The 72,089-nt window shown below is 40.9% G+C and overlaps 2 non-coding genes across 2 annotated transcripts; one reads left to right on the forward strand and one right to left on the reverse strand.

Moving 5' to 3' along the window:
• Window positions 1-16,438: 16,438 nt before the first annotated feature.
• On the forward strand, window positions 16,439-16,545 carry LOC141593505 (small nucleolar RNA R71). The gene has a single exon (XR_012521584.1). It is a non-coding gene; the product is annotated as a small nucleolar RNA R71 (small nucleolar RNA).
• A 6,079-nt stretch (window positions 16,546-22,624) lies between these two features.
• LOC141593346 (small nucleolar RNA R71) lies at window positions 22,625-22,731 on the reverse strand. Its single transcript, XR_012521436.1, has one exon. It is a non-coding gene; the product is annotated as a small nucleolar RNA R71 (small nucleolar RNA).
• Window positions 22,732-72,089: the final 49,358 nt, after the last annotated feature.

Below are 72,089 nucleotides of genomic sequence, written 5' to 3' on the forward strand. Positions count from 1 at the left end.
ACAGCATGAATAATCATATCCATTACCCAATTTCCTGGCAGCAAGGTCTGCAACGCGCCTTGGTTACTTGCAACCAATCAGTTTCTACAACGACCTCACTAATGATGCACATGTTGTAATTAGAAAACACGGAACAGCAAAGAGTGGACAAAAACTGAAGTTTAAAAAACGTTGTATTGTCAGTTAGAACTTACTCCTTATTCTTCCCATTTTTCCAAATATAATTGATCAAGTGTGCATCTGTATATGATAAATTATCGTGTAGCGCTTGATTACTGAGAAAAGGGGAAAATAAAAGCTCCTTGATTAACGGGGAAAAACGGAAAAACGGAAAATAAAGCTACTTAAGATTTCGCATTACTGAATCTGACCGCCATTCTTGTAAGCCTTTGTTGCAGCCGTCACTTGAAGTTTGTAAGAGTTGTATCGCCAAGTTAGAATTTCATCGTAAACCCTCACAACATAACATTTAACATCAACTCTATGAACAATAACAAGAAAATAAATCAACATCAGTGCCTTCATATTTAATGCACATACAAGGAAAAGTTGAATTAAATAATACAGACTTACTCCCTTTAGACCCACCTTTGAACTTAAGCATCCCTTAACCCCGTTGTACATCTCCATATGACGCACGAGGTAGATTCCAGTATCATGCTCGACATCTACGGCAACGTGCGGAATATACAACTTAGGAATCAAAAGCCATGAAGACACCAGCTTTGGAATCTTACTTGAAAGCGTACTCAACAAGTTCTTCTGATAAAGGAAAAACAATGACAAGTAAATAATCTCTCACAAAAATTAGACGAAAATCAGGCACTTTATTGCCAAAAGATCTGAAGACATGGCGAGAATAGTCAGTTGACGGAGGCATCAAGTGCATCACTTCTAACATCTTCTTACTAACATGGTAACATAAGACAAATGACAAGGGTGTAACAATTGGAATGAAAACTTGTACGACATTAAAAACAAAGACAACAATGAAAAGAAAGACGAAACTGAAAAGAAAGACGCTTAACTGAGAACAACCATGGTAATGTAAAAATCTTGAAAGACTTACCAACTCCACGTCTGCAAAGTTGACATATAATGAGTCAATCTGTTCATTTAATTAGGTGACCCATATTAGAGAATAAAAACGTGTATTAATTGGACACTTATTTCGTGCATGTTCAGTGTTGTTTAATTCACCTAGATTGGTGTTTCATGCATCTACAAGGTTACTTCATGCATTCAAAAGTCTATTGCAGCCCAAGGTTGAGAACAGCCATGGAAAACTTACGTTAGTTGTCTCTGTGATGACATCTGTATGAACTCGACAATCAAGAAGAAAACTCTTCATATGACTTCGTGTGAGAGTCTTGCCCGCATAGCTAAACAAAACCTCCCTATACTGTTATGATAACATGAAACCTTAGTGTTATAGAAAGAAAATATAATATATATATGCCGAATGAGATTAAAAAAAATATAGAAGAGTGATACGTACTCTTCATCTAAAACCTATGAAAATGCATAGTCTCCTACCAGTTTTTCCGATCGACTCAAGTCACGAACCATGTCCACGATTCTGATAAAGAAAGTTGATCGGTAAATATTCGCTACCTCAACACACCTCTTAGGGAGCACCCTTCTACCAGCCACCTGCCTCTTAAGTTGCCGACTCTCAATGGCATAATATGAGGGGGCAGTTAGAAAAGAGGGCACAATTTCCGATTCATCCAACGATACTTGAGAGGAGATAACTACATGCGATGGTTGGGACGAGATCATAATTGGCAATATTGGCGATAAAGGACGAACTACTGGAACAAACGGCATAGTTGTTGTGCTTGCATGAGGAACACTTGAAGCAGCCTACAACCTGGACTCAAGGAACTCTTGAGAGTTATATGGTGCATCATCACCACTAAAAAAGCTGAAAGACGTCCTTCCAGAAGCGCCTTATCCCTCTTTTCTTTTTCCTTTTTTTCCTGCAACAGATTTTCATGATGTGAATCAAACACCTTGCCAACATGAGTGTATTCTTTATTAAGGATCCCTTCTAATTCAGTCATGACAGCGGGATTGTCTAGAAACGCATCATCTGCACAACTCGTGTTAACCTCCTTTTTCTTCAACTCCTCCTCCACTTTACCCTCATCCTTCTTCAACTGCTCCTCCACTTCCCCCTCCTCCTTTCTCTCCTTCAATTCATTGTGATCTTTCTCCTCGTCCTCCTCCACTTCATCCTCCTCTATCTTCTCCTTGGTAGCACCCTCCCTTTCACATTCAGCACCTTCCCTTTTCACTTTCTTCTGTACTCTCCTGTGAAAGAGAAAATCCTTCAAATAAACAATCTCCCAACTTTGACATTTGCGTGACAGCCGGGAAAGTGAGAGCCTTACACTTAGCATTTATAACTGCTTTGGTAAAGTCACCATAAATGTCTGCAAGTCGAATGGTTGTGCCCGCCAAAACCTTGATGGATTATTTCCTCTCATCAACCGGTTCAGCTTCAAGTTCAGGTTCAGGTTCAGGTTCAGGTTCAGGTTCAGGTTCATGTTCACGTTCAGGTTTAGGTTCAAGTTCACGTTGAAATGCAACATAAGCAAATATGGGTTCAACAGAGTCCTTGCCAAAGCCGCTCCCCTTATACTTCTGCAACTTAACCCTTTCTCTAATTTTCTCATCCGTCCAATTCGCTTATAAGGGAAATGATCGACGCACCGTTCTCGTCATGAAAACACATCTATCCAAGTAGATAATCTGGAAAATCAGGATCGGTCCCTTAAAATAAGTTTTAGGGAATTAGCTAAAGTCGTCGTCCACGACATGATGTTGCTGATCATATGGGACCGTGCAAATTTGCACCAATTCATGTTAGGGACATCGGAGAGATTTGAAAAAGAGCTTAATATCCGAGGTCTAGGATGATCACCTACTACCCCCCATCAAGAGAACATTGATGATATAGATGAGAAAATTCCTCTTGAAATTATCTCCACCATCCCGTTGCTCCATCATCTTATCTAAGAGAACCTTTTTCGTAATATCTGAGGTGGTAAACTAAGCCTTATACCTCTTGACAGCCTCTGTGTACTACTTTTCTTTACAGAACATTCTAGCTGCAACAATGTCAACCGGTCCCATAGGAAGTCCAGTTGAAACGTGGACATCCTCATCCGAGATAACCAGATCACGGTTCAGCAATGAACAGTTTAACGGATTAAATGTCTCAAAAATCCATCTGGACAAATGGCCATTGATTTCTTCTGACTTAAGCTGTAACAAACCTCCAAACCCCATACTTTGGATGGCTTCAATTTGCTTTTTGGATGGGCCCAACTTAATGAAATTAGTGATCAAGGAAGGACTCATCCGAGTGAGGAGAGGCTTATACTTGTCAGAACGCTTTCTTCTTTTTGTAGTTTGCGTTGGCCCTTTGCTTGTTTCTGGAGCCTTCCTCTTGTTCTTGTTGGGAGGCAAATCTGGTGGGACTTCCTCGTGAACCTTGGGTTTAATACGCGGACTCCGTCGACGCGGTGAAATTTGTTCAGCCTCTGGTGCTGTAGTATTTGGTTTGGGAGGATTATCTGTCAATGTAGTTAGCATCAGTAAGGCAGCTTATTTCATGTATATACAAAGTTTACTAATGCATATAGATAGTTATTTGATGCATATACAAGGTTGCTCCATGAATTCATAAGACTATTGCACCCCATACCGAACAGTGATTAGCTTCAGGAAGACAGCTTATTTCATGTGTATACAGGGTTGTTTAATGCACATAGAGTATTTTTTTATGCATCTACAAGATTACGCCATGCATTCATAAGTCAATTGCATCCCAAACTCACCGGTAATGAGAATCAGAAAGGGAGTTTATTTCATGCATATACAGGCTTGGTTAATGCACATATATTGCTTTTTGATGCATCTACAAGTCATGCATTCTTAAGTCTATTGGACCCCAAACCCTGGCCATTATTAAGTCTATTGGACCGGGTATCCTAAAGCGGTACGGAAAAGGGTTTAGGGTTGGATTAGGTAATCCAACCCTAAACCCTTTCCCTTGCTATTGTCATTCGAACGAGAGGAAAGCCTAAATACACCCTAGAGGGGCAGAGTGAACCCCTTTTGGGGACGGGATTAAAAATAGGGGCCCAGGTATCCTAAAATGGGACGGGAAAGGATTTAGAGTTGGATTAGGCGGACCGCTACCGCGGGTCCGCCTAATCCAACCCTAAAACCTTTCCCTTGATATTGTCATTCGAACAGGAGGAAAACCTAAAGACACCCTAGAGAGGCAGAGTGAACCCCTTTTTGGGGACGTGATTAAAAATAGGGGTTCGGGTATCCTAAAACGGGATGGAAAAGGGTTTAGGGTTGGATTAGGCGGACCGCCTAATCCAACCCTAAACCCTTTTCCATTCTATTGTCATTCGAAAGGGACGAAAACCTAAAAATACCCTAGAGGGGCAGAGTGAACCCCTTTTTGGGGACGGGATTAAAAATAGGGGTTTGGGTATCCTAAAACGGGACGGGAAAGGATTTAGGGTTGGATTAGGCGGACCGCTAATCCAACCCTAAACCCTTTCTCTTGTTATTGTCATTTGAACGGGAGGAAAACCTAAAGACACCCTAGAGGGGCAGAGTAAACCCCTTTTGGGGACGAGATTAAAAATAGGGGCCCGGGTATCCTAAAACGGGACGGGTTTAGGGTTTAGGTTTGGTTTAGGCGGACCGCTACCGCGGATCCGCCCAATCCAACCCTAAACTCTTTCCCTTGCTATTGTCATTCGAACGGGAGAAAAACCTAAAGACACTCTAGAGGGGCAGAGTGAACCCCTTTTTGGGGACAGGATTAAAAATAGGGGCCCGGGTATCCTAAAACGGGACGGGAAAGGGTTTAGGGTTGGATTAAGCGGACCGCTACTGCAGGTCCGCCTAATCTAACCCTAAACCTTTTCCCTTGCTATTGTCATTCGAATGGGAGGGAAACCACAAGGCAGGGTTGATTAATGTATATGGATTGCTTTTTGATGCATCTACAGAGCTACTTGATGCATTCATAAGGGTATTGCACTCTAAGCCATCACCATTAATATTAGAACAAACGACATGGACTAGAAATCTTTAAAAGGCACAGGAAAGGGTAAACCCTCACCATTGTTGTTACCAGAAAGCATATCTGGTGTTACTTGCTCAGTAACTTTTGGTTGGATACGCGGACTCCGTCGACTCGGAGGAATTTGTTCAGGTTCTCCAGCTGTAGTACTTGGTTTGGGAGGATTATCTGTCAAATTAAGTAGCGTCAAGAAGACAACTTATTTCATGCATATACAGGGTTATTTAATGCACATAGATTGTTTTTTTATGCATCTACAAGGCTGTCCCATGAATTCAGAAGTCTATTGCACCCCAAACCCTCTACGTTTATAATTATACATGTAATTATCAAATAATGTAAGCTCGACGATTGACAAATTAAGGAAAAGAAACTTCATTAATAAAACATATCATCCATACATGACAAAGTTTTACAACATCCAAAATGAAAGAAAGCCGACTACATAATTATACAAGGGTGGCTTAATACATTGAATTATACAAGAGTACTACAAAAGACTGAAAATAGGGAAACTTTAACACCTGAACGGTTATAGGCCTAAATACAAAGACATCAAAACGCAAAAAAGTGGTACAAACTTGAGCAGTTGAGTTATATATCGAGGAAAAATCGAAAAAAGGTAAAGTTGCCCGAGTTCTTAACTCTGTTGAAATGGCAACTGCTATGTCACGTACTAGAGATGGCGTAGCTAAAGCATGAAGCAACGCATTCACATTTGCGCATTTTCTTTGAAAAGAATCTTCCTCTTGTTGATGATGCAGGAGCAGTTTAGCTGCCAAATCTTCAGTCATAAAGCATTTGCATCTTTTATAAATTATTCTGTGACCCCTACGAATAATTCTTACACCATTGATATCATTGGTCCGTAGAGAAAGGCCATATACATGTTCAATGCGAGGTGCACTTGGGTGTATGAAGAAAAGCTGAGATCAATTCCTACAGACCAACGCCATGTTCGCCTTATCTTCGTAATAATTGACTCGGTTAAATATGTTAGTCACTAGATCTTGATTATTGAAAACATCATCAAGTTGGGCTTGATAACGGTTGTCATTGAGCCGAACTTTGACTAAGGGATCAAATGACAAACTCATAGCCTCTTTTTTTTCTCTTACGTAATTCTCGGCAAAAAGTGCTTTATCTTCTGCAACAATATTGACTACCCACCCTTTGCACCAATTGACCATACTTGGCTATATATAAGTAATTGACCAGTAAGAGAATGACCTACAAGCATCATAAATTGAACTCTCGAATGAAAAAAGCAGAAATAGAAACTAGTAAGGAAAAAAGTACAAGCATTCCGTCATTTGAAATATCACATTAAGCATTCAGAAAAGCACTAAGATAAATTCAGGAAATATCAAATTAAGCATGCAGTACAAGTATTGCATCCAAGTTTAGAGAGATCATTAAAATGTAGTCTATCATTATTTTGGGGTAAGGGATGAAACACAAAAAACAGACGAAGCTATGCAGATTTTCTTAACGTACTTTGGTCAACAGCATCCTTTTATTGGTGTTTTTTTTACTGGTGTTTTTTTCTTCCTTGCAACAGTCTTTTGCCTCATATCCGTGAATGCGTTTACTAATGTTAACACGGGTGAAAATAGAAATTTTGGCCAATGCACAATCGAGAGCATTAAAATGTAAACAAAATATGCAGATTTTCCGAGTCAAGGGCCAACTACTAATTAAGCATTGGCACCTTATTGACAATGAACCAACTGCTAATTTTAAAGTGACACCTTATTTGATGCAGATAAAACCTTATTTGATGCACATTGAACCCTATTTCATGCACACTGGACCTTATTTCATGCATGTACAGAGGATGGGTATCCTAAAACCTAAGCCTAATTGGCTAAAAAAAAAGCTGAAAACATCAAGCAACTACCAGCTGGACTACTGTTTCAGATCCGAGCAATACAGATCATTAAAACCAAAAGATCATCACAAATCCGCAAATTCAATTATAAAAAATTACTTGAACATGCAATCAGAACAAAAATGCAGAACTCACTAAACTATAAGCAACATATAAACTATGAATTTTTATGCAAATGAGTTCAATGCATAGTCTTGACTTTTGACACAGTCTGATGTTGCTGCAGAAAGACTTGAAAAATGTACAAATTTGATTCAAAATAAATTCAATGCGAATTGGTGACACAATCATATTATCATGTTAGACACTCGGAAATTGTAATCCGCAGAACCTAAACCTATGGCGAACATCCAAAATCATCAAGCAAATTGACAGATTTTTTTTTTTTTTTGGTTAAATGTGAGCTTTATATTAATAGAAAAAAAAATAATACATGAGAAAGCATTCATGTGTTAGACTTAGGGAAGCCTACACCATTACATGGGATGAATATCTAACTTGACTAACCAATCTCTATTCTTTAACACCTCTATTCTATCAATCTTGTGAAGAGTTCTTTGACGGACTTGAGCTATGATCTCAGTTACAACATACTCAGGTTTCTTCAATTTCTGATCCAATCTGCAAATATTCCTGACATACCAAACATTATACCAAACTGCCATCTTAGCCAGACGACATATCTTTCTCTGAAGCTTAGTATAGCCAGCACTACCAGTAATAGTAATGTGAAACCAATCCTCAACTCCAGCAATCACCTTTGAAGTATAAACACAATCTGTGAACAGATGCTCATGAGATTCAGCAGCTGCTTCACACAAAATACAGCTATCAGAGCTGCACAGGCCCAATCTTGCTAACTTAACACGAGTATTTAATGCCTTCCTCTGAACCAACCATCCAATAAAAGCTTGTTTAGGTATATTCCATGGACTCCAAACATCAGTGTACCATTGGACAGGGGGGTATGTGCCCTATAACCAACAGTAACCAGAACTGACAGTGTAACCAGTAACAGCAGGTTGCCCTCTCCAGTGATGACCCTGATATCCACCAGACAAAAGCTCTCTAGTTTTACAAATATTCCTCCAGTTCCAATTAGAATCTGGAGGTGGATGATAGTTAGACCAGTCAGCTCCTTTGAGGTAAACATGATCAATCCACAAGACCCATAACCTATCAGCTTTGGTATATAACCAGTGCACCAACTTCCCCACACTAGCCACATTCCACACCCCAGCATTTTTAATCCCTAGGCCACCCTCCTTCTTAGTAAGACAAATATCAGTCCAAGCAACTGATCGGAGCCATTTGGTGTTCACAATTAAGCATATGTGGTCGTTGGTCAATGGTCGATACAAAACACAATTTATACTTCACAAACAACTCTACAATTAGTAAAGAGGCAAGTAAAGGTCGGATCCCAAGGGACGGGTATTGAAATGAAGATTCTATTGTAACTAGTGGTGTCTAGGGGTGTCACAAATTGGGTTGATGTAGAAGGTTACTAAACTAAAATAGCAATGAAAATAAACTAACAAGATAAATGAAATAAGGGTGTAAACAATTGATTAAAAGCACTAGGGTGTCATGGGTTCATAGGGGAATCATGGGATATGATCATACAAACATGTTCTCAAATTATAAGCAAGCAATTATTGTTGTGATGGATTGAGTTGGGTTATATCTTACAATCCTAGGAAAGTTTGGGTCCTGGAGCCGAATCTCTTGGATTGTACAACACCTACAAGTCGACTTAATCTTCCCTACTTAACACATGCATGGTCTAACAAGACTCGAGTTGGGTTATGTCTTACAAGTCAAGTTGAAAGGATAGAAGATGATAGTAAATGCAAGGATTCATAGGCTTAGCATTTCATCAAATATAACATGTGCATGCATTAAGATCAAAACAAGCAAGCAAATAAGATATGAAAGCATATTAATTTAAGCATGAATCATTCCCCATGTTGGTTTCCCTAATCACCCATTAAACCCTAGCTAAGAGACTACTCACTCATTATCATATTGATCATGCTAGAAAGGTTGTCAATCATACTAACATAATGAAACATGATGAATAAATGAAAGTAATTAGCAATAATTAAAAAGGGATTAAGAGATTATACCTACTAATGATTCCAATAATAAAGCAAGAATAATAGAAGTACTTGAATCCTAGATTGAGAGGTTGTCAATCTCCCAATAATAACCCAAATAATCTTCAATTACCCAAAATAAAGTAAGAACAAGAGAGAGATTAAGGAACTAAAACTTGGATTAAAACTTGATTAATATTTGATTACAATATTGAAGAGAGATTTGATTGATATTAACTACACTAATTATTGATAAGAAGAACATGCTCCTCTAATTAGACTAATGGGGTATTTATAGTGAAAATTAGGGAGGATGCATTAGGGTTAACTAAGGGCTAAACTAGTAATTACACTTTTTAAGTTGAGCAAGGAGCCTCCGGGATTGTCCGAGAGAAGGGCTTCTTCATTTCGTAGCTTGAAGAACGAAACTGTCTTTGTCTTTGTGATCCGTGCGGCCGGGAGTCGGGACGGCCGGATTTGGGATGGACGATCCGAGCGGATCAAGGAACAAGACGCACGGACTGGGCATGGGCAATCCGAGCGGATTCCTGGTGAGGACGCTCGGATCGGGCGAGGACGGACGGATTCTCTACAATCCGTTCGGATTGTAGCTCAGCAGCTTTCCTTCTTCTTTTTCTTCCCTTTTCTTCATGAATTCCTTGGGGATTTCCTTGGGGACTCAAGGATCCTTTTCTCAACAATGCTCTTCTACTATGCTATTTACAAAGGCCTTCTAGTCTTGTCTCTCCTTGATGCTTGGTCATTGAATATGATCAATTTAGCCTTGTTTTGCCATGAAAATGCAAGATTCTTACTCCTTTCCTACCAAGGGATCAAAATCTCAAAGAATATGCAAAACAAAGAACTAAAGATAAGAAATGACCCAAATAGGCACTAAAAAGCATAGAAACAATGGTAATTGGTCGGGGGGGCTAAATATGCGCCAATTATGGTCGCATCAAATATCCCCAAACCGAACCTTTGCTCGTCCCGAGTAAAGAGGTGACAAAGACTAGGACCAAAACTAACCTAACCTAATAATAATAGCCGATATGAGACAATTAGCGGGTCTCACTCCGCCCCTTCAACTCACAACAAGACAACCATGAGGTAGGATGCCTTCTTGCAAGGCAAGGTGGGTCTTGCCAAAATGGCGACACATCCAAACATTAAGCACACAAAATCAAGTAATGGATGCATCTACAAAAAGAATAGCCACTTTCCTCATCTAAGTGGCGGAAATTATCTACAAGGGAAGCAATTCAAGGGTACACAATCCTTCATAGATGCAATTTGTTCAAACTACTAAGCCTAGAAGGATACCAATAAATCACCTCCAAAATGTGTCAAGCTAGGGTACCTTTGTCCTCAATCGTTAAATGCTTTTGTCAAGAATAGACTCCCTATGGTGTTAGAAACACTGGAGGATCGCGGAATTCCCCCTCTTGCCTAGACAAGAAGAAGGGTCGTCCCCTCTCTACCATGCACAAAAATGGATACGATGGATAAAGGGATCGATAGATGTTTGAGTTTCACTTTGGGAGTTTGCTTTTGTTTTTGTTTTCCCCCCAAATTTCTTTGGCATTTGACTTTTTGAGAACACTTTCTTGCCATTTCTTTTTGATTTTTGGCATTTCAATACTTGACAACTTTTTGCATTTTCTTTTTGAACATTTCCAAAGTCACCCCAATTAGTAACGAGGGTGCCTTATTTTTGAAGCTTTAGGAGTTCTATTTTTGCTCCTCTTTTCTTTTGATGCATTTTTGCAAACTTTCTTTCACTTTTCATTTCATTGAACTCAAATTGATTTCTTTTTGTTTTGTGCCCATTCCCTTTGATGACAAAAATGTATGGTAGAATATGGATGAATGATAGAAGTATGCATGGTTTCAAGGGTCACCTTGGAATAAACGGTAGCCAAGGAGTTATCACACCACAAGGTACTCTTGACTAGGCCTTAATCCATGGGTCAAAGGATACTAGCATGACACATCCTAGGGTGTTTTACAAGCATTCTAACAAGCAAAGTCTTAAGAATAAAAAGCATCTACTAGGGCCTATATACACTTGTCAAGCTTCCCAAGTAGACGGTTTCACAAAATTTTTCTAATATGCAAACTACATGCCATGATGCAACTAGCATATATACATCCTAATGCAAATGATTCTACCAACTAATATGCCAAATAAACTAAATGCAATCCTAAGTTCACATTCTTTTACCGCATCAATCAAAATAAAGCCACATAGTCATTAACATAAAGAGGAGAAAGGAGATTGGAAAGATCATACCATGCGGTCTTCAATATCCTCATGTCTCGGATGTGGCGTAGTCAATCAATGTGAAAAAGGATGAACAAACACAATATATACAAAACAATATATACAAGTCTACACTACAAAGGAAATGAACTTGTTTTTGGTTTTTTCAATTTTTCAAATTTTTATGATTTTTGAATAAAAGTTAAGAGTTAGAATTCCCATCCCCACACTAATATGGGCATTGTCCTCAATGGCCAAAATGATGGAAATTATGCAAAGAATGATGCATGATTTCTATACTAAATGCAATTTTACACTAAGCTATACTACATGATGCATGGTTTTTGTTATGACAGAGAGGATAATTTAAATTACCTCCCGTTGCGTATGCATTAACTTCCCCAAACCAAGCAAGACACTATTGCTAATGTCAAAGCATGGGGGAGTTCATGCACATGCTATGCTATGCATGAGACTAGATTGTCATTTTGGATTTTACAAAAGTGGGAACAATAAAGAACACCTCAAAGGAACCGAGGTGTGAGTCCTTTGATGGTGCTAGGACTAAACCAACAATGATCAAAATGAAAATAAAATACAAAGAGATATAGACAAACCGTGGGAGAGTAGGAATCTCCAAGGCTAGTCTTCCATCATGCTACTATCATCACCACTTCCCTCATGAGAAGTTGCCACTTTCCTTGGCACTTTCTTCTTTGCTTTCTTCATCATCATCTTCCTCATCATTATCTTCACCATCTTCACCATCTCTTTCTTCATCTCCACTTGCTTCTTCCTCAATATTATCATCAATCTCCTCATCATTTCCAACAACCTCATTGTCTTCCACCACTTCCCTAGATGCACCTAAACAAGGCTTCTCTATCCGCCCAACTAGGCAAAGGACAAGATGGATCAAGGAGTCCTTGCCTAGCTAGATGTAGGAGGGGAGGATATTGAGCCAAATAAGCATTCTTCCGATCTTCATAAGCTTGCTTGTGCATGGCTTGCATTAGAAGAGTGACATAATCTTTCCCAATTTCAACTCCTTGTGGTTTGAACTCTTCATAATCATAGGGGTAAGGTGGTATAACAATGGAAGAGGAGGGGTTTCATGATCACCCTTTTGTTGTTGAATGATGTACTCGGCTTCTTCGGATAGGGAAGTAAATAGTTGGTCCGGTGGACACTAAGACGGCAAATCTTTGCGGGTAAAGTGAATGATCGAGCCTCACTTGTAAGCCACCCATACTTGGTATCAAGGGAATTGTGAACAACCCACTTAAACTTGTTAATCAAGGTGGACATATCAATGAGATGGCCACCATCCTTAGCCTTGTACTTGCTATCCTTATTGAAATTAGGATCAAAGTGCTTGGCTAGGACCGTGACAAGGCCGCCATTAACAATTACGGTTTGACCCTTCTTCCCACTATCTATATGGAGCCATCTATCAACCAATAGCCTCAAAGAATTGAAAGGCTTGGTGTGAATTCTTCCAATATTCAAAGTTGATTCAAGGAGAATAAAATCGAGTCCCGTGAAATGATTGGTGTCTTTCCTAGCAATTATGGTATTTCCCACAACTTTGTGCCATATTCTTATGCCCGGATGATGGACCAAAAGAGCACGACAAGCTTTAAAATCTTCAAATTTCTTCCCGGAGATTGCCTCCCAAAGAGGCTCGGGATCATACTTCCCATATTGCTTATAGAATTTATGTTCATCGCTAAGACCCAAAACTGCACCCAATTCCGGAAAGGAAATGCGTCTACTAGTGTTAGCTAGACGAAACTCAATATTTTCCCTATTCTCAACTTTTGTCACTTTTAAAGAACTTAAGAATTCCAAGACAAGGGAAGGGTATGTTACTTCCTCCATTTCAAACAATTTCTTTAAACCCATGGCATTGAAAAAGATTCTTGTTTGTTCAAGAATACCCAACTTCTCTAAAGCATCTTGGCATATGAATTTGGTGGATTGAATTTGTCTCATAGCAAACTTGACAAATGTATTTCTATGGGAGTCGGAAATGAATGTTACCTCCGGATAATGCAAGAGTTGATTAATTACCGGAGTAGAGGGCGATGCTTCCATAGGAATTTGTTGAGGGTTTTTGTTTTTGAGATGGAGAGGATGAGGGTTTTGATGTTATGGGTAGTGTTTATGAGTGAATGAATGAATGAATGAAGGTGGGGTGGGTATTTAAAGAACTCGACAATATTAGGACGCAGGGACAATCCGTGCGGATTAGGCGCAATCCGCTCGGATTCTTCAGCTTCAAATTTTCAAAAATCCCGCCTAGAGACGGGCGGATTCTGGGGAATCCGTTCGGATTCTGCTGAGACGAGACGGGCGGATTTCTCTTGAGACGGACGGATTCTTGTCCAGAGATTTTTCTTTGTTTTTCTTCAGCTGAAAGACGGGCGGATTGTTTACAAGACGGACGGATTCTGTGAGACGGGCGTCTTTCCAGGAATCCGCTCGGATTCTTCAACAGTCAAGAATTTTGCAGTTTCAGCTCAGCCCAAGACGGGCGTCTTCTCAGCAGGACGCTCGGATCCTCTGTAGACGGGCGGATTCTCAGGAATCCGCTCGGATTGGTCCTTGTGTACACGGATTCAGGTCCATCCGTGCACCAACGTATTCCCTTATCATTCTTTCTTTCTTTCTTTCAAATCTTGTGTTCTTCATTGCGGGGGCACTACTAAGGCATGAATAGCCTAGGCAATTGCCATCCCCACACTAAGGTAAAGCACTACACATCAATTAAATCATTAGTCCCTCCCTCACTTCTCTCTTTTCATGACAATTATTTTGATCAAAGTAAAAATAAATCCAAAAATGACAAAAATGCAATGCAAAAATTAAATGTAAGTTAGGGAGTTAGAAATATTTACAAGTGGTGGTTTAGGGAGGACTCCACCAAACTCTCATTCTTGATGAGATGTCAAGGAGGCATGTTCAAGGTGTTGTTGATGTTGCTTAACACCTTGAAGAAGTAATCAAAAGCTTGTTCATTGTTATGGTAGAGGTCCTCAATAGACCGTGGTTCTTGTTGTTGATCATGATCGATGGCATGCCCAATGCAGGGATTAGAGATCCCTTCAAATTCGTCGTCCCAAAGACCACAAACTTCATTGAGTTGATCATTGAAAATCTCTTGCTTGGATGGAGACAACTCTCCCAATTTCTTCTCTTGGCCAATGAGGCCATCATCTTCTTCCTTGGTTGATTTTGATGAGCTTTGCAAGCTCTCCTTGTCACAATTCACTTGCTCTTTGAATGGAGCATCTTCAACTTTCTTCCTCCATTGGAGTTCCGATTTCTTCTTCTCATCTTTTCGGCTATAATGATCAATCATGAAACATGGTTCATGCAAACGAGGAGCTCTCATGGTCTTGTCAAGATTAAAAGTTATGCTTTCATCTCCCACTTCTAGAGTGAGCTCTCCATGCTTCACATCAATCACCGCACCCGCGGTGTGTAGGAAAGGTCTTCCTAAGATGATTGGAATGTTGGAATCTTCCTCCATATCAACAATGACAAAGTCCACCAGGATAAAAAACTTCCCAATTCGCACGGGGACATCTTCCCATATCCCTAGCGGTGTCTTCGTCGATCTATCGGCCATTTGAAGAGTGATATTGGTACATTTAAGCTCTCCCATTCCCAACCTTTTACTTACCGAATACGGCATGACACTCACACTAGCCCCTAGATCACATAAGGCTTTGTTGATCGTTGTGTCGCCAATGGTACACGGTATTGAGAAGCTTCCCGGATCCTTTAACTTTGGAGGTGAACTCCCTTGAAGTATGGCACTACTCACCTTAGTGAAGGCGATAGTCTCAAGTTTCCGGATCGACTTCTTCTTTGTGAGGATATCTTTCATGTACTTTGCATAGGCCGGAACGTGATTGATTAATTCCGTGAAAGGAATTGAGACTTCTAAGTTCTTCACAATTTCCATGAACTTTCCAAGTTGATCATCAAATTTAGGCTTGGCTTGACGACTTGGAAAAGGAAGTCTAATCACAATGGGCTCCTTTTCTTTGGCTTTGTCTTCATTTTTCTTTGAACTTTCTTCTTTTGATGATTCCCCTTCTTTGGGACCTTGTACCACAACTTCATTCTCACTAGCTCTCACAACTTCATCCTCAACTTGCTCCTTCGGTGCTTCATACCTTGTACCACTTCTCAAGTGAATGGCACTAACCGTTTCATGTCTAGGGGGATTACCTTGAGGTGGTAATTGCCCCTTTTGTCTTTGCGAGCTCGAAGATGCTAGTTGGTTCAATTGTGTTTCCAACATCTTGGTGTGAGCTAGAATGTTGTTGATGGTGGTGTCTTTTGCTTGGCTATCTTTTTGCATTTGGGTGAAAAATTCTTGTTGATTCTTTTGCATTTGAAGGACCGCTTTTTGGACATCAAAACTTTGGTCATTGTGGTGATTGTATGGATTTTGATTTTGGTAACCTTGGTTTTGATTGAAAAAGGGTCTTTGGTTTTGATTTCTCATGGGTGGTGGAGTGTATGTTGTTTGAGGGTTTTGGACATTTTGGCTTTTGTATGAGAGATTTGGATGGAACTTGGTGTTTTCATTGTAAAAATTTGAATAAGGGGTACCGCTTTTGTAAGCTTGGAAAGCATTGACTTGCTCGGTTGTTCCCCTACATTCGCTTGAGTCATGACCTAAGGTTCCACAATTCTCACATATCCCGCTTGGGATTGATGAGGATGCCGTCATGGCATTGACATGATGCTTTGATGATTTTGAGCTTTCCTCAAGTCTAGCCATAGCTTGTTCAAACTTCAAGTTGATTGTGTCAATGTGAGCACTAAGTTGAGCACCCAATTGAGTAACGGTGTCCACTTCATACTTTCCTCTAGTAGCCTTGCGAGGCCTACTATATTGCGAATTATGGACCGCCATTTCCTCAATCTTGTTCCATGTTTGATTGTCATCAACTTCGGTGAACATTCCATTTGATCCCATATTGAGAATGTTCCTTGAATCTTCATATAAACCATTCCAAAATTGTTGCACTAAAAACCATTCGCTAAGTCCATGGTGAGGACATGAGCGACAAATACCTTTGAACCGCTCCCAAGCTTCATACAAAGATTCTTCATCCCTTTGCTTAAAACCCGTAATTTGAGCTCTTAGCATATTGGTCTTTTCCGGTGGGTAGAATTTTTGGTAGAAAGCTGGAGCTAGCTTCTTCCAAGAATCTATTCCAAGGGTGGCCTTATCAAGGCCCTTCAACCATTGTTTTGCGGTGCCGATTAACGAAAAAGGAAATAAGACCCATCTTATTTGGTCTTGAGTCACGCCCGTTTGAGAGATAGCTTCACAATAATCACAAAATGTTTCCATATGAGAATGAGGGTCCTCACTAGGCATTCCCACGAATTGGCTCCTCTCAACTAGTTGGATGAAGGCGGACTTGGCAATAAAGTTTCCGGTAAGATGTTGTGGGGTAGGAGTACCATTTGGTAGATCCTCCTCGGTGGGTATAGAGTGTGACGAGAATTTAGGCATTGTAGGTGGATTTTGTGCGGTATTGTTTAATGGGTTCTCTTCTCCTTCTATTGCGAAAGGATTGACAAACTCACTAGTGGGTTGAACAACTTCACCAACACCTCCCAAATTCCTCATAACAAGTCTCCTATTATTCGTCAAGGTTCTTTCGATTTCACGGTCAAAAGGTAACAAATCTCTTTGTAACCTTCTAGACATGCAAAATATCAAACAACTCAAAAACAATTAGAACAATCCTTGAGGAGTTTTACTTCCCCAAGGTGAAAAAGACACAACTAAAAACAATAAAAGAAATCTTAAATCAATTAAACACCGTCCCCGGCAACGGCGCCATTTTTGATCGGAGCCATTTGGTGTTCACAATTAAGCATATGTGGTCGTTGGTCAATGGTCGATACAAAACACAATTTATACTTCACAAACAACTCTACAATTAGTAAAGAGGCAAGTAAAGGTCGGATCCCAAGGGACGGGTATTGAAATGAAGATTCTATTGTAACTAGTGGTGTCTAGGGGTGTCACAAATTGGGTTGATGTAGAAGGTTACTAAACTAAAATAGCAATGAAAATAAACTAACAAGATAAATGAAATAAGGGTGTAAACAATTGATTAAAAGCACTAGGGTGTCATGGGTTCATAGGGGAATCATGGGATATGATCATACAAACATGTTCTCAAATTATAAGCAAGCAATTATTGTTGTGATGGATTGAGTTGGGTTATATCTTACAATCCTAGGAAAGTATGGGTCCTAGAGCCGAATCGATTAGAATGTACAACACCTACAAGTCGACTTAATCTTCCCTACTTAACACATGCATGGTCTAACAAGACTCGAGTTGGGTTATGTCTTACAAGTCAAGTTGAAAGGATAGAAGATGATAGTAAATGCAAGGATTCATAGGCTTAGCATTTCATCAAATATAACATGTGCATGCATTAAGATCAAAACAAGCAAGCAAATAAGATATGAAAGCATATTAATTTAAGCATGAATCATTCCCATGTTGGTTTCCCCTAATCACCCATTAAACCCTAGCTAAGAGACTACTCACTCATTATCATATTGATCATGCTAGAAAGGTTGTCAATCATACTAACATAATGAAACATGATGAATAAATGAAAGTAATTAGCAATAATTAAAAAGGGATTAAGAGATTATACCTACTAATGATTCCAATAATAAAGCAAGAATAATAGAAGTACTTGAATCCTAGATTGAGAGGTTGTCAATCTCCCAATAATAACCCAAATAATCTTCAATTACCCAAAATAAAGTAAGAACAAGAGAGAGATTAAGGAACTAAAACTTGGATTAAAACTTGATTAATATTTGATTACAATATTGAAGAGAGATTTGATTGATATTAACTACACTAATTATTGATAAGAAGAACATGCTCCTCTAATTAGACTAATGGGGTATTTATAGTGAAAATTAGGGAGGATGCATTAGGGTTAACTAAGGGCTAAACTAGTAATTACACTTTTTAAGTTGAGCAAGGAGCCTCCGGGATTGTCCGAGAGAAGGGCTTCTTCATTTCGTAGCTTGAAGAACGAAACTGTGCTGTGCTGTGATCCGTGCGGCTGGGAGTCGGGACGGCCGGATTTGGGATGGACGATCCGAGCGGATCAAGGAACAAGACGCACGGACCGGGCATGGGCAATCCGAGCGGATTCCTGGTGAGGACGCTCTGATCGGGCGAGGACGGACGGATTCTCTACAATCCGTTCGGATTGTAGCTCAGCAGCTTTCCTTCTTCTTTTTCTTCCCTTTTCTTCATGAATTCCTTGGGGATTTCCTTGGGGACTCAAGGATCCTTTTCTCAACAATGCTCTTCTACTATGCTATGTACAAAGGCCTTCTAGTCTTGTCTCTCCTTGATGCTTGGTCATTGAATATGATCAATTTAGCCTTGTTTTGCCATGAAAATGCAAGATTCTTACTCCTTTCCTACCAAGGGATCAAAATCTCAAAGAATATGCAAAACAAAGAACTAAAGATAAGAAATGACCCAAATAGGCACTAAAAAGCATAGAAACAATGGTAATTCGGAGGCTAAATATGCGCCAATTATGGTCGCATCAGCAACCAAAGGAGCCCTATTGTATTCAATGCTATTTTCCCATAAGGAATTCATACAAATAGCTTCAATTTGATGGATTACACACTTGGGTATTAGAAAGATAGATGCCCAGTAGTTATGCAAGGTGTTAAGCACAGAATTAATAAGGACTAGTCTTCCTGTATAGCTGAGTTTCCTTGCCCCAATACCTCTAATTTTTCTGACAATTTTATCAGTGAGAACTTTGCAATCCTTCCTTAATAGCCTGCCAGATTGAATTGGGACTCCCAAGTATTTAAAAGGCAGTGCACCTTCCTGGAATCCTGAGACCTGAATGATATCAGCTTTCAAACTATCAGTCACTCCATTGAAAACAACCTCAGACTTGGCAGCATCGACTTTTAAACCAGAAGCTGCAGAGAAGGTAGCCATTACTCTCAGAAGCAACATGATAGACTGACTGTCCCCTTTGCAAAACATCAGTAAATCATCAGCAAATAGGAGATGACTCAATTTAAGACTCTTGCATAAGGGATGATATCTGAAATGCCAAGTATTAGCAGCATAATGCATATCTTGAGAGATACTTCATATAAATGCAAAATAAGAGAGGAGAAATAGGGTCCCCTTGCCTTAAACCTCTCTTTCCAGGGAAATAGCCAAAATGAGCACCATTCAAATTTAAAGTGTAGGTAGGAGAAGTAAGACAAGCCATTATCAACTGATGGAATTTAGTAGGAAACTTAAGAGCTGACAGCATTTGATCCACAAAATTCCACTCTATAGTATCATAAGCCTTCTGCAAATCCAATTTAAACATACACCTAGGAGAAGCCATACCCCTATTGTAGAGTCTGACCAAATCTTGACATATAAGAATGTTTTCAAGAATGCTTCTCTCTTTAACAAAGGCTCATTGATTCCTGCTGATGATATCAGGCAGGATTACAGCAAACCTAGCACACAACAGCTTTGAGATGGTTTTGTAAATCACATTACAACAAGAAATAGGTCTATAGTGCTTAATAGTCTCTGGTCTTTCCACCTTAGGGATGAGAGTAATAATGGTAGAATTATTCTGTGTTAATATTTTGCCAGTATCAAAGAAATTTTGTACTGCAGCACAAATCTCATCACCAATAATCTCCCAAGCATCTCTAAAGAATTGACTCCCATAACCATCAGGTCCAGGGGATTTCTGATGTGACCATAATTAGCGCATATTTAGTCCCCGAATTAGCCTTGTTCCCATGATTTTTAGTGCATATTTGGGTCATTCATTGTCTTTAGTTCTTTGTTTTGCATATTCTTTGAGGTTTTGTGCCCTTGGTAGGAAAGGAGTGCAAACCTTGCATTTTCATGGCAAAATGAGAATAAATTGATTGAATTCAATGACCAAGCATCAAGGAGAGACAAGATTAGAAGGCCTTTGTACATACTATAGTAGACGGGCAATGATGAGGAAAGATGCTTGCATCCCCGAGGAAATCCCCAAGGATTTTATGAAAAAAAGGGAAGAAAAGAAGAAGGAATAAGTCTGAGCAGCAATCCGTGCGGATTGTCAAGAAGACGCCCGTCCCCAGCACCACAATCCGTGCGTCTTCCATCAAAGACGCCCGGGCAGCAGCACCCAGAAGATGCCCGTCTTCTCCCAAAGACGCCCGGGCAGAGACACAGGAATCCGGCCGTCCCGAGCCTAAGACGCACGGATTCCAAGGCAGCGCAAATTCGTTTCTTCAAGCTTCAAGAAAGATACCCATCTTTCAGAAAATACCGGCGTTTCCTTAAGTAGGGACTTAATCGTTATTTAAGCCCTTAGTTAACCCTAATGCATCCACCTAATTTCCACTATAAATACCCCATTAGTCTAATTGGAAGAGTATGTTCTTCTTATCAAATCTTAGAGTAGTTAATATCAATCAAATCTCTCTTTAGTTTTGTAATCAATAATTAATCAAGTTTTAATACAAGTTTTATTTCCTTAATCTCTCTTTTGTTCATCCTTTATTTTGGGTAATTGAAGATTATTTGGGTTATTATTGGGAGATTGACAACCTCTCAATCAAGCATCAAGTACTTCTTTTATTCTTTGCTTTATTGGAATCATTAGTAGGTATAATCCTCTTAATCCCTTTTTAATTATTGTTAATTACTTTCATTTATTCATCATGTTTTACTTTGTTGGTATGATTGACAACCTTGCTAGCATGATCAACATGATAATGAGTGAGTAGTCACCTAGCTAGGGTTAATGGGTAATTAGGGGAAACCAGCATGGGGAATGATTCATGATTAAATTAATATGCTTTCATGGTTTATTTGCTCGCTTGTTTTGATCTCAACTCATGCACATATTATGTTTGATGAATTGCGAGCCTATGAATCCTTGCATTTTTTACCCATCACCTACCTTTTCAATGAGACTTGTAAGACATAAACCAACTCGAGTCTCATTAGACCATGCATGTTGTTGAGTAGGGAAGACTAAGTCGACTTGTAGGTGTTGTACAATCTATTCGATTCGGCTCCGGGACCCAAACTTTCCTAGGATTGTAAGATATAACCCAATTCAATCCATCACAACAATAATTGCTCGCTTATAATTTGAGAACATATTTGTATGATCAATTCCCACGAATCCCCTATGACCCCATGACACCCTAGTGCTTTTATCAATTGTTTACAACCTTTTTAATTCATCTTGCTTGTGTACTTTCATTAGTGACCTTCTACATCAACCCAAATTGTGACACCCCTAAGACACCACTAGTCTCAATAGAAATCTCATCTCAATTCCCGTCCCTTGGGATCCGACCTTTACTTGCCTCTTTACTAATTGTAGAGTTGTTTGTGAAGCAATAAATTGTGTTTTGGTCTAGGTGCTCCTAACGACAAGTTACCGAAAAGATTTAGTCCGACCAAAAATGGCGCCGTTGCCGGGGACGGTGTTATCTTGATTTAGATTTTCTTATATTGTTATTAGTTGTGTCTTTCTTTGCCTTGAGGAAGTAAAACTCCTCAAGGGTTGTTCTAATTGTTTTCGAGTTGTTTGATATTTTGCATGTCTAGAAGGTCACAAGGTGATTTGTTACCTTTTGATCGTGAAATTGAAAGAACTTTGACAACCAATAGAAAACTTGCTAGGAGAAATTTGAGAGGTATTAGTGAGGTTGTAGATATTCAACCAACTATTGAGTTCATTAACCCTTTTGCAAGAGAAGGTGAGGAGAACCCAACACAAAATACAACACAAAATCTACCCACAATGCCTAAGTTTTCATCACATTCCGTACCCACCGAGGAGAACCTACCCAATGGTACTCCCACACCACAACATTTAACCGGAAATTTTATTGCCAAATCCGCATTTATCCAATTAGTCGAAAGGAGCCAATTTTGGGGGGTGCCTATTGAAGACCCTCATTCTCATATGGAGACCTTTTGTGACTATTGTGATGCGATTTCTCAAACCGGTGTAACTCAAGACCAAATTCGATGGGTCTTATTTCCTTTTTCTCTAACTGGCACCGCGAAATAATGGTTGAAGGGCCTTGATAAGGCCACTCTCGGTATTGATTCTTGGAAGAAGTTGGCTCTAGCTTTCTACAAAAAATTCTACCCACCGGAAAAGACTAACATGCTAAGAGCTCAAATTACGGGTTTTAAGCAAAGGGATGAAGAATCTTTGTATGAAGCTTGGGAGCGATTCAAGGGAATTTGTCGCTCATGTCCTCATCATGGACTTAGCGAGTGGTTCTTCGTACAACAATTTTGGAACGGTCTATATAAAGATTCAAGGTACATTATCAACATGGGATCAAATGGAATGTTCATCGAAGTTGATGACAATCAAACTTGGAACAAAATTGAGGAAATGGCCGTCCATAACTCACAATATAGTAGACCTCGCAAGGCTACTAGAGGAGGAAAGCATGAAGTGGACTCCGTTACTCAATTGGGTGCTCAACTTAGTGCTCACATTGATACAATCAATTTGAAATTTGAAAAAGCTATGGCTAGATTTGAAGAAGCCTCAAAATCACCAAAGCATCATGTTAATGCCATGACGGCATCTTCATCAATACCAAGTGGGATATGTGAGAATTGTGGAACTTTGGGACATGACCAAAGTGAATGTAGGGGAACAAATGAACAAGTGAATGCTTTCCAAGCATACAAGAGTGGTACCCCTTATTCCAACTATTACAATGAAAACACCAAATTACATCCAAATCTCTCATACAAAAGCCAAAATGTTCAAAACCCTCAAACAACATACACCCCACCTCCCTTGAGAAACCAAAATCTAAGACCCTTTTACAACCAAAACCAAGGTTACCAAAATCAATCTCCATACAATCAACAAAATGACCAAGGTTTTGATGTTCAAAAAGCGGTCCTCCAAATGCAAAAGAATCAACAAGAATTTTTCACTCAAATGCAAAAAGATAGTCAAGCAAAGAAAACCACCATCAACAACATTCTAGCTCACACCAAAATGTTGGAAACCCAATTGACTCAACTAGCATCTTCGAGCTCACAAAGACAAAAGGGGTAATTACCACCTCAAAGTAATCCCCCAAGACATGAAACGGTTAGTGCCATTCACTTGAGAAGTGGTACAAGGTATGAAGCACCGAAGAAGCAAGTTGAGGATGAAGTTATGGAAGCTAGTGATAAGGAAGAAATTGTGCAAAACTCCAAGGATGGAGAATCATCAAAAGAAGAAATTTTAAAGAAAAATGAAGCCAAGGTCAAGGAGAAGGAGCCCATTGTGATTAGACTTCCTTTTCCAAGTCGTCAAGCCAAGCCCAAATTTGATGACCAACTTGGAAAGTTTATGGAAATTGTGAAGAGTTTGGAAGTCTCAATTCCTTTCACGAAATTAATCAATCACGTGCCGGCCTATGCGAAATACATGAAAGACATCCTCACAAAGAAGAAGTCGATCTGGAAGCTTGAGACTATCGCCTTCACTAAGGTGAGTAGTGCAATACTTCAAGGGAGTTCACCTCCAAAACTAAAGGATCCGGGAAGCTTCTCAATACCGTGTACCATTGGCGACACCACGATCAACAAAGCCTTATGTGATCTAGGGCCTAGTGTGAGTGTTATGCCGTACTCGGTGAGTAAAAGGTTGGGGATGGGAGAGCTTAAATGCACTAATATTACACTCCAAATGGCCGATAGATCGACGAAGACACCATTAGGGATATGGGAAGATGTTCCGCATTTAATTGGGAAGTTTTTCATCCCGGTGGACTTTGTCATTGTTGATATGGAAGAAGATTCCAACATTCCAATCATTCTAGGAAGACCTTTCTTACACACCGCAGGTGCGGTGATTGATGTAAAACATGGAGAGCTCACTCTAGAAGTGGGAGATGAGAGTATAACTTTCAATCTTGACAAGACTGTGAGAGCTCCCCGTTTCCATGAACCATGTTTTATGATCGATCATTATAGCCGGAAGGATGATAGGAAGAAGTCGGAACTCCAATGGAAGAAGAAAATTGAAGATGCTCCATTCAAAGAGCAAGTGAATTGTAACAAAGAGAGCTTGCAAAGCTCACCAAAGTCAAGCAATGAAGAGGATGGCCTTATTGGCCAAGAAAAGAAAATGGGAGAGTTGTCTCCATCAAATCAAGAGATTTTTAATGATCAACTTAATGAAGTTTGTTGTCTTTGGGACGACGAATTTGAAGGGATTTTCAATCCCTACATTGGTAATGCTATCGATCAAGACCGACAATAAGGGCAAAGGTCTATTGAAGAACTTTATCATGACAATGAACAAGCTTTTGATTACTTTTTCAAGGTGTTGAGCAACATCAACAACACCTTGGATATGCCCCCTTGACATCTCATCAAGAATGAGAGTTTGGTGGAGTCCTCCCTAAACCACCATTTGTAAATATTTCTAACTCCCTAACTCGCATTTCAATTCTTGTATTGCATTCTTGTTATTTTTGGATTTTTATGCTTTGATCAAGATAATTATCATTTTTGAGAGAAGTGAGGGAGGGGCTAATGATTTCAATTGATGTGTAGTGTTTTAGCTTAGTGTGGGGATAGCAATTGCCTAGGCTATTCATGCCTTAGTAGTGCCCCCACAATGAAGAACACGAGATATGAAGAAGAATAAAAAATGACAAGGGATATGCAAGGTACACGGATGGAACTGAATCCGGGTAAAAGGGGTCGAATCCGAGCGGTTTCAGGAGAATCCGCCCGTCTTCAGGCAATCCGGGCATATTGGGCAGAAGACGCCCGTCCTTCTAAACTGAATTTCTGAAATTTCTAGACTGTTAGCAAATCCGGGCGTCCTGGAAAGGAATCCGCCCGTCTTCAGAAAGACGCCCGTCCTAAAGGGAAGACGCCCGTCTTTTTGGCTGAGAAAAACAAGAAAAATCCCTTGAAAGGAATCCGCCTGTCTTCTCTGAAAGACGCCCGTCCCGCACTTTCAAATCCGCCCGTCTTTGTTCAAATCCGCCCGTCTTTAGGCGAGAATTCCTGAAGCCCATCCAGACAGAATCCGGGCGTCCCGAAGGAAAGCCGCCCGTCTTCCCCCTGCATTTCAAATATTTCGGGTTCATTATAAACCCCCTTCCACATTCATTTCTTCATTTCTTCATTCAAAATACTACCCATAAACCCCATAACTCCAAAACCCTCATCCTCTCCATCACAAAAACAAGATTCCTCAACAACATTCACCAAAATCAAATCAAAGCATCCTTTTAACAACAAATCAATCACTCCTCTTTTAACAAAAATCAAAACCAAGCACAAAATCTTCAACCTTTGAGTCGATTTTTGAATTCATAAAGGCAAAGCCTTTCATCTTTAAATCGATTTGGGTACACTAGAAAATTGAAGATTTTCACTCTTTTCTTGGTTTATTCATCAATGGCAAGGACAAAGGGAGCAACAAAAGCAACAAAGGCAAAGGCACCAATGGCAAAGGCACTCTCATCAAGACAAAAGAGTCTTCAAGCAAAGAAAGCATTGGCTATGGTGGTAGCTAGCCCAAACTTGGAAATGCAACAACAACAACCTCCCATGGAAGCAACAACATCTACTACTCCGGAAATTGCTCAACTTTCGAATTCTCCGGAGGTAATTTTCATTTCCAAATCCCATAGGGACACTTTTGCCAAGTTTGCTAGAAAATCATTTCTATCCACTAAGTTTATTTGTGAAGATGCCTTAGATAAGTTGGGTGTCCTTGAGCAAACTAGAGCCTTCTTTAAAGCCATGGGGTTGGAAAAATTGTTTGAATCAAAAGAATTGACATACCCCTCCCTTACCTTAGAATTTTTGAGTTCTTTGAAAGTTAAAAAGGTTGAGACTATAGAGACCATCGAGTTCCGCCTAGCTAATGTTAGTAGGCGCATCTCCTTTGAGGAAATGGGTAAAGCTTTGGGTCTTAGCGATTCACCGAGTTATTTTAAGAATGTTGGCAAGTATGACCCCGACCCTCTTTGGGAGGCGATTTCCGGAAGGAAATTTGAGAACTTTCATGCTAGTCGCGCTATATTAGTCCACCATCCGGGCATTAGAGTGTGGCACAAGGTTGTAGGAAACACCATCATTGCAAGAAAAGACACCAACCGTTTCACCAAACTCGATTTTGTTCTTCTTGAGTCGGCCTTGAACATTGGAACGGAATTCACCAAGCCTTTAAACTCTCTAAGGCTTTTGGTGGATAGGTGGCTAAATGTTGATTGTAGGAAGCAAGGCACGACCGTCATTGTGAATGGAGGTCTAGTCACTATTTTAGCTAAATACTTTGATCCGAACTTCAACAAGGATAACAAGTATGTGGCGAAAAAGGGTGGTAATCTCATTGATATTAAAACTATGATAAACAAGTACAAGTGGGTCTCTCATAACCCTCTTGACACCAAATATGGATGGCTCACTAGTGAGGCTAGATCTTTTACTTTGCCTTCGAAGATTTGTCGTTTAAGTGTCCACCGGACCAACTATCTCCTTCCCCTTTCAAAAGAGGCCGAATACATTATCCGACAACAAAAGGGCGAAATTGAAATGCCCTCCTCTTCCATTGTCACACCACCCTATCCTTTCGAGTACCAAGAGTTCAAACCCGAAGGTGTTGAAGCGAGAAATGATTATATGACTCTTCTTATGCAAGAGATGCACAAGCAAGCCTTCAAGGATCGGAAAGATGCTTACTTAGCCCAATATCCACCCCTCCTTCACTTCGATAGGCAAGGACTACTTGACCCTTCATGTCCCTTGCCTAGTTTGGCGGATAGGGAAGTCTTCTTTCCGAGTGCATCTAGGGTTGAGATTTCGGGTGACAATGAGGTTGTCGGTGATGAAGAGTTTGATGATAACATTGATGAAGAAGCTAGTGAAGAAGGAGAAGAGGATGATGAGCAAGGTGAACAAGAAAGTGAAGAGGGAGGTGGTGATGAGTCCACTTCTAGTGAGGAAGATGATGATAGTGATGATATGATGGAAGATTAGCAAGCTTTGGAGGCTCCTACCCTCTTAAGGTTTGTCTATTTCTCTCTTTGTTTTATTTATTTATCTTGATCATTGTTGGAGTAGTCCTAGCACCATAGAGGACTAACACCTCGGCCCCATTGAGGTGTTCTCATTTTATTGTTCCCATCTTTTGAAAATCCAAAATGACAAAATTAGTTTCATGCATTGCATCGTGTGTGCATGAACTACACCCCACCTTAGGACATTAGCAATAATGTCTAACTCGGTTTGGGGAAGTACATGCATACACAACGGGAGGTAATCTAAATTATCCTCTCCGTCATAAACAAAAAAACATGCGTCATGTAGTGTAGATTAGTGTAGTTTGCATCTAGTGTAGAAATCATGCATCATGTTTGCATAATTTCCCATCATTTTGGCCATTGAGGACAATGCTCATATTAGTGTGGGGATGGGGAATTCTAATCTAACTTTTATTCAAAAATCCAAAAAATTGAAAAGTTTCAAAAAATCATAAAAATTTGAAAATTGAAAAACCAAAAACAAGTTAATTTCCTTTGTAGTATAGTCGTGTATATATTATTGTATATATTGTGTTTGTTCTATCCTTGTTCACATTGATCGACTACGCCACATCCGAGACATGAGGATCATGAAGACCGCATGGTATGATCTTTCCAATCTCCTTTTTCCTCTTTATGTTAATGACTATGTGGCTTTATTTTGATTGATGCGGTATAACAATGTGAACTTAGGACTTGCATTTAGTTGATATGTCATATTAGTTGGTGGAATCACTTGCATTAGGACGTATATAATAGTTGCATCATGGCATATAGTTGCATTTAGATTAAATATTTTGAAAAGTGCCTAATTGGGAACTTTGACAAGAACAACTAAGACATTACAAATACTTTTTCAACTTAAGACTTCGCCTACTAGAATGGATGTAAAACACCCTAGATTGTGTCATACTAGTGTCTTTCGACCCATGACCCAAAGCCTAGTCAAGGGTTTGCATGTGAGTCACCTATCCAACCTCGTGATGCGATGTGGACTTGGTTAACTTGTCTAGGTGACCTTGATTAACCTTGTGGTATGGCAACCCAAAAATACTTTCTATCGATAAGTTTGAAATGCTCATTTCAAAGATTTTGTTATGTGGAAACGTTTTATTGCCAAGGAAACCTCAAATGCTATGAAATGTTGAAATATTGAGAATTTTAGTTGTTTTGATGGAGGCGTACCACTTCGATGTGCTTTGGAGAGGGATCCATTGAATTGGGCCCCCACACGGTTGTGAATTCAACCGCCCAGAGACAGAGTGACTATCACCCCGAAAAGCTATTGTCTAGAGGTTAACCGGTTGCCTAATAAGCGATTGGCGAAAGCAAAGGACATTAGCACGGAAGGGACAAACCCCATCTCTAATTTTTGAAATGTGAAAGATTGAATGAGGTCAATTTTTGAATGCTAGTCATATCCACCCTTGTTTACAACGATTTGAGCATTTTATTCCCAAAAAGCCTTTTTGTCATGCCACTTTGTCGAGCTTGGGACGATCCATGACCTTTACTTTTGTAGAGAACTCGAGACTTGTCATGTCATATGCTACTAGCATCATGGGGATCCTCATTCCACGCCATCCGATCGCTCTTGACGAAAGTATTTAGAAATTGAGGATGAAAGTAGTCTAGTTTAACACCATTTGGAGGTGATTTAGTGCCATCCTCTTAGCCTTAGTGATTTGTTGAACTAGTATTTGTGACGGAATATATGCTCTTAAATTTGTTCTCTTTTAGTTAACTTCGCCACTTGATGAGGAAGTGGCTATTCCTTTTTGTAGATGCATCCATTATTTGATTTTGTGTGCTTAATGTTTGGATGTGTCGCCATTTTGGCAAGACCCACCTTGCCTTGCAAGAAGGCATCCTACCTCATGGTTGTCTTGTTGTGAGTTGAAGGGGTAGAGTGAGACCCGCTAATTGTCTCATGTTGGCTATGTTATTAGGTTAGTTTAAATAATGGCCCTAGTCTTTGTCACCTCTTTACTCGGGACGAGGAAAGGTTCGGTTTGGGGATATTTGATGTGACCATAATTAGCGCATATTTAGTCCCCGAATTAGCCTTGTTCCCATGCTTTTTAGTGCATATTTGGGTCATTCATTGTCTTTAGTTCTTTGTTTTGCATATTCTTTGAGGTTTTGTGCCCTTGGTAGGAAAGAAGTGCAAACCTTGCATTTTCATGGCAAAATGACACTAAATTGATTGAATTCAATGACCAAGCATCAAGGAGAGACAAGATTAGAAGGCCTTTGTACATACTGTAGTAGACGGGCAATGATGAGGAAAGATGCTTGCATCCCCGAGGAAATCCCCAAGGATTTTATGAAAAAAAGGGAAGAAAAGAAGAAGAAACAAGTCTGAGCAGCAATCCGTGCGAATTGTCAAGAAGACGCCCGTCCCCAGCACCACAATCCGTGCGTCTTCCATCAAAGACGCCCGGGCAGCAGCACCCAGAAGACGCCCGTCTTCTCCCAAAGACGCCCGGGCAGAGACACAGGAATCCGGCCGTCCCGAGCCTAAGACGCACGGATTCCAAGGCAGCGCAAATTCGTTTCTTCAAGCTTCAAGAAAGATGCCCATCTTTCAGAAAATACCGGCGTTTCCTTAAGTAGGGACTTAATCGTCATTTAAGCCCTTAGTTAACCCTAATGCATCCACCTAATTTCCATTATAAATACCCCATTAGTCTAATTGGAAGAGTATGTTCTTCTTATCAAATCTTAGAGTAGTTAATATCAATCAAATCTCTCTTTAGTTTTGTAATCAACAATTAATCAAGTTTTAATACAAGTTTTATTTCCTTAATCTCTCTTTTGTTCATCCTTTATTTTGGGTAATTGAAGATTATTTGGGTTATTATTGGGAGATTGACAACCTCTCAATCAAGCATCAAGTACTTCTTTTATTCTTTGCTTTATTGGAATCATTAGTAGGTATAATCCTCTTAATCCCTTTTTAATTATTGTTAATTACTTTCATTTATTCATCGTGTTTTACTTTGTTAGTATGATTGACAACCTTGCTAGCATGATCAACATGATAATGATTGAGTAGTCACCTAGCTAGGGTTAATGGGTAATTAGGGGAAACCAACATGGGGAATGATTCATGCTTAAATTAATATGCATTCATGGTTTATTTGCTTGCTTGTTTTGATCTCAACTCATGCACATATTATGTTTGATGAAATGCGAGCCTATGAATCCTTGGATTTTTTACCCATCACCTACCTTTTCAATGAGCCTTGTAAGACATATACCAACTCGAGTCTCATTAGACCATGCATGTTGTTGAGTAGGGAAGACTAAGTCCACTTGTAGGTGTTGTACAATCTAATCGATTCGGCCCCGGGACCCAAACTTTCCTAGGATTGTAAGATATAACCCAACTCAATCCATCACAACAATAATTGCTTGCTTATAATTTGAGAACATGTTTGTATGATCAATTCCCATGAATCCCCTATGACCCCATGACACCCTAGTGCTTTTTATCAATTGTTTACAACCCTTTTTAATTCATCTTGCTTGTTTACTTTCATTGCTATTTAGTTTAGTGACCTTCTACATCAACCCAAATTATGACACCCCAAAGACACCACTAGTATTAATAGAAATCTCATCTCAATTCTCGTCCCTTGGGATCCGACCTTTACTTGCCTCTTTACTAATTGTAGAGTTGTTTGTGAAGCTATAAATTGTGTTTTGGTCTAGGTGCTCCTAACGACAAGTTATCGAAAAGATTTAGTCCGACCAATTTCCCTTTAGGGATGCTAAACAAACAATGCTTTACCACCTCAGCAGTAACGGGCTTGTTGAGGATATTCCAATGCTCAGCAGTACAACAAGCTCCTTGCCTCACAACAGTCAAGTTCACCTTCTCAGTCGCTGTCTGAGACCCTAGAAGAGATTGATAGTAAGCAAGGAAAGCAGCCTGAATAGAATCACCGTCAGTGCAAGGAATTCCATTCATATCATCAATTTGGAAGACCTTATTTAGATAAATTCTTTTTTTGATAGCATGGTGAAAATAATTAGTATTCAGGTCTCCTTCCAAAGACCAATGGATTTTGGCTTTCTGAATAAAAAAACTATCCCTAGCTGAGATAAGTTCCTTCAAATCATGAGCCATGTCCATTTCCTGCTGCAGTAAGGCAATATCACCAGGGTTCTCAATCAGCAGCTTTTGAATATTTTCAAGGGCCAAAGTTGCAATAGTAGTGTTGTTTTCTATATCAGAAAAAAAGCACTTATTCAGACTCTTCAAAGCAGGTTTCAAAGCTTTCAACTTCTTAATAAGGGAAAACATCTTTGTCCCTTAAACATGAATGCTCCACACATTCTTAACAATATTTTTAAACTGACTAGCAGAGCCCCACATATTAAAATATTTGAAGTTTTTCTTGCCCCCCAAAGTAGAGTGAGTAGTCAATACTGTACAGGGGCAGTGGTCAAAGAAACCCTCAGGATGAAAGTGTACATAATTATCACCAAGCCATCCAGCCAAGCTTGATTACCCATTGCCCTATCCAATCTACTATAGACTCTATCAAAAGGGTTTTGCTTATTAGACCAGGTAAACAAAGCACCAGTAGAGGGTATATCTTCCATGCCACAAATAGATACACAATCCTGGAAATGCTGCATTTAAGCATCAGTAGTGTTACCCCCTAATCTTTCTACTGGTGACAAAACAGTATTGAAATCCCCTAACCACAGCCAAGGTGCACTACAGTCAAGGGAAATCTCTTTCAAAATATTCCATAAAGCCACCCTTTCCCCCAGACCATTAAAAGCATATATCATTGTGAGCTTGAAGGTCTTATTATCAGCTCTAGATGTTACAACCATATGAATATCCGAATCGTAGGAAAGAAAATTAACATCAAAACAGTCTGGTTTCCATAAAATCCAAATCCTACCTCTTTTATGCCAACTGCAGTTAGTGGAAATGCTCCAACCATCACAAATTGAAGTGTTTTTATTCAAGAGAGTTCCAGGTTTCAGCTTAGTTTCTAATAAGCCAAACAAGCCTACTCCATTATTGTGCAAAAACCATTTAACCACCTTCTGCTTATTCAGGTCATTTAGACCCCGTACATTCCAAAAGCTTATGCTATGCATTGAGAGTGTCTCCAGGGGGGTCCTTTCCACTCTCTACTACCCCCCCCCCCCCTCCCGGAAGCATTAGAGTTATTCAGTGCATCTAAAAAGGAGTACTTACTAAATTTGGCAGATAACCTTACCCCCACAATATTCTCCTGCCTAATAAACCTCATAATATTCTTTGCTGGAGTAGATTGTATAGGTACAGATCTAACTGTGTGAAGAGGAGGAAAATTGGTAGGTGTTAGTATAGGAGAAGTGCTCACAGGATTCACAACAGCTGCTTGAACCTTGTCTATTTGAACAGGCTTCCAAATCTGTTTGGGCTTCTGTTTTGGTTTTGAAGTTTTCTTAACTGGTTTCTTACACCGTGTAGTATTATGCCATATCCCATTACAGCTAGTACATGAGATAGGTTTCCATTCATACTCTACAGGCACAAAAACGAGTTGCCCTGATTCATCCAAGAACTTGACTTTAGCAAGTAAGGTCTGGTCCATTGACAATTCCACCATAACCCTAGCATAGCTAAGCCTAACTTTATCATGAGTGTCTTGATCCTTTTTAACAAACTTACCCACTAATCCTGCAATTGCTGGTAAACAGCTTCCCCAAAATTTCAGAGGAACATTAAATAGTTTAACCCATACAGAGACAACATCAACTTTTGCCTTAACAAGCTCCATATCCACAGTCCATGGTTTAATAACAATAGGCTTGTTATCATAAAGATAATATCCAGACTGTAACAGCGCATCCATATCCTCATTCTTAGTCAATCTAACAAGAAAGACCCCATTATCTAAAAACGAGACTCGTTCCACTCCAAACCTATCCCAGACATGATAAATATAATCCTCAACCATAGCCCAGAGAGGGTTTGCACCCAAGATGTAACACATAACAGAATGAGACCAAAATTCTGCCTCTGTTTTGATGGACTCATGGGTAAACTGTAAAATCTCTTCAGAAGCTTCCTCCTCATGGATTGTTGGAAGAACAGGGATGTCCTTTCCTCCATGACGAAGTAGCCAACCTTCCTGTAGGTCCTCATCCTCCTCGGTGACATCCCCGCACTTCATATTCAGCAATCGTAAGACAGGGATACCCTGAATATCCTGCATAGAACGAGTTTTCCGTGCATCAGAGGAAGAGGGAGCCTCAAAGGTAGTAACTTTAGGACGTTCATGGCTTCTACTATTGATAGTGATACTTTTTTGTGATTTTTGAGCAGATTTTAGTGAAGAAGAAGAGGTCATTAATGGAGAAAAATGGTTGTTTTGAGTAGCCTTAACTGCCGTCATTGTGGAAATTGACAGATCTTAACAATATAGATCATTAATAATCCATAGATCATCTAAATTCCACATTTTCGAAACGTAGAACAAAAACTCGAACATGTAGTCGAAAATAAGACTAGAAATCTAAGAATTCGTTATAGAATAACAATGAAAGACCTTAATTAGGAAAATTACTGCAAATTAGGGTTAATAGCTGGATAGAAATTGATGAATGTCGGGGGAAAAATACATGTATGATAAAATAAGAGTGGAATCGCCATTAATTTGAGAAGCATATTACCTTAATTTATAGGAATGAGATTGATAAATCTCGCGAAAATGCTGGTGATGAATGAATTGAACCGTAATTTGAGAAGAAGATGATCAGAGAGTGATGATCGGAGACGATGAAGGTAGGAGAGTGATTATCGGAGACGATGATCGGAGAAGACGATCGGAAATGGCGACGGAGATGATGATAGTCGAAGAGAGAGAAGAAGATGAGTGAGAAAGTGAAAATGGGGAAATGATTGAGATTGAAGGGTTTGGGGGTGAGCAGCGTAAAATTATAATTAGTAGTAGTATTATTAATTATTAATATTAGTATTAGTAGTATTATTAGTGGTTCTCATAGTTCTCATCATCCTAGTGGTTCTCATATGATCCCGAATTAGGATCACATGAGTCCACCCTATCTTTTTGAGTTCGTGAGTCCATGATATAATATCACACGTTATATTAAATAATATCACAGCTTACAGTATCACACGTTATACTAAACAATATCACAGCTGGAAAAAAAAAACTTTTTGAAAAAAAAAAATTGAAAAAAAAATCGTGATATTGTTTTGTAATACAATATCACACGTTATACTAAACAATATCACAGCTTTTACGAAAAAAATTGTTAAAAAATATCTTCAAAAAAAAATTTCGTGATATTGTTTTGTAATACAATATCATAAGTTATGCTAAACAATATCACACGTTATACTAAACAATATCACAGCTTACAAGAAAAAAAATTGTTGAAAAAAAATTTCGAAAAAAAAAAATTTCCGAAAATAAATTTCGAAAAAAAAATTGAAAAAAAAAAAAATTGAAAAAAAAAATTTCGAAAAAAAAATGTTCGAAATTTTTTTTTTATTTTGAAGAAAAAATAATTTTGAAAAAAAAAATTCGTGATATTGTTTTGTATAGTGCGTGATATTGTTTTATGGACTTATGAACTCAAATATTTAGGTGGACTCACCGGATCCCACCTCTCTCTCTCTCTATATATATATATATATATATATATATATATATATATATATATATATATATATATATATATATATATATATATATATATATATATATATATATATATATATATATATATATATATATATATAAGAGATTAAGTGAGTCCATGTATATATACTAAGTCCATAAGTTCTATTATGAGCCATTGGATGGAGGGAGATGGAGGGATGAGATGAACCCACCCAAAGTGAATAAAAGGCTAATTAACACTCTCTCCCACACACTCACTAATTCACCCTAATTAGTCACTAATTTACTATATATTTGTTTTCCACCCACTCATTTCTCCCTCATCTCATACATTTCACTCCTCTCTTCTCTCAAACCCCCAATAAAATAAATCCAAATCAATAAAAAAAATCCAAATCAATAAAAAACAAAAAAATCCAAATAAATAAAAAAACCCAAAAATCCAAATAAATCAAAAACCAAAAAAATCAAAAATCCAAACAAATTAAAAACCCCTCTTCCTCATACACCACCACCCCACCCGACACCACCCACCACCACCACCCACCGTCCCACCACCACCGCGAATCAGTTAACGTTTATTTTTTTCAGATTGTGGTTTCTTTTTTTTCGTCATATTTTTTTTTTCAAATTTTGTGTTAAGTTTGTTGTTTGGGGTTGTTTTATTTCTATTTGTTAATATTAATGTTAGATATATTGAAGTTATTATAATTCATATTTTTATATTTCAAATATCGTCTTGTTTTTTATTTCTGTTTTATATTTTTTCAAATCTCGTCTCGTTAAAATTCGTCTTGTTATATAAATTATTTAGTTTTAGTATTTAAATTTCAATCTGTATTTATTTATTTTCTCAAATTTCAATGTCTTGTTTTATAAATTTTTTAAAATCTCGTTTGCTTATATAAAATTTTCAGATTTAGAATTTAAACTTCAATGTGTGTAACTTCACTGACATTATGTATAACTTCAATTCACATTATGTATAACTTCAATGACATTATGTACAACTTCACTGGCATTATGTGTAACTTCAATCCACATTATGTATAACTTCAATAACATTATGTGCAACTTCAATGCACATTATTGCAACTTCAGTGGCATTATGTGCAACCTCAATGGCATTTTGTGCAATTTCAACCTCATCTTGTTATTGTGTTGGTTTCAAATCTGAATTTATATTTGGACTAAAGTTATACAATTTTGGACTAAAGTTACACGATTTTGAACTAAAGTTACACAATTTTGGACTAAAGTTATACAAAAAAAAAGGACTAAGTTACACTATTATGGACCAAAGTTACACTATTAATGAACTAAAGTTACACACACAAAAAACTAGAGTTACATAAACTTAAAATAATATATAAAATGGACTATACGACTGAAGTTATAATATTAAGGACTAAAGTTAGACTCCTAAATCACTATAGTTACATGATTTTGAATATATAAATTTAATTTGTATAATTTTAAGTCAATATTGTGTAACTTTAGTCCATATTTGTATAACTTTAGTCCAAATTTGTATAACTTTTGTAATTTACAGGCAAAACTTTATTTCTTGAGAGTGAATTTATTAAATTTTAAGACAAGTTTATATAAATTATCCTAATGTAACTTTAATCCTTATTTGTATAACTTTAGTACAAAATTATGTAACTTTAGTCAAAAATTGTGCAACTTTAGTCCAAAAAAACAGAAAATTGAGAAAAATAAGAGATTTAATATTTTAAGTTTATAACTTTAATCCATAATGATATAACTTTTATCCTAAATATTGTAACTTTAAAGTGTAAAAGGCATGACTTTAATTATAAGACACGTTTATATAATTTGTCCTACTGTAACTTTAGTCCTTTTTGTATAACTTTAGTCCAAAATTGTGTAACTTTAGTCCAAAATTGTGTAATTTTATTTAATAAACCAACATAATAACAAGAGGAAACGGGATTGAAGTTGCACATATTGTCATTGAATTTATACAAATGTGTAATAAAGTTGCAGATAATGGGCATTGAAGTGATGCACATTAAAATTGCAGATTTGAAAAAATATAAAATAAGATATCTAAAATAAACAAATTATAGTGTAACTTTAGTTATAATAATTAACTTTTACCTATTCATATTTAGTAAATCTAAGTGATGGGGCATATTCTGCACCGCTGACCAAGTCAACACATTAGACAAGGTCAAAGATATCCACAGCAAGTCAACATCTTAGACAGCCTAGCTGATGCAGCCCATCGGCCTGTCAGCCTGGGTCCCGGCATGGCAACCTGTCAGCCGGGGCACATATCCGCGTACTCATATCCAAGACCCCTCGGCGGTGAGTCAACATGGCCCGCCGGCCAGCCATAGGTCCCTCGGCCGAGGGGTAGATCAGTCTTTCCACCTGCTAGCCACTTGGCCACTTGGCCACTACGTGACAAAAGGTGAAGTCTATAAATACTCCTCAACCTTCATTGAGGAAAGGATCAAAATCCAGAAATACACAACTTAACCTAAATACACTATTCATCTGGTATAATCTTCCTTATCTCTCTACAATATATTCCTAGCCAATTAGCATACAACTTATACATCTAAGTTCACTGACTTGGGCGTCGGAGTGGGTACGCTTGGCTCAAAGCCAAGCCCTCAGTTCGTTCATTGTTGCAGGAGAGGCCGTGAGGAACGATTAAGACCAAGGGAGAATCCAACTCAAGACATCATTCAACTAGCCACGGGTGGTAACTATACTTGCTCTGGAATTACGCCCGGAACAATTGGCGCCGTCTGTGGGAAAGCGTACTAAAAGCTAATAAAATCCCTTAAAAACACAAAACAAAAACCCACCCAAAAAGTTAAGAAAATGTCGAAACAGCAAGAGGTGTTCGTAACCGACGAGCCCCTCCACCCAGATGATACCTTCAACAATTCTGGAGTCATGCAGCCCTCCACCGGCGGAGTGATCCAACCGGAGTTCGGGATGCCAATAACACCAGATGCGCCGCTGTCCGCCAACCAAGTCACCCTCATGGGACATGTGGTCGACGTGGCATTACTAAAGCAACTTCTAAACCTCATTGGTAGTACGTCGGCTCACACTGTCACACCGACAAGAGCGGCGGAACCCGCACAGGAGACCAGGGCCCAGAATGTGACTCCAAGAGACTTGAATGGAGCGCTAGAAGAAGTTGGCCCTGTCAAAACGCCGGAAGAGCCCAGAATGCAAGTGGTGGACACAAGTCCTGACCGCGCTCGCGGGAGGACAGCGTCACCGCAGCAGCCACGAGGCCTGCCCCGGAGAAATGAAAGAAGTCCGACTCATCAGAGTCGGAGAAGAAGAAGCCCAACTCGCCAGAGTCAGGGAAGAAGTCCTTCCCGCCACGGGGAGAGGAGCCGAACTAGGGACGTGAGGAGCCGATCGCCGCGTGCCGTTCGACACGTGGTCAGACAGCCCCTCAGCGACTACGTCCTAGAAATCCCGGTGCCAACTAAGCTAAAATTGCCACCCATATCGTACTCAGGAGAGGGCGACCCATCCGACCACGCGGAGGCTTTCGAGTCCCACATGTCGGTATGGGAACAGCCTGATGAGGTCTGGTGCCGTGTCTTCCCCACAACCTTCCATGGGATGGCACAAAGCTGGTACAAAGGACTCCCCGACGGATCGATATACGGGTATGGCGACCTGAGAGAAAGATTTTTGGCCCAGTATTCCTGCAATAAGAGGAGGGCCGTCGAAACATCGGACCTCCTGACTATCAAGCAGGAGGGAGGCGAGACTCTCCGAAGCTATGTGAAGAGGTTCGACGCCAAAGTTCAGCAGGTTCGGGATCTGAATAGCGAACTGGCCGCCTTCGCGCTGATGAAAGGTCTCCCGAGAGGGGACTTAAAAAATGAGCTCATCAAGTGCGGCGGCCAAAGACTAGACTCCGCCAGGAAGATGGCCGACCAGGCCATTAAGGTGGAGGACTACCACAAGACTTGGGTAGGCCCCAGCGAGGCTGAGCACTCAGAAAAGAAGAGCCGCCGGGGGGTGAAAGACGCCGTGACGACAATAGGTCACGGTCCGATGAACGACGCCGTGAGAATAATAGGTCACGGTCGGACAAACCTGCCAGGAGACAGGACTCGACGGGCACCGGGTGGAGTTCGGGAACGTACCACCAGAGGCGGTATAGTGACAAAACCCCACTCGTCGTATCAGCCGCCGAGGTCTTTGCCCTGAGCAAAAGCGAGGGCCAGAAGTGGGAGAAACCCCCCAAGCCAAAAAGTGACGGTGACACGAGCCAGTACTGTGAGTACCACGGCCACACCGGCCATTTAACCAACGACTGCCGGCATCTAAAGAATGCCATTGAAGAGCTGATCCGGAAGGGGAGCCTCGGCAAGTACGTTGCCAAAGGCCAAAAGACTGACGCCGGCAGCACGGGTAAGAAATCCGTCTTCGAACGGATAGGAGTGATCCATGTTGTCATCGGGGGCAACGAGAACGGAGGGTCCGCTCATGGGCACAAACGACACCTGAACGAGCTATATCAGGCCATCAACTTCGTGCCCAACACAGCGATCCCCGCTTCCAACATCCCCGATATAACCATAGGAAGGAAGGACTACGAAGGAGTCATCGCTCCTCACAGCGACCCACTTGTAGTCAATTTGGACATATCCAACCACCTGGTCAAGAGGTGCCTGATTGACACAGGCGCGTACACGAACATCATGTTCAGGGAGTGCTTCCTCGCCTTGGCCCGAAAGTCAAGGACTTGAGCCCCCGCACCAACCCACTATACTGACTTCTCGGGGCCGGCCTGGTACCACCGGGATCAATCGGACTCCGTAACGTTCGGCGAAAAGAAAGCGGCTAAGAATGTCCTAGCTGAGTTCGTGGTCATCGACGGCTCGTCCGCCTACAACGTTCTCATAGGCCGAGTCACCCTGAGCGAGGCTGACGCAGTGATGTCCATCCGGGCCCTAACACTGATGTATGTCTCGGACCGGGGGGAAGCGCATAAGCTCGTCTCCAAAGACGAGAATGACGAGGTGGTCAATGTCCAGATAGCCGCCAGAGGATGGAACATGCAATCCCTCAAAGTGGCAAAGAAATCAGAAAAAGGGAAAGGTCTATCCTTACAACAGGAGGGCGACCTCATGGATGTAACTAGTGGCTGACTAGGCCATTAGGACGCTGGTAATCTCGGGAATAATCTATGTAGCGGCGGAGGTGTCCAAAACAGCTGTGGGCACCCCGACGCATGTTTTTACCTAAATGAAAAATCATCCAAGTCTTCCATCAGAATGTTCGCTCTTCCCATAATCACTAGGAAGCAGCAGACGCCGACTCACACTGTCATACCGACAAGAGCGGCAGTCTTTATCAGTAAGCAGATGTCGGCTCACACTGTCATACCGACAAGAGCGGCAGTCTCTATGAAGAAACAGGCGCCGTCGCAGTCACCCCAAGTAGTAGACGCCACGGCAGTCACCCCAAGAGGTTTGACGCCGTCGCAGTCACTCCAAGTGGTAGACGCCACGGCAGTCTCTATGAAGAAACAGACACCGTCGCAGTCACTCCAAGTGGTAGACGCCACGGCAGTCTCTATGAAGAAATAGGCGCCGTCGCAGTCACCCCAAGTAGTAGACGCCACGGCAGTCACCCCAAGAGGTTTGACGCCGTCGCAGTCACTCCAAGTGGTAGACGCCACGGCAGTCTCTATGAAGAAATAGGCGCCGTCGCAGTCACCCCAAGTAGTAGACGCCACGGCAGTCACCCCAAGAAGTTTGACGCCGTCGCAAATCACTCCAAGTGGTAGACGCCACGGCAGCCTCTATGAAGAAACAGGCGCTGTCGCAGTCACCCCAAGTAGTAGACGCCACTAGCCACCCCAAGAGGTTTGACGCCGTCGCAGTCACTCCAAGTGGTAGACGCCACGGCAGTCTCTATGAAGAAACAGGCGCCGTCGCAGTCACCCCAAGTAGTAGACGCCACGGCAGTCACCCCAAGAAGTTTGACGCCGTCGCAGTCACTCCAAGTGGTAGACACCACGGCAGTCGATCACAAGAAACAGATGCTGGCTCACACTGTCACACACTGACAAGAGCGGCAATCACCGCTAGGAAGCAGACACCTCGATGGCAATGACCAACGCAGGTGATACTCGCAGAGCGTTCAAAATGCCTTGGAAGCGTTAACACAATTGAGATACGCACTCTAGACTGCCTCGGCCAAGCCGAGGCGGGAACAAAAAGAGACACTCAATTAATAACGTAAGGAGACAACCCAGACGAAGACATAGACGCTAAGGTACAATCGAGACGCACAAATACTAGCGCAAGAAAAAGAAGTGAGGTAAAAACCTCGACCGGGCCGGAGGCAAAAGAAACGAACTCTTATTAAGAATGTTCAACGAATTACAAGAAATTACAAGCATAAGCCAAAAAAAAAAAAAAAACAAAAGGCTACGGATATTATCTCCGTATGTCCGTTGTTGCTCACCATCAGCAGCGGCAGCGGCACTTTCTTCGACGGGTAACCCAAAGAGCTCTCTTAGCGGCCTCGGCTTCGAGCAGACCTCGGCCTTAGCCTCGGCAGCCTCAGCTGCCCTTGCCCGCTTGGCTTCCTCCGTGGCCTCTTTAGCCTTCTCAGCAAGAGCTGCCTTCTCAGCGGCCGCCTCCTTCTCCGCCTTCTCCCTCACCGCCCCTTTAGCCTTCTCCGCCACGGCCTTCTCCTTGGCTTCGAGCTTGTCATCAAGCAGCTCGTCATATCTATCCCACGGAAAGGAACCATCAAGAGGGAAGAGCTCTTCAATCACTTCCCTAGCGGCTCCTTCGGCCAAATCCCGGAATTCAGCACACATGTTAGGGAGCATGATGGTTTGAAGCATCTCAATGTCCTTCTCCTTTTGCCTAATGACGGCCTCTTTGCCCCGAACCACCTCCGACTGGGCCTTAAACAGGTCCCTGGATTCGTTCCTCTGCTGGAGGTAGAGGTCGGCGTGCCTCTGAACAAGTGTACACTTCTCCAGCAGCTTAGCAGCTTCGGCTGCCGCAGCCTCGGCCTTGGCTCTCTCAGCAAGGACCTCCTTTTCAACGTCCTGCCTAAGTTTTCTTTCAGCCAAGAGCGCCCTCTCAGCATCTCCCCTAAGCCTCTGCTCATTGAGAAGATCCTGCTTTGCCTTCGCGGCCACCTTCTTAGTGGCATTAAGCTCAAAAGCGGATTGAGCCACGGCCTTCTCCTGCTCTACGATACGAGCACCGGTAAGACTGTTCCACCTCGCCAGCTCCTTGATCAGCTCCGTGCCCTCATCTATGAGCTGGGAGAAGGAAACCTTCTGGGATGAAGGGACAGTGGTGACCCTTTGATCACCGGCCTGTAGCTGGGGGAAGGAAACCTTCTGGGATGAAGGGACAGTGGTGACATTATGATCACCGGCCTGCAGCTAGAGGAGGAAAACCTTCTGGGATGAAGAGTTCACGGTGACGTGTTGATCACCACCCCCGCACGTAACTCCCCTCCACTTGTCGCCCAACAGAGCGGCGGACGACTGCGGCCGATCTACAAAATTTAAAGTAGGCATAAGTATCGACATACGCAGACATGCCGGATAGCCTGTCACAGGCAGCGCCTAAGGAACCAGCTAAATCTGAAGCCACAGATAGAACAATACCGTGCTTGGCCTTCTTGGCCGAAAGACGCGTTTCCTCGTCAGCAGCAGAATCAACGGTCGCGGTAAAGGCCGTCTGCTTTCTTTTACGGACAAGGGGCGACCCCTCCTCCTCGTCGGAGTCATCCCCGTTGGAGATACAAACGATCTCCACCGTCTTCTTCTGAACAGGGGGGATGGAAGGCGGAGCCGATGTCGACGCCACCACCGCCGAGGACTTCGTTTTTCGCGTGTGGCGCGGCACGTTACTAACGACCTTCGCCTGGGTCTCCACCGCACTCAAGCTTTTCAGCCGCTGCTCCATGAGATCAGTCGGCGACCTCCTGCGGTCATTGGGGAGAGCTTTGGGACGTAAGTTAGCAACGGTCTTATCTTTGTTCAGCCCCATTCTCCGGAGGATATCCTCAGACAGGTCCGGTCCAAAGTGGCCTGCGAAGGAAACGAAGCAAGAATTAAGTAGAAGAAATGAATCAAAGTTCAAAGACACAATGAGAACGGTGATGGGCCTCACACCGACCCCACTCACCCCGCGCTAGGGCCGGTATGAGGCCGACATGGCAAAGCGGCTCATCCCGAAGAATGATCTCGCGTCGGGGGATCCATCTTTTCGGCAGCCCACTCTTGTCCAACTCAAAAGCCTCATCGCGTTTCGTCCTCCGTAAGAAGGACCTTGCCGACGTCCATTTTAAGCTTCTTTCGGGAGACCCATCTGTCATGCTCCGCCTTAGTCTCGCACCGCAAATTAACTCGGTCTTTGAAAGTCGCGGGCGCGGATAGTCATCCAAGCACCTTAACGTACACCCACCGACCCTGCCAGCCCTTGCAAGAGGAAAGTTTGTCAGCAGAGACATAACCCTTCTCCGTGTGCACACTGTACCACCCGGCGCGGCCAGAGAATGACGGCTGGAGGTAATGAAGTCGGCGAAATAGGTTCACCGTTGGGGCCTCCCCCTTGAAGAGACAAAGCAAGACAAAGCCGACTATGGTCCTCATAGCCAATGGGTGCAGTTGGGCAACAGCAACGTTCATGGCCTTAATAATGGCCATAACATGCTCGTTCAGCGGAAATCGGAGCCCGTACTCCAAGTGCCGCATGTATACGCCGGTGTGGCCCGGGGGAGGGCAAAGACGACTGACCCTCGTCCGGGATAACAATTTCGTAGCCCTCACCAAAGAAGAAATGTTTCTCGAAAAATATCTCACCGAACAAAGCGGGCTAACCTATGAGTCCAAGCACGGTCAAGACGGACTTTACAGGCGTCACCATGATCCATAACGTACTCCCTCGCCTTACTAGGACGAGCCCTTTCAAACATCATCATCAAAGTCGCCGGCTCATCATCGACATCGAGTCATCCTCCCATTCCTCCGAATACGAGGATCGACTTCGGGAGAAGGAGACCTAGGCCCCAGGCCTTGTCGGAGGTCGTCCCCGGCGCCGCTTACTAGGCCCAGATCGCAGAAGACATGTTTACAATGAACTTACAAAATTAAGAATTGGAAAGTTTGTTTACCTTGAAGAAAATGCTCACGGAGTAACAAACTCGGAAATTAGAAGACAAAGAAACCCTTGGAAGTTTAGAGAGAAGAAAATTTTGGAGAATGAAATTGGTGGCCAATTTTTTGAGCAACTACCCTATTTATAGGAAAAGCCCATGAAGCGGGCCAATCAACGAATGACCCATGAAGCGTCAACCAATCAGCGTGCGGACACGTGTCGGACATGCAACCACGGGATGTCAATCGTTGCAACAGTTGTGTCAATCAATGCAACAGTGACCAAACGTCTTCAACACGCCTATTCAAATCTCTCCGCCTATTCACCTTCCTCAACAAATTCCCAAGCATCTGCTCTCCGCCGGCCACATGATCGACCAAGGTAGACACCGCCGGCCGGGGGCAATCAAAAATAACCGGCAGTCTCAACCCCGGTCTCGGCCACCGTCCCTTTCTTATCCACATCGGATGCCCAATACACATCCATGTGGAGGGGGGATATGGTACGGCCTAAGAAAGACCAGGCAGAGGCAAAAGAAGCCGCCGCAGAAGAAGCCGATGCAGAAAATTTTCTACAAACTACTTGCGCAGAATATACGCTCAGACGTACATCGGAGCCCATACCAAGCATAGACTACGCTCGGGGGCAAATTGATGGGGCATATTCGCACCCGACCAAGTCAACACATTAGACAAGGTCAAAGATATCCACAGCAAGTCAACATCTTAGACAGCCTAGCTGATGCAGCCCATCGGCCTGTCAGCCTGGGTCCCGGCATGGCAACCTGTCAGCCGGGGCACATATCCGCGTACTCATATCCAAGACCCCTCGGCGGTGAGTCAACATGGCCCGCCGGCCAGCCATAGGTCCCTCGGCCGAGGGGTAGATCAGTCTTTCCACCTGCTAGCCACTTGGCCACTTGGCCACTACGTGACAAAAGGTGAAGTCTATAAATACTCCTCAACCTTCATTGAGGAAAGGATCAAAATCCAGAAATACACAACTTAACCTAAATACACTATTCATCTGGTATAATCTTCCTTATCTCTCTACAATATATTCCTAGCCAATTAGCATACAACTTATACATCTAAGTTCACTGACTTGGGCGTCGGAGTGGGTACGCTTGGCTCAAAGCCAAGCCCTCAGTTCGTTCATTGTTGCAGGAGAGGCCGTGAGGAACGATTAAGACCAAGGGAGAATCCAACTCAAGACATCATTCAACTAGCCACGGGTGGTAACTATACTTGCTCTGGAATTACGCCCGGAACACTAAGATAAAATAAACAAATTATATATACAAATAACATAAAATCAACACATAGATCTGCAAACAAAATACGATCTAAAATTCAAAAAAAAAACAGTAATATATAAAAAAAAAATGAAAAAAAAAACCAATAAAAATAAACAACTAAAAAAATTTAATAAATAAAGTTTATCTAACTTTAATGTTTCAAGGATGTAACTTTAGTCGTAAATAGTGTAACTTTAGTCGTTAATAGTGTAACTTTAATCGTAAATAGTCTTTTTTTGCATACTTCATATTTAGTAGATCTAACATTAACAATAATATATATATATATATATATATATATATATATATATATATATATATATATATATATATATATATATATATATATATATATATATATATATATATATATAAATTAAATAAAAACACCAACACACAAATACCAAAAAAATAATAAAAAAAATAAACAAATTGAGTTATATAAAATAGATTTGTAACTTTTGTATTTTATGAGTATAACTTTAGTCCATAATGATAAAACTTTTGTCCTAAATAGTGCAACTTTAATATTTAAAGCGTATAACTTTAGTCGTAAATAGTGCAACTTTAGCCGTAAATAGTGTAACTTTCATCAAAAATAGTGTAACTTTCCTCACAAAATTAAACCTGAAAAAAATTAAAAAAAATAAAATAAACCAAATTAAATCTGAAAAATCAAAAAATGGACAACAAAAATAAAACAAAGACCCGTACAAAAAAACGAGATCGGTAAAAGGGAGGTGAAAAATAAAACCAAAAAAAAAAGAAAAAAAGCAAAATACAAACAAACAGAACTATCACAAACAACAAACAACAAAGAAAACAAACATCGACACAAAAATAGAAAATAACTAGATCTAAAAATAAAAAAAACACCAAAACAAACAGGTTGTTGTCGGTGGCGATGGAGGATGAAGGAGAGCTCGGTGGTGATAGGGGAGGAAGGAGAGCGGCATGAGGGAGGGTATTTCAGTGGTGAGGAGCGTAGGCGGCGGCGTGAGGAGTGTGGGTGGTTGTTGTCGATTTCGTGGGTGAAGGACAGTCGGCATGAGGAGTGTGGGAAGCGTGAGGGTGAGGCCGTCGGGTTTGGTGGTCGGCAGGCCGTCTTTTTCTGGGTAGATCTAAGACGAGGGAGGTTGTGGGGTTGGGTGATGATGTCATGGTGGTGGTGGTGTTTGTTATGGTGGGTTAGAATGGAGGGAGGTCGTGTTGGTTGGGTGGTGTTGTGGTGGTTGCTGTCGGTAGGGTCGGGGCTGGCCGGTTTTGGTGAAGGTGGAGTAAAGGAGGGAGGACGGTGGTCAGAATAGGTGTTAGGAAGGACGGTTGCGTGTGCTTGTTGTTGTCGTGGTGGGAGTGTCAGGGTGGTCAGGGCAACAGGTAGCTTGTGGCGGAAACGCCGTGGAATGATCGTGGTTTTGATTTGTTTTGTTTTTTTTTTTAGTTTTTTTTATTTGGTTTTTTTTTCCTGAGAGAATGAGAGGAAAATGAGAGAAAAGTGAGAGAGAATGAATAATGAGGAAGTGAGTATGGAGATTAGAATGAGGAAGAAGTTATGGAGAATTAGGGAGGGAGATTAGGGAGAGAGATTTATGGCCTTTCATTGAGATGTAATCTCATCCCTCCATTCCCTTCATCCAAGAGCGCTTATAAAGACTTAGGGACTTACATGATATAAAGGACTTACTAGAATATATATATATATATATATATATATATATATATAGAGAGAGAGAGAGAGAGAGAGAGGCGGGATCTCGTGAGTTTGGTTCTTACGATGAGTTGTGAGTTTGTGTGCTCACAAATCTCAGCCAGTAGATAAAAAGAAATAGATGGCTGAGATTAAATCTAATATTAACAAAAACAGAGGATATAAAGGCGGACAACTTGAATATCTAAACATCAGAACAAACTCATCCGTGGTCCCATCTCTAAACCCAAAAAACTTCCCAAAATGTTGAAATTCACCCAAAAATAATGTTTTCTTCTCAATTCAACCTTTTCTCCTATTTATTTCAACATTTATGCAACAGATCTAGTAAAAATGGTAACCATGGCCATCTTAACTAAAGAGTATCCATTCCTTCCTTGCAACAGTTCTAGTAAAAATAAATTATTCCTTCCTTTCTACGTTTCCCGCGCTTCTTCTCCTTCTTCCTGGGTCATCCTTGACCGAATCCCCCAACTCGCTCGCGAGTCCACTCACCCGGTCCGTTTCCAACTCGTTGATCGCCCAAAAATCTCAACATCTGCCATAAACTCTAACAAATTAGCACTCAAACCGATTACCGACCCGGGGGCTCGGTCCAATCACCCGACCGCCGTACTCCATTCCAAGTACCCGACCAAAATACTCCAATCCAGTAACGGGTTGATCTTGTTTACCTTGTTGATTAAACGTGACTCTCATGAGAAGCATAAGAAAGATCCCAAGTGTTTTGCATATGTACTCGAAGAGGAAGCGTTGTATGTGGTTAACCCGATTAGTAATGAGTGGGTTGGGCTTCCGGAGCGGATAAGCTCCATTGATAACCAGAGAAATGTTGGGTTTACTGCCCGGCTTGACCCGGAAACTGGTGTGGTGGGTAGGTTTATGCCAATGTCTTATTGTTGGGAATATCAATGCCTTTTAGAATTGTTACTGAGGTGAGACCATCAAATGTTTGTTCATTTCTTTTCCATATATGTGTTCTTCATCGCTATCCAATGTTACTTCTTCATACTCTTTAGTTAAGATGGCCATGGTTACTAGTTTGTACAAACAACTCGAAATGGTTCCAGAGGTGTAGTTGTTCGAAAGATCCAAGATATGGAGGAAAGAAAGATCACAAAAGCTTGTGGGTAGAACCCCAACAAAGCGATTACTTTGTAGGTTAAGAATGGTAAGATTTCGAAAACTATGTCCAATGTCTGGGGGTATATGACCAATCAATGAGTTATTTGCAAGGTCCAAATATGCCAATGTCTTACAGTTCAGCAGGGATATCGGTAAACTACCCGATAAATTATTGTTGCTCAAGTGTAAACCAAAAAGTTTGTCTAACGCGGCCATAGACATTGGACATGGTAACCTTTTCTTAAATGGACAGAAGAGGACGAAAAGAATCTCATGGAATTATCAATGGTAAGCAGTACCCATGGAAAAATGACTAATAGAAGTAATAATGTTAATAATGGAGGTAATAATAGTAGTGAAAGAGAGGTAGGAGGGTGGTTTGGTATACTTGGTCTTTGAATTTTGTGTGTATCTGAAGTCGTGAGGAGGGCATATAGGACTGACTTGGTGTCTTTTGTCATTTATTGGGCAGGAATAACATTAATAACACCAGAATAACAGCACAATAACATGCGGTAAAAAAAGAGTAAAAAAATCAAAGTAGTAAAAAAAAAATCAAAGTGACACCGAAATAACATCACAATAACAGTAGAATAAAAGTAGAATAACAGCACAATAACACGTGGTAAAAAAAAAAATCAAAGTGGCACCGGAATAACATCACAATAACACTAGAATAACAGCACAATAACATGCGGTAAAAAAAAAGAGTAAACAAATCAAAGTAATAAAAAAAAATCAAAGTAGTAAAAAAACCAAAGTGACACCGGAATGACATTCAAATAACACCAGAATAACAGCACAATAACATGCGGTAAAAAAAGAGAGTAAAAAAATCAAAGTAGTAAAAAAAATCAAAGTAGTAAAAAAATCAAAGTGACACCGGAATAACATCACAATAACAGTAGAATAACAGCACAATAACACGTGGTAAAAAAGGAAAAAAAAAAAATCAAAGTCGTAAAAAAAATCAAAGTGACACCGGAATAACATCACAATAACAACAGAATGACAGCAGAATAACATCACAATAACACGTGGTAAAAAAAGTGGAAAAAAAATCAAAGTCGTAAAAAAAATTAAAGTAACAACAGAATAACATCACAATAACAACGAAATAACAATAACAACACAATAACATGTGGTAAAAAACAGAGAAAAAAATAAAAGTCGTAAAAAAAATCAAAGTAATAAAAAAGCACAATAACAGCATAATAACACGAGGTAGAAAAATAAGAGTAAAAAAAATTCAAGTACAAAAAATCTAGTACAAAAAGAAAAAGAAAAAAAAGGTAACATATTGAAAAAATTTGAGAAAAACATAAGAGAGAAAAAAAATCAAAGTTGTAAAAAAAAAGCATAATAACACGAGTAAAAAAAAGGAGATAAAAAAAATTAAAGTAAAAAAAAGAGTAGCACTAGAAAAAAGAGAAAATAAGTAAATGACAGTGATTTTATAGCACTAGATCTTGGTCATTCATCTCTAATATAATCTCTAATATAATCTAGTCACTTTTATTTTTTTTACTACTTTGATTTTTTTACTCTTTTTTTTTACCACGTGTTATTGTGCTGTAATTCTAGCGAACAAAAAACATATATGAGAGGGACTCACATGTGAGATCAACTATAAAACATATAGTCAACCGAGGAGTAATTAAGTGTTTAGGTTGGTCTCGCGTCCAAGACCATCTTACACAAGACTCACTGGAACTTCTAACCAATGCTACATACCAAAAAACAAGACGATGTGCAACTTCAAGGGACTGCCAATGTTCATCCGGGTTAAAATATGTCTGCACCAGTAACGAATTAACCATACGAACACCCAAACAAATATAAAATATTCGCTTCCATGATCCATCGGAAGACGTACTCTTCTTTACACTGCCCTCAAATGTATCCAGAACATCTATTTCCGTCTTGTTAGCGACACTAGATGTCTGTCTCAGTCTCATCTCCTGATTTAACATCACAAACTTGAAAATAAAAACAAAATTAGATCATACCCTTAATTTATTATATCGCCTAAGTATTACTAATTTCGTTCAAATTATGACATAATCTTCCTAATTCTATCCATTGCTATCTCTTTTGAACTCTTTTCAAACATCACGCATAATTAGAAATCGAAACGATTTGAATCATGAGCAATGACGCGGAAAAGAAGGTCAACCAATTAACTTCGATTCATATAAACAATTAAATTTTAAAAGAGAAGTGAGCAATTACTTACTGTTCATCATCATAAAAGCGCTGCTTATGCAGCTAATCTAGAAGTACGTCTCAGAGGAACAGATTATCCAGTAGAGACAGTTGAACACTTGTTTGCTGTAAATTTGCTGAAATATAGACGAGAAATGGCAGCTGAACTCAACATTAAGCCACAATTCGAATAAAATAATCACATTTAGTTAAATTAAATGATTATATTATAACTTGCTAGAAGCAGCCATGGAAACCATGCCTCAAGGACCGCGTCGAGAGGAAGATAAACGCAGATGTGAGTCCGACTGAGTACAGAAACAACAGTAAAGAAACATTTGATCGACTTCGCCGTCCTGATTTGCTTCATAATCTCAATTCCCTTGGAATTATGATTACATCGTCTTGATTAGTACTAAGATGAGCGAAGAGCTTGACGGATCTGACCGTTGAGGAACAACTCGTCGGCGGTAGACATTGACTCACTGATTTTTGGCGAGTTAGACGAGTCAACTCGGTGGGAGAACTCGAACGAGGCAGCAGACGATGAAGCGTCGGAAGTTGTCGGAGCAATGACGGACCTTTCGGTGGTGATGGCGTAGTGCATGGTCGGTTTGAGAGAAACAACGTTTGTTTGATGGGGTGGTTATGGTAATGGTGGTTTTGGAGTTTGGAGAGTGTGGTTAGCATCCATGGTGTCGGTCTTAATCGATCATCTCACAAAAGCTTGATTATAGAAAACTTACCAGTTTTATGTTCTCTGTGTCGGTATAAGATCTCAGCCATATATTTGCTATCATCTAATGGTTGAGATTTTCCAAACTCACAACTCACCATAAGAACCAAACTCACGAGATCCCGCCTATATATATATATATATTGTTCCGGGTGTAATTCCAGAGCAGTTATTTGTTACCACCCGCGCTTGTAGAATGACGTCTTTGGTTGGCTTCTCCTTTCGGTCTCCTGAAACAGTGAACAAACTGAGGGCTCGGCTTGGGGCCGAGCGAACTCACTCCGACGCTCAAGTCAGTAACTTAGAGAGACAAGTTGTTGTTGCTTGGCGAAGTATATATTGTAGAGAGATAAGGAAGATATTACCAGATGAATAGTGATTCTTAGGTTAAATTGTGGATCCCCTCCTCAATGATAGTTGAGGAGTATTTATAGACTTTCACCTTTTGTCACGTAGTGGCCAAGTGGCTAGCAGGTGGAAAGACTGAGCTACCCTCGGCCGAGGGGCCATGGCAGGCCGACGGGCCCAATTGACTCGCCGCCAAGGGGTCTTGGATATGAGTTCGCGGATGTGTGCCCCGGCTGGTTGGTTGCCCCGGCCGGGACCCAAGAGACAGGCCGACAGGCCTCGTCGGTTAGGCTGTCTAAGCCGTTGACTTGCTGTGGGTATCTTTGACCTTGCTCAATATGTTGACTTGGTCAGCGGGTGCAGAATATGCCCCATCAATTTGCCCCCAGCGTAGTCTATGCCGTGGTATGGGCTCCGATGTATGTTGAGCGTATATTCGGTGGAGGACAACTTTTTTGCCCCGGCTTCTTCTACCTCGGCGTGGCTCTGCTTAGGCCGTACCATATCCCCCCTCCACATGGATGTGTTATGGACATCCGATGTGGAAAAGAAAGTGGTGCTGGCCGAGACCGAGGTTGTGAGCGCCGTGTGCTTTTGATTGCCTCCCGCCGGTGCTGACAAGCTTGGTTGATCAGGTGGCCGGCGGATAGCAGATACTTAGGAGTTTGTTGAGGAAGGTGAATGGACAGGGAGATTTGAAGGGGCGTGTTGAAGACGCTTGGTCACTGTTGAATTGATTGACGTTCAACTGTTGCAACGATTGACATTCCGCGGTTGCATGTCCGACACGTGTCTGCTCGCTGATTGGCTGACGTTTCATGGGCTGTGCCCTGATTGGTCCTTCTTTATGGGCTTTTCCCTATAAATAGGGCAGTTAATCAATGAAATTGGGCACCAATTTCATTCTCTCAAAAAATTTTCTTCTTTTTAGCCTTCTTTGACGAAACTTCTCTCTAGCTTTCAGACTTGTTACTCCGGCGTAGCATTTCTCTTCAAGGTAAACAATCAAATTTTTAAATTTTCTCATTTGAGTTTTCGTTGTGAACCATGTCTTCTACTGAGGCCGGACCTAGTAATCGTGCGCCGAGGGGTTCCCTGTCGCGTCTGGATGAAGAGGAGGCACTGGCCGTCGTCCCGCTAAGGTCCGGGGGTCCTAGGTCTCCTTCTCCCGAGGTCGACCAAAAGGTTCTGGAGGACTGGGAGGATGATGACGATGATGATGATGATGGTGACGATGACGGTGATGATGTTCGGAGGGCTCGTCCTAATGTGGGGAGGCAGTACGTCATGGATCACGGCGAGGCCTGTAAGGTCCGCCTGGACCGTGTCTGGACTCATAAGTTCGCCAGTTGTTCCGGCGAGACATTTTTCGAGGGCCATTTCTACTTTTGGGGGGGGATACAAAATTGTTATCCCCGAGGAGGGCCAGGCCATCGTTGTCCTCCACCGGGTTGCACCGGCGTATACATCCCAGAGCACTTGAGTACGGGCTCCGATTTTCGCTGAATGATTACGTCATGGCTATCATTAGAGCCATGAACGTCGTCGTGGCCCAGCTGCACCCGTTGGCTATTAGGACCATAGTCGGCTTTGTCTGGCTATGTCTTTTCAAGGGGGAGGTCCCAACGGTTAATTTATTCCGTCGGCTTCACCACCTTCGGCCGTCGTTTCCCGGTCGTGTCGGATGGTACAGCGTGCAAGTGGAGCCGGGTTACATCTCCGTTGACAAGCTTTCCTCCTGCAAGGACTGGAAAGATCGGTGGGTGTACGTTGAGGTGCCGGATGACTATCCGCTGCCCCGGTCCTTCCAGCACCAAGTTAATTTGCGGTGCGAGACTGAGGCGGAGCATGACAGATGGGTCAAACGGAAAAAGCTTAAGATGGACGCCGACAAGGTCCCCCTTAATGAGGATGAGAGGCTGGCGATGAGGCTCTTTGAGACGGATAAGAGTGGGGTGTCGAAAAGATGGATTCCCCCCACGCAGATCATCCTTCAGGATGAGCTGCTCTGGCATGTCGGCCTCATACCGGCCCTAGCGCAGGGTGAGTGGGGTCGGCGTGAGGCCCATCTCTGCTCTCAATGTTTTCTGTTTCTTGAATTTTGACTTATTTCCTCTACTCAAACCTTGCTTTGTTTTCTTTGCAGACCACTTTGGGCCGGACCTGTCTGAGGATATGCTTCGGAGGATGGGGCTGCATAAGGATAAGACCGTTGCTGATTTGCACCCTAAGGCTCTGGCCCGTGATCGCAGGACGTCGCCGAATGATCTGATGGATCAGCAGCTGAAAGGCCTGAATGTGGAGGCGGCCCAGGCGAGGGTTGCCAGTAACATGCCGCCCTGGACGCGGAAAACAAAATCTTCGGCGGCGACGGTGCCGACATCCGTTCCACCTCCCATCCCTTCTGTCCAGAAGGTGGCGGTGGAGATCGTTGATATCACCAACGGGGAGGACTCTGATGCGGAGGAGTCTCCCATTGTCCTTAAGAGAAAGAGGTCTACCCCCGCCGCCGCCGTTGTTCATTGCCATCGCCGAGGCGGCAAGGAAATGTGTCCCCGACCAAGAAGTCCAAACACGGCACCGATCTATCCTATGGCTCGACTTAGCCGGTTCATTGGGCGTTTCGATGTGGGGTCTCCGATACGTCCATGTATACCGACACGGATGTTTTAATTGATTTTTGTAGATCAACCGTCGGCGGCCGCCGTTCTAACCGTGCGGCAATTGGAGAAGCAGCCTGAGAAGGCGGGTGATAGAAATGTCCCTGTCGATTCCCTGCTCCGAAGGTTTCCCCACCGAGCTTGTGGCGGAGGGGGTGAGAATAGGCAAGAGGTGGCGAAATGGACTCGGCTAGCCGGCTCCCACATTATGGAGCAAGAGAAGACCATGGTGAAGCCGCCCCCTGCTCGAGCGGTTAAGGCCGGAACTCGACGCGGCGCGCAAGGAGGCTAAGAGGGCCAAGGCCGAGGTCAAGAGGCGTCCGTCGAGAGAAAACTCGGGGGAGGACGCTGAAAAGGAAGTCCTTGCCGAGAGAGCCAAGGCCGAGGCTGCGGCGGCTGAAGCTACTAAGCTGCGGGAGTTGCGCGACCTCGTTCAGCAGCACGCCGACCTTTACCTTACGCAGAGGAACGAATTTAGGAGCTTGTTCCAGGCCCAGGGGAAGGTGGTCCGAAACAGGGATGCTATCATCGCCCAGAGGGAGGAGGACATTGAGAGACTCCAAACCGTTCTTCTCCCTAACATGTGCGCCCAATACCGGGACCTGGCCGAAGAAGCTGCCAGGGAAGTGATTGAGGAGCTCTTCCCTCTTGATGGCTCCTTTCCGTGGGACAGGTTTGACGAGCTGTTTGACGACAAGCTCGAAGCTAAGGAGGAAGCCGCGAAGGAAAAGGCCAAGGAGGAGTTAAAGGTGAAGAAAGAGGAAGAGGCGGCCGCGGAGAGGGCGGCTCTTGCTGAGGAGGCTAGGGCGGCCAAGGAGGAAGCCGAGAGGATGAAGGCAGCGGAGACTGCTGAAGCTGAAGCTGAGACTGCTGAGACAGCCTCTGGGTCGCCCATTAGGGATGATGCTGCTAACGCTGCTGATGGCAAGCAGCAACAGGCATAGGGGGACGGGCGGTCGTCACCAGGCTCACCCGGCGTCTCGGATAGCTTTAGCTGTTCGGGGACCAATTATTAAGCCTTTCCTCCCTGCCATCTTTTGGCGCTTAAATGATATGTCTGTAACCTTTTGCCTTTATTTTCCTTGTATTTTGCATAACTTTGGTAGGTTGTGTTTTGGCTTATCCTTATGGGGACGGCCGTCGTCTGTATTTTCCTCACTTGTAACCCGTTAATCATTTTTAATAAGAGTTTGCTTATTTTGCCTCTGGCTTGGCCGAGGTCTTTTCTTGTCTTTGTCTGAGTTGTCTTCTTACGTTATTAATTGAGCGCTTCTTTTTGTTTCTACCTCGGTCTGGCCGAGGCAGTTAGAATGCGTATCTCAACCGTGTTTAACGTTCGAGGCATCTTGATCGCTTTGCGAGTATCGATGACGCCGGTAGTGGCCGCCGTGGCGCGTCGCCTCTTGGAGTGCTGCCGTGGCGTCTACCTCTTGGAGTGACCGCTGCTACGGCGTCTACCTCTTAGGGTGATTTCGCCGTGGCGTCTACTTCTTGGGGTGACTGCGACGGCGCTGCTTCTTGGAGAGGATCGCCGTGGCGTCTACCACTTGGAGTGACTGCTGCGACGTCTACCTCTTAGGGTGACTGCCGTAGCGTCTACTTCTTGGGGTGACTGCGACGGCGCCTGCTTCTTGGAGTGACTGCCGTGGCGTCTACCACTTGGAGTGACTGCTGCGGCGTCTACCTCTTAGGGTGACTGCCGTAGCGTCTACTTCTTGGGGTGACTGCGACGGCGCCTGCTTCTTGATAGTGACTATGGGGGGGGGGGATGAACACTTTGATGGAAAACTTGGGACCATTCTTCTTTAGAAATAACATGCGTCGGGGTGCCCACAGTTGTTTCGGGCACCTCCGCCGCTATACAAAATTTTTCCGGGATTGTCCGTCCCAATGGTTTATCAAAGGCGCACCCTCCATGTCTGTCAGCCGGTGTGTCTTGAGAGAGCGTCGGACCTGGGAGTGTACTGTATCTGGAGGGACTTTAATTTGGCGGTGTCGGCTTTTATCCTTTCCAGGTATCTTCCCATCCCATCGTCTCGAGCCTCATACTCTCCCCTGACTCGGTTGGTCACCAATAGTGAGCGTGTTTTTACCGCGACGTGCTCCGCCCCGGCAGCCCTAGCTAACTCGACTCCCTTTATCACCGCCTCGTAATCGGACCCGTTGTTTGAGGCCGAGAAGGTAGATTTCAAGGTGTGCTTAGACACGCTCCCGTTTGGGCTGGTAATAAGGATGTCGGCTCCTGAGCTGTTTGCCGTAGGGGGCCCGCCAGTAGTCATTTCCCATATGCCGGGATGCGGCTCTTCTTGGTCGGTCGGGGTTCCTCCAACCATGCCGACGTTGGTATTCATCGGGTCTTCCTCCTGCTGCATGGATGGGCTCTTCCCCTTCTCTGACTGCTTTGCCACTTTGAGGGATTGCATGTTGCACCCCCTGGCGGATATCTGGGTGTTGACCACCTCGTCCTTCTCGTTCTTGGAGACGAGCTTATGCGCTTCCCCCCGGTCCGAGACATACATCAGTGTCAGGGCCCGGATGGACATTACTGCGTCGGCCTCGCTCCGAGTGACTCGGCCTATGAGAACGTTGTAGGCGGACGAGCCGTCGATGACCACGAACTCAGCTAGGATATTCTTGGCCGCATCTCCTTCGCCGAACATCACTGGTAGTCTGATTGACCCCAGGGGTACCAGGCCGGCCCCGGAGAAATCAGACACGGTTGGTGCGGGGGCTCAGGTCTTCAATCTTCAGGCCGAGCCCCTGAAAGCACTCTCTGAACATGATGTTCGTGTAGGCGCCTGTGTCAATCAGGCACCTCTTGACAAGGTGGTTGGATATGTCCAAGTGGACTACAAGTGGGTCGCTGTGAGGGGCGATGACTCCCTCGTAGTCCTTCCTCCCAATGGTTATATCGGGGATGTTGGAAGCGGTGGCCGCTGTTTTGGGCACAAAGTTGATGGCCTGATACAGCTCGTTCAGGTGCCGCTTGTGCCCATGAGCGGACCCGCCGTTCTCGTTGCCCCCGATGACAACATTGATTACTCCTATCCGTTCGAAGACGGATTTCTTGCTGGAGCCGCTGGCATCAGTCTTTTGGCCTTTGGCGACATATTTGTCGAGGCTCCCCTTCCGGATCAGCTCTTCGATGGCATTCTTCAGATGCCGGCAGTCGTCAGTGAGGTGACCGGTGTGGCCGTGGTACTCACATTACTGGCTCGTGTCACCGTCTCCCTTTGGCTTGGGGGGCCTTTCCCACTTCTGGCCCTCGCCCTTGCTCAGGGCGAAGACCTCGGCGGCAGATACAACCAGGGGGGTATGATCATTGTACCGCCTTTGGTGGTACGTTCCCGAACTCCCCCCGGCGCCCGCGGAGCTCTGCTTCCTGGCGGGCCTGTCAGACCGTGACCTATTATTGTCACGCGCCTTTCGTCAGGGTTGTCCTCCCGGCGGCTTTTTCTTTCTGAGTGCTCGGCCTCGCTGGGGCCTATCCAGGTTCTGTGGTAGTCCTCCACTTTTATGGCTTGATCGGCCATCTTCCTGGCGGACTCCAGGTTCGAGGCCGCGCACTTGATGAACTCATTTTTAGGTCCCCTCTTGGGAGGCCTTTCATCGCCGCAAGGCCGCAGTTCACTGTTCACTCACGAATCTGCTTGAACCTTGGCGTCGAACCTCTTCACATAACTCCGGAGAGACTCGCCTCCCTCCTGTTTGATAGTCAGGAGGTCCGATGTCTCGACGGCCCTCCTCTTGTTGCAAGAATACTGGGCTAGGAAAGTGTCCTTTAGGTCGGCGTAACAGTATACCGACCCGTCGGGTAGCCCCTTGTACCAACTTTGCGCCGTCCCATGCAGTGTCGTTGGGAAGACTCGGCACCACACCTCATCGGGTTGCTCCCATACCGACATGTGAGACTCGTAAGCCTCAACGTGGTCGGTTGGGTCGCCTTCTCCTTTGTATGCTATGGGTGGCAACTTGACTTAGTCGGACCGGGGTATCTAGGACGAGGCGCGAGGGGGGCTGTCTGACCACGTGTCGAACGACACGCGGCGATCGACTCCTCGCACCCCTAGTCCGGCTCCTCTCCCCGTGGCGGGAAGGGCTTCTTCTCCGACTCTGGTGAGTCGGACTTCTTCCCCGACTCGGGTGAGTCGGGCTTCTTCCCCGACTCTGGTAGGTCGGGCTTCTTCTCCGACTCAGATAAGTCGGACTTCTTTCACTCCTCTGAGGAATGCCTCGTCGGTGCTGCGGCGATGCCGTCCTCCCGTGAGTATGGGAAGGACTTAGGTCTGCCACTAGCGCTCTAGGCTCCCCCGGCGTCTTGACAGGGCCAGCTTCTTCCAGTGCTTCGTTCAAGTCTCTTGGAGTCACATTATGGGCCCTGGTCTCCTGGACGGGTTCCGCCGCTCTTGTCGGTGTGACAGTGTGAGCCGACGTACTACTAATTAGTTCCAGGAGCGACTTGGTTTTTTGCGCCGACCACATGTCCCATGATGGTGACCTGGTCGGCGGGCGTGGCGATCTGGTATTGTTGGCATCCGTACTCAGCTGGATTACTAGGCGGTGGAGGGTCGTGCAACACCCGAATTGTGGACGGTATCATCTTGGCGCGAAGTCGGTTTCGTCGATTCACGAATACCTCTTGTTGTTTCGACATCTTCTTAGCTTTTTGGGTGGGTTTTTGTTTTTTGTTTGGGAATGAATGTGACTAGCTTCTAGTATCTTTCCCCACAGACGGCGCCAATTGTTCCGGGTGTAATTCCAGAGCAGTTATTTGTTACCACCCGCGCTTGTAGAATGACGTCTTTGGTTGGCTTCTCCTTTCGGTCTCTGAAAAAAGTGAACAAGCTGAGGGCTCGGCTTGGGGCCGAGCGAACTCACTCCGACGCTCAAGTCAGTAACTTAGAGAGGCAAGTTGTTGTTGCTTGGCGAAGTATATATTGTAGAGAGATAAGGAAGATATTACCAGATGAATAGTGATTCTTAGGTTAAATTGTGGATCCCCTCCTCAATGATAGTTGAGGAGTATTTATAGACTTTCACCTTTTGTCACGTAGTGGCCAAGTGGCCAAGTGGCTAGCAGGTGGAAAGACTGAGCTACCCTCGGCCGAGGGGCCATGGCAGGCCGACGGGCCCAATTGACTCGCCGCCGAGGGGTCTTGGATATGAGTTCGCGGATGTGTGCCCCGGCTGGTTGGTTGCCCCGGCCGGGACCAAGAGACAGCCGGCCGAGGCCTCGTCGGTTAGGGTTGTCTAAGCCGTTGACTTCTTGTGGGTATCTTTGACCTTGCTCAATATGTTGACTTGGTCGGTGGTGAGAATATGCCCCATCATATATATATATATATATATATATATATATATATATATATATATATATATATATATATATATATATATATATATATATATATATATATATATATATATATATATATATATATATATATATATGTATATATATATATATGTATATATGTATATATATATATATATATATATGTATATATATGTATATATATATATATATATATATATATATATATATATATATATATATATATATAAGAGTCAAGATCCGGTGGAAACGAACACTCGGTGAGAACGAATTAATATAATAAACTTAACTAAAATATCACGTGTAACTACCAATCCCAAACATCACCTTAATATCATCAATAAATCAAATCAATAGTACAACACCATACATATTAACACCATACACCACTGACCAACACCTCCCACCGTCGACAATCATCCAATCGCACCTCCGATGTCCCAACTACTTCACGACGCCGTCGAGGAGCAGAACAATCATCGTCGCCCCATTTTACATCTTCAAATATTCCTCTCGCCTGAATTTGCATCGCACCAACAACAATAGCAACTCAACAGAGGACGTCAATTGATTCAGTTCCGGCGTCGATTAAGGTCCGGCGACAATCGGTGATGGGCAGTCTGGATGCCATTTAATACCACGAACCCCTAAAAATTCCGACTATCGAACCCTAAATCCGCATTCTCCTTCCAATTCTTTCGAGGAATACCTCATCAACCACCATATCTCCAGTATCCTCCCCGTCGATCAACTCATCTCCATCGATGAACTCTTCTGACGACCATTTATATTATGCTGGTTGTCGCGGTAGTGCAATTATAAAACAAGTCGCGCGTGCTTATCAGCAATTTGACATGTTGGAGATGACATCGGCAACCACTAGTTCTGGTCGAATTGGTGAACAGCAGACGACAAGTCGCCGGCGACGCCTACCGCACCTCCTCCCCTTCGTTGATTTCCCGTCTATTTCAATGCATCTACACTAATGTTTTATGTATCTAACCACTAATTTAATCTATCTTAACATAGATACACAAAATTAATCACCAGGTACAATAAAATAGGTTTGAGATACATCAATTTGGTAACCATATCATCAATTTCGTGTAGCTCAAATCGACATTGTAGCGAATTTTGTAGCTCAAATTGGTTGACGATGGTGATGTTGTGGGTGAAATGTTACTGCTTCCGGTAGTTAAACTTGGCATGGTTGTGTAGCATTTGGGCAGATGCGAACGGAGTCATGGTGTTGTGTATGATGGGTACCCATGATGGGTATGGTTGGTGCAAAAATGGGTCAAGTATGGAGGAGCGATTCCGAGACAGTTAGCAGAGGTGTTGTTGCTGGTTGGTTTATGAAGAAGTATGGTGGCAGATTTTTTGCACCGCTCCGGTGAATCGCCGACTAGTAGGTTTTCTGCCGACGGCGATGGTAGAAGATAGTAGATTTTTGGCACCGGCATCATTTAATGGGTGGGAATGGGAAGTTGGAAAACAAACAAGAGGGGAGTGGAGTGTGGGATTGTACGAAAAGGAGTAGGAGTAGGTAGGGTGTTAATTTGTTATCCGTGTTAATAAGCACTTGACCCTATATTAGTTCGTTCTCATCGAATGTTCGTTCTCACCGGATCCTGAATATATATAGGGTCAGGATCCGGTGAGAACCACCAACATAATGAGAACCGTGAGAACCCTTACTAAATCTTTACTAAATCTTTACTAAATCTTTACTAAATCTTTTTTCGAAAGTTTTGATGGATCATTTACCATTAGTTTAGTATATTCAAACACATCCTTTAGTATAACTAAACAAAATATATTGGTTTTATTAACAAAATATAAACATAAGTTACGAAAGTGAAATTAGGTATACTGAAATGTTTATAGATACACGAAAACGAATACTAGGTGCATAAAAATTGTTACATGCATTAAAATGATTACTAGACGCATGAAAATAACAGGCTCTAGGTGCACGAAAACGAGTTCTAGGTGCATTAAAATTGTTAGAGACATGAAAATGAGTAGTAGGTGCATGAAAATTAATAAAATGTATATCGCCTCGATTTCATTCACTAGTTTATACTTTTTAGACCAAGAAATATGTTTTCTAACCATAAAATTCTATGTCGAATCCAAATATGTCATTATTTTTCTAAAAAAAATTCCGCAAGGTAGAGTTCTCAAGGTTCTCATTATGTTTGTGGTTCTCACCGGATCCTAATATATAAATAAATATATATATATATATATATATATATATATATATATATATATATATATATATATATATATATATATATATATATATATATATATATATATATAGAGAGAGAGAGAGAGAGATTGAATCATGTGAGGCACCCTTCTTAGGGTGAGGCGGCTGGACACCTTCTAAACCGTCAGATCTAATAACTAAAGATACTCCAGATGCAGCCACGTGTCCCTATTTAATCACACTCAAAGCAAATGCCAGCCAATTCTCTCATTTACGACATTTTACTCTCTCTCTCTCTCTCTCTTTCACTCATTTACTCTCTTCACTCTCAACACTCAACTACCGATTAACGATTAACTTCGTTCATCATCACCTGAATTACACGCCGTTCATCATCGTCTGAATCACACGCAGTTCATCATCTGATATTTTGATCGCGATCGTCATCATCATCATCCCTGTTCGGTCGTCCTTTTTCGGATCTAGGTATGTGATCTTCTCATTCGTATCACTATTTTTCTTCATTTTCGATCAATTATTGTAGATCTACTATTTTCAGACGCTTTTCAATCTACTATTTTTTTCGATAATGTATTGCTAAATCATTTTCATTATAATGCAGGTTTTAATCATCCTCGAAGAATTATCCGATCAGTACGAACGCAACAAAATCAATTTCGGAGCATTTTCGATCTACTATTCGTATGTCCAGTTTCTTATGGTGAGAGAGAGAGAGAGAGAGAGAGAGAGAGAGAGAGAGAGAGAGAGAGAGAGAGAGAGAGAGAGAGAGAGAGAGTTAGGTTCTTGTGAGTTTTATTTCTTATGGTGAGTTGTGAGTTTGTGCTTGGAAATCTAAGCTACTAGATTATATTAGAGATGGAGGGTCAAGATCTAATTTTACATTCATATAAAACCACTGTCATTTACTTATTTTCTCTTTTTTCTAGTGTTACTCTTTTTTTTTTTTACTTTAATTTTTTTTCTCCTTTTTTTTTACCTCGTCTTATTTGTTTTTTTTTTTTCACAACTTTGATTTTTTTTCCTCTTATGTTTTTCTCTAATTTTCTCATTATGTTATCTTTTTTTCTAGATTTTTCCTTTTTTTTTACCTCGTGTTATTTGTTTTTTTTTTCACAACTTTGATTTTTTTTCCTCTTATGTTTTTCTCTAATTTTCTCATTATGTTATCTTTTTTTCTAGATTTTTTTTACTTGATTTTTTTTACTCTTATTTTTTACCTCGTGTTATTATGCTGTTATTGTGTTTTTTTTACTTTGATTTTTTTACTCTTTTTTTTTGCCACGTGTTATTTGTGCTGTTATTCTGCTGTTATTGTTATTCTGGTGTTATTGTGATGTTATTCCAGTGTCATTTTTATTTTTTTTACAACTTTTGTTATTTTTTTTACTTTTTTCTACCACATGTTATTGTGCTGTTATTCTAATGTTATTGTGATGTTATTCCGGTGTCACTTTGATTTTTTTTACTACTTTTGATCTTTTTACTTTTTTTTACCAAATGTTATTGTGCTGTTATTCTAGTGTTATTGTGATGTTATTCCGGTGTCACTTTGATTTTTTTTACTCTTTTCACCACATGTTATTGTGCTGTTATTCTGGTGTTATTGTGATGTTATTCCGGTGTCACTTTGATTTTATTTACTACTTTGATTTTATTTACTCTTTTTACCACATGTTATTGTGCTGTTACTCTGGTCTTATTGTTATTCTGGTGTTATTGTGATGTTATTCCGGTGTTACTTTGATTTCTTGTTGTGCAGCAGTAATTCATTCATTAGGTTGTGCCATATTTGCTGTAATAATACCTTTGAGGAAATCAAAACAAATAGTTGGGAAATCCAATTTGTTCGAGTTCAAATTTTTGAACCAGAGTGACCGGAGATCCCACCATGCCCTACAAAACATCTGTGCAACATGGTCACATGTATTTTGGAACTCCGGACTTAGACAGAGCAAGTATTATGTATTCATCAAGAATGTGTGCAGCAAGTCAAGCCTTGCTAAGTGAGTAGCAGTCGAGGTCAACCTTAAGACATTGTTTTCATCAACAACTCGTATATAGCTCAATAAACCACCAATACAGCCCGAATCCATACTGTAATTCCTGCAGGTGGTCCTGATATTGTTTCTTATATCCGCAATCTTTTGATCAGCGTAAAATACGATACTTGAAGTCCTGCCAGATGAACAACTAACATGTGAAGCATCAACAGCAGCCTGAGCAGCTAAGACATCAATATGTGTTGCAATAGCATATGTTATCCAACTCTCCAATGATTGTTCTGAAGTATAATTGATCATACTTCTGATAAAATCCAGCTCTAGCACAATCCCGTATCAAACCGTCGCTATCCCGCGTACCTGCTGCTCCGCGCTCTTTCAGTCGAGCCACCAAGCTACTCCCTGATTAATTCGAGTAAGCGTGACTCGAGTATGGAGCCGGAGTTGCAACCGTCACCTGCAATTGAACCTGAAAAAACATATACAACCTGTTTTCAGCTGATCTATGATGAAAATCGGGTCGGAAATTACATCAAAAAGCAAGTAATCAACAAAACGAATTCAACTAAATCATTACTAAACAACTAAAAAGAATCAAGACACTAAATCATTGGAATCATTGGATAATCTTCAACAACAACAGAATTATCAACAACAACAACATTATTAACCTAACATTTACCTAAAATTCAATCACAGCAAAATCATATCACTAAATTTCGACAACCTAAATCATCAATCAATCAATTAATCAATCAAAACACGAAAATTGTTGTAAACAAAGACCTGAACTCAATATAACGATCAAAAAAATCAACAGCCCAACCACGATGCTTATCCGCCGCCATAACCGAAAACGAAACCAAACAAACCACAACCTCACAAAACCTCAACACCGTTGTTGCTGCCGCAGTCGATTTATCACTCCTCACCGTCCTCCTGATGTGAACATTATTTGCGCACATTTAGTCCCCTAATTGAGCCCATTTTGCATACTATTATAACATTCTTTGGCCATTTTATCCGTCAAAACCTTCCTATTTGCTTTTCTATCGCATTTCATATGTTTTGTAGAAAAAGAGATAATAAGGCGGAAATTCCCGTCTTTCGTGCATATTTGGAAGCTTATTGATGATATTAGATGGACTAGTATAAAGAGGAGGCAAGAATGATGACCAATATTGTAGGAATAAAGAGTATATAGAAGGATCAAAGGGTTAAAAGTAAGAATGACGAGAGGGAAGGCATTACAAGAAGAAATCGCTCTAAAACCGAATCAAGGGTTGCTCCTTTGGCTCTGAAAATATGCTAGATGGAACGGCGTCGAAAAAACAAGTGATCTAGGCTTTTGAATCACTCCAATAGGAGTCCGGATGAGAAAATGACGTCCGTTTTACAATCCGAGGTCAAACAAAGAAGCTGTTCGGGAATCCGCGCGTCTTAGGCAGAAGACGCCCGTCTTCTCAAGAAGACGCCCATATTGCTCCAAATCCGCCCGTCTTCCCCCGCCTAAATCCGCCCGTCCCGACTCCAAAACGCACGGATTCCAGTACAGCGAATTTCGTCTTCTCCAAGCTACAAAGAAAGAAGCCCTTCCTTCGAAAAATACCGGCTCCTCCTTGCTCAATCTAAAAAGTGTAATTACTAGTTTAGCCCTTAGTTAACCCTAATGCATCCACCTAATTTCCACTATATATACCCCATTTGTAATAATCAAATCATGGGGTTTTAGAGTAGAAAATCCTTCTTTAGATTAGATTAGGAGTAGATTAGAATAGATTAATCTTTAATCTTTCCATAAATTACACATTAATCTTCCCTTAATTATTGTTCAAGTTTGTTACTTTTGGGTAATTGAAGATTATTGGGTTATTATTGGAGGATTGACAACCCTTCATCAATCAATCAAGTTTCTTCTATTATTCTTTGCTTTATTATTTGGATCATCTCAAGTTTGGTATAATTCCTTTACTCTTTAATCCTTATTGTTCATTTCTTCATTCTATTATCATGTTTATACTTGTTGTGATGATTGACACCATTAATGACATGTTTCCCATGATAATGAGTGAGTAGTCTTTTAGCCAGGATTAATGGGTAATTAGGGGAAACCAACATGGGGAATGATTCATGCTTAAATTAATATGCTTCCATAGTTTATTTGCTTGCTTGTTTTGATCTCAACTCATGCACATGTTATGTTTGATGAAATCTGAGCCAATGAATCCTTGTATTTTTTACCCATCACCTATCTTTTCAATGAGACTTGTAAGACATAAACCAACTCGAGTCTCATTAGACGATGCATGTTGTTGAGTAGGGAAGATTAAGTCGACTTGTAGGTGTTGTACAATCTAATCGATTCGGCTCCGAGACCCAAACTTTCCTAAGATTGTAAGATATAACCCAACTCAATCCATCACAACAATAATTGCTTGCTTATAATTTGAGAACATGTTTGTATGATCGATTCCCATGAATCCCTTATGACCCCATGATATCCTAGCATATTTTAATCAATTGTTTACATCTTTCCTTTTATTGCTTGTTTTTACCTTATTGTTTGCATTAGTCTAGACACAACTACAAACCCAAACAAATTGTGACACTAGCATAAATTTAGATAGATAGACTTAGAACCCAAAGTACACCGTCCCATGGATCGACCTCGACTTACCGCTAACTAGTTGTATGTTGAGTATTATAAATGTGTTTGATTGGATGTGACCCGACGACATCACTCCACATCACCTCCGCCGCCTAGGTTTCCGCGTAAATTCTCCGTCGTCGCGTGTGCGTTCTCCGGCGAATCCTGTTTCGGCGTCCGGTTCAGTTTTCGTGAAAAAATTAAATTAAGATAATTTAATTTCGTCAGATGTTATATTTTCGTGATAATGTGATGAGGGATCAACAGTAGGAATCAAGAATTGAGAAAGAAATTGCTAGAACACAGAGAAAGTATTTAAAGGAAATCAGAAGAGAGAGAAACGGCGAGTAAAAAATGGCGTAAAACAGAAAGACTAATTATGTTGTGTATCATAAAATAGTTGATTGACGATACTACCCTTAATGAGGCGCATGAGATTAGGATCGTCAGATTGATTTAATATCAGCCCTTCAATTTTCTTATCTAATGGCTGAGATTTTCCAAACTCACAACTCACCGTAAGAACCAAAGTCACGAGATCCCACCTCTATATATATATATATATATATATATATATATATATATATATATATATATATATATATATATATATATATATATATATATATATATATATATAGAATTAGGTTCAAATGAGTCCACCTTCCTTAGGTGAGTCCATGAGTCCTAACCTTAGCCATTAGATTATAACAAAATCAATGGCTAAGATTAATTCTGAAAATAAATGACCTATATAAAACACAACAAACCCTATTTCTATTCATTTTACATCTCCCACTTATCTTTCTTCCTCCCTTTCTCTCTCTACCTCCCACATGCCACAAAGACCTCCGTTCCTCCACCGCCACCACGCCAACACTACCTCGCTGCCTCCATGCTCTTTTCTCCCATCACTGGCCCACCACGACCTCCCCTCCGCCTCCCGCTCACCCACCGCCTCCTCTTCTCTTCTTTTTTTTTTTTTTTTTTTTTTTGTTGGTTGTTGTCACGGTGGTAGTTAGGGGGTAGTGATGGTTGTTTTCTTGTGGTGGTTTTGTCGGTTGTGGGCGTGACTCGGTGGTGTAGTTGTTTTTTTTTTTTTTTTTTGGTGTTTTCTGCGTGGTTGTTGCCGCCACTTTTTTTTTTGTTTTTTTTTTCAGATCTGAAACATAAGTTTGTTGGTTGTGGTGGGTCATGTGTGCGGCTGGTTGTCGTTAGTAGCGGCTGGTATTGGTGGTTCCGCCGCCTCTTTCCCTTCACCTTTCTCTTTTTTTTTGTTCAGATCTCAGTGGTGGTTAGTTGCGGCTGTTTGGTGTCGGTGGTGTCGTCTTTTGTTTTCTTTTTTTCCGAGTTGCTTTTTTTTAGGTTGTAGGTGGTGGTGGCCGTGGCTATGGTTAGTAGGGTGGTTGTCGTTTTATTTTTTATTAAAGGAATCGTGTTTGGGGTGTTGGTGGCGGTTCTGACTGCCGTCTATTTTGCTTCTCGTTTTTTTTTTTTTTTTTTTTCGATTACGGCCGTGGTTGTGGTGCGTGGTTGGTGTGTCATGTGGGGGTGTTGGTGGCGGTTGTGGCAGCCCCTTCTCCTAACGTTTTGGTGGTTGTAGGATTCTCGGATTTGGTGATTGTTGGTGAAAGCAGTGGTAAAGGTGGTGGTTGTTAATTATTAGTGAAAGGCGGGGTGGTTAAGATTAGAGTTTCAACGATATGGACTGAAATTACATGGATAAGGACTTCAATTAAATTTTTAACGGACTAAATTTATGTAAATTCAAATTAACATATCCAAAATCACCCTATTTTTAATATAAAAAATCAGTCACGGATTAAAGTTTCATTCGTAAAAGAATATCGTTTCATGATCAGGTATTAAAGTTACATAACCATTAAAATTACAAATGGCAAAAAAAAATAAAGTTTCAATTTTTATCATTAAAGTTTCACTCCTATAACATTAAAGTTATATTCATAAATTAATGAAATTAAATTAAATAAATATTAGTCCCAAGTACATTATTTCATAAAAACAAATTTTTATATTAAAAAATGGTCTAAAAAAATTAAAGTTACACATTTTAGCATTAAAGTTTCAGTCGTAAAACATTAAAGTTATATTCAAAAAATGACAATTTAAAAAAATTATAAACCAGTAAAATTAACTAAATTCAAATTTTTATATTTTATATTGTCTAAAAAATTAAAGTTCCAATTTTTAGCATTAAAGTTTCAGTCGTAAAATATTAAATTTACATTTATAAATCAGTAAAATTTAAAAACTTAAAATTTTTATATTAGAAATTGTTTAAAAAAATTAAAGTTTCAATTTTTAGAATTAAAGTTTCAGTCGTAAAACATTAAAGTTACATTTATAAATCAATAAAATTGAAAAAATTGAAATTTTTAAATTAGAAATTGTTTTAAAAAATTAAAGTTTCAATTTTTAGCATTAAAGTTTCATTCGTAAAACATTAAAGTTACATTTATAAATCTGTAAAATTAAATAAATTCAAATTTTAATATTAGAAATTGGCCAAAAAAATTGAAGTTTTAACTTTTAGCATTAAAATTTCATTCATAAAAGTTAAACTTATAATTGTAAAGAATTAAAGTTAAACTAATAAATTAAAGTTTCAGTTATAAAACATTAAAGTTTTCATCTTAGAATTGTAAAATCTCAACCATCAATTTTAGAGATCAATGGCTAGGATTAGGACTTAGTGGACTCACCATTTTAGGTGGACTCATTAGAACTTGCCTCTATATATATATATATATATATATATATATATATATATATATATATATCTGTGTGTGTGTGTGTGTGTATGTCTTATATTATTATTATTATTCTGTCTCATACATAACTCATATAAATACAATATAATATAATTTTATAAAATATATTTACCCATTTACCATTGACTAGACATTAACCAAGGTAAAACAAATTACGGTTATTACACTATGATAGCGTTTTGTCATTTACTTACACTTCAAAACCTAGACCACACCATCATGGATTCATAGGTCCTCCGGGAGGACCATTAATCTGTCTCATAACCAATAAGAAGTCTTCATGCTCATTTAAAAGCTATAAATATAAAGGTAAATATAAAAATATTATCATGAAAGCTTCTTATTGGTTATGGACGATACATTAATAGTCCTCCTGGAGGACCTAAGAATTTTTCTTTAACTTTTTATCTTTTCAGCATAATACATTATCGCCAAATCGTTTATTATTTCAATGACGCCTATTCCACGCGATAATTGTTCGTCTTCTATAAAATTTGCATTTTACCACAACTCCCTAAGGTATGATCACTCTATTTTTCCCTCGTAATTCATACACTGTACTTACATTTTGTCTTTTAAGATTGTCTAATTGCCATGCTAAATAGTACAAGTAATGAGTTTGTGATTAAAAGACCAATGGAACTCAATATGGCAGTAAGTAGATTATACAACCAGTTGTATTAGTTATATAAAAAAGAACCTAAACTTCATAATGTATTTACTTGAGCTTAAACTTATAGATTACGAGCTTTGTTTAAAAGACTCATTAGCTCTATTATAAAAGTATTGAATTTATATAATAATGCTCAGATTCTTTTAAACACAAAAATAATATATATGAACTCAATTAGATTTTAATTTTTGACATCAAAAAAGTAAAATATAAATCAAAAATTATAAGAGCTCGAAAAAAATACACATAAACTCAGTTAGATTGATTATGGTTGTATAATGCTCATATATATATATATATATATATATATATATATATATATAGAGAGAGAGAGAGAGAGAGAGAGAGAGAGAGAGAGAGAAGAGATCAACTAAGGCCATGTATATGTATTGAGTCCATAAGTTCTATTAAGGGCCATTGGATGGTGAAAATGGATGGCCAAGATCAACCCCAAAAAAGTGTGTTTAATAGCTAATCTCACCATCTCTCTCCTCCTTCATTAATCCACTCTAATTAATCACTAATTTACTATATATTTGTTTTCCACTCATCCATTTCTCTTTCATCTTACACATTTCACTTCTCTCTTCTTATAACACTTCGCGTTTTAGAGCTTATGTATATGTGCTACTTGTGGTTCTTTCTTGGTTAGGTGTTGAGATCGTCACATCTTAGCACCGCCCTTTTAACTTTTGAAACTTTTCTTAAATTTTGAGTTGTCATTTTATTCATTTTGAAATATTTTAAGTTCGAGGACGAACTTTTTTTTTTTTTTTTTAAGGTGGGTGGAATGTAATACCACTCAAAATTTTAAGTTTGTTTTATTTTCATTACCGAACTTCGGGACGAAGTTCCTTTTAAGAGGGGAAGATTGTAATATCCCAAATATTTCTATTTTTACTATTAATAATTTTAATTTTAATATATGAAAGAAAAACAATTTAATATTTTAGTTTTCTTTAAAATTCTATTTAGTTTTGGAAAAAAAGTAATTCTGATTATTGGGAGGCTTTAATAAATAGGGTTTAGCCCTTTGGTTTTATATTTATGCATTGGTCTTCTTCCTTTTTGTTGTCTCTCATCTTTAGCCGCATACCTCAAATAGTCAATTCTTTATCTCCTGCTAATTCACAATTGGCAATCTTATTTTCTCTGCCAAACTTTTCTATAACATACTATTTAATCCTACCCATCACCATCATTGTTTACATGATAATTAAACCTGATTGTTGTCCTACTCTATTATTCCGCAAATTGGTAATCATCAATTCTGGTCATCTACCTCATGTCTGTATTCCGTGGCTTAATTTTCAAGCACCTTGTCATTAATTTTTGGATGGGTCTTACGATTTAAGGTAATACGATTTTACCGATCCTATTACTCTTATTATTGTTCGGGGTTGTATGAATTTATGTCTGTTGTACATGTTTTATGTGATAAATTGATTGTTAAAGGTGGTATGTCATAATTGTTTCTAATTTATATATTATAATAGCTATTTTATTTTATATGGTTAAGTAAATTATTTGGACATGGGAGGAAGGTGAGTGCGTTAATATTGGATTGTTTGTGCATGGAAAAAGGACTTAAGAGTTTGGTCGAATTGCAGTAGGTACACAGGAAGGTTATATGATTGTTGGGAATAAATACGGGAATTACGTGAATGCTTGCCATGTTTGGTGAGCTAATTAATATTATGGGGCAATATGCTAGATTTGTGAGACGTAGGAGGTTATGGTACGTGGTCTTATATGTTGGAATTTCGAACGGATAATTGTATTCCTGGCATCAATATTTATAGGTCGATTAATGGCTTTAAGTGGAGATTGGGATTATTGCATTGATTTTTGTATTGTATTTAAATTGTCTTTCTCTTTGACCTTGACCCGCGGGTGAGTAGCTTAAAGTCTTGCACTTTAAGTGTTGAGCACGATTCTTTGAACCTTTGACAATATCGATATTGAAATTGAGATG

This window comes from Silene latifolia, chromosome 7 (assembly GCF_048544455.1).
Source record: "Silene latifolia isolate original U9 population chromosome 7, ASM4854445v1, whole genome shotgun sequence".
NCBI classification, from domain to species: Eukaryota; Viridiplantae; Streptophyta; class Magnoliopsida; order Caryophyllales; family Caryophyllaceae; genus Silene; species Silene latifolia.